The following is a 72,089-nucleotide window of genomic DNA, read 5'->3' on the forward strand; positions in this document are numbered from 1 at the left end:
GTGATGTAGCCCTGCACTAGGAGATGCTTAGTGTCAGGTCATTTCTATTTTTAGGATGTCAGCAGCTGTTGATGCTCAACTCTTAGAAATATTTTTTGCTAACAGTTCACTAAGTAGCTTTTGACCTATAACTTAGGAAGAGTTCAGACTCATGGAAGCGATGCCTTTTGTAATTCTATTTTTGGTTTTTCCAGGAAGTGTCATAACGTTTTCCATGGTGACTGCACCATTTTATTTTCTTCCCAACAACGGACAACATTTCCAGCTCTCCACATCCTCACAAACACCACTTATTTCCTCTTTTTTGATAGTGGCCATACTAGTGATTGTAAGACGGCATCTCATTATTGCATTTCTCTCATGATTAGTGATGTTGAGTGTCTTTCTATGTGCTTCCTGGGCATTTGTGTCTTGGAGAAGTGCCTATTCAAGTCATTTGTCCATTTTTAAAATTGGGTTGTTTATTTTTTGTTGATATGTGGTAGGCATAATTTACATATTTTGGATATTAAGCCCTTATCACACATGATCTGCAAATATTGCTTCCCATTTCCGTAGGTTGCTTTTTCATTCTATTGATTATTTCCTTTGAAGTTTCCAAGTTTGATGGACTCCCATTTGCCTATTTTTGTTTTTGTTCTCCGTGATTTTGGCGTCATATTCAAGATGTCAGGGAAGATAGCCACGTCCAATAGCATGAAAATTCCTTCTATGTCTTCTAGCAGTTTTGTAGCTTTAGATTTTATGTTTAGGTCTTTGGTCCATTTTGATTCAATTTTCTATATGGTGTAATGTAAGGTTTCAACTTTATTTTTTGCATGTGGACATCCAGTTATTTTTTAGTACATTTGAAGAAGGGCACACTCCTCAGTGTGTGTTCTTGGCACCCTTGTCAAAGATCATGTGACCATATATATAGGTGAGGGTTTACTTTTCAGCACTCTAGTCTTTGTACATCCTATATGTTTGTTTTCATGCCAGTGACACACCACTTTGATTACCATAATTTTGTAATAAGCTTTGAAATCAGGAAGTGCAAGGTCCCCAACTTCATTCTTTGTCAAGGTTGTTTTGGCTGTTTAGCCTGTTGAGATTTCATATGAATTTTAGAATTTTATTTCTATTTCTGCAAAAAATGCCATCAGGATTATGATAGAATTATATTTAATCTGTAGGTTACTTTGGGTAGTATGGACATTTTAGCAATATTCAGACTTCTAATTCATGAACATGGGATGACTTTCCATTTCTTTCTTTCTTCTTTAATTTCTTTTATCATTGTTTTGTAGTTTTCAGTATACAAATCTTTCACTTTCTTGGTTAAGTTTTTTCCTAGGTATTTTAAGGTTTTTGATGCTATTGCGAGATTGCTTTTAAATTTTCTTTTTCGGATTGTTCACTGTTATTGTATGGAAATGCAACCAACGTTTTTTTGTGTGTGTGCTTTCCTGAATTTGTTAGTCTGCCCTAAATTTAGTATTCTGGAAAGTACAAACATTTTCATGGAGAATTTTATTTCATTAGGCCTTGTTGGAATATCATTGAATAATATGATAAATGACATCCTCAGTTATGATTCTGCAGAAAATAGACACTTTAGTAGTCATTCTAAAAATTTATTCTTTCATTAACAGATATGAACTGAGTGCCCACGTATTCTAGGAACTATGCTTGTATCTGATTATATATTGGTGGATAAAGCAAACTTGCTCTCTGCCTCTTTGAGTTTAGATTCTAGTGTGGGAAAAAAAATAAATTAGTAACCAAACTAATAAAAAAAAAAAAAAAAAACCCAGTGATGAATTGTGAGGAGAATGGTTCAGGAGTCATATCAGGAATTTACAGGCAGGTCTTTTTGGAGAGGTGACATAAAAGCTGAGATCTGAGAGAAGGAGACTGTCAGAGGAGGATAGGTAGGGCCACTGCCAGGGAAAGAGGTCCCTGTCTTTGAAGGTCCTGAGGTGGGAAAGAGCTACAAGAACAAAGAAAGACTGGGGCGGGGGGGGGGTGTAGAACAGTGGTAGAGCACATTCTTAGCATGCAAGGGGCCCTGGGTTCAATTCCCAGGCCCCAAATAAATAAATAAATAAATAGATAGATAGATAAGTAAATAAAAGAAGACAGCCAATCTGGGTCAAGTGCAGTAGGTAGGAGGAAAAAAAAGAGGTAAAGGTGGGAGAGACAGAGGCCAAGCCATGCCTGTTGAATGGTCTGAGGAATGACACTGAGTCGTGGCTTGCCAGAGGACATCCACAGGGCATATTCAAGCTGATGTCCTGTGCTACTTTCTATGTTCAGAGAAGTGTCTGGTAAGCAGGTTTTCTCTGACACTTGCCATGTTCTGTCAACCATGTTTAGACAAGGCAAAGAGCAAAGATCTCCTCAGGCTGAGTGCTCGAGGGAGCGTGTGAACTTAGACGTTCCGTGTGAGTGGGAGGGGAGAGATGACAGATGGTAAAACGAAGGGTCTGAGTCTGACGTGTTCTCTCCCTCTATTAGAAAGTCATCCCACGTTCCTCCTACCATGCGTGTGGAATTCAGTAAACATGATGAAAAAGAACTTTTGGGGGGATATCAGACATTGAGCCCAGGTGTGCTTAACCACTGATCCACATCCCCAGCCCATTTTTATTTTTGGCTTAGGGCCTCACTAAGTTGCTTAGGGCCTCCCTAAATTGCTGAGACTGGATTTGAACTTACGATCCTCTTGCCTCGGTCCGTTGAACTGCTGGGATTCCAGGTGTGAGCCACCATGCCCGGCATTAAAAATCTTAACACAACTTGAACAGATTGTCAGTGAGATGAACTACAGCAATTTTCAGGAAAATAAAAATTGGGCCAAGACAGACCCTTCAAGTAAAATGAGTGGCAATATCTCATTTCATGGTTTGTTGAGGAGGAATTTAGAATTTTAGAATGTACCTATCAAACTTATTTGCCAATCATTGGGTGTAAAATTACTTTTGCTCTCTTTCACCTTTGGAAAGTGCATTACCATTGTTTTATATGGTCTCTGAGTCAACTAGTTGAATTCTGTTCCAGTTCTTGCAAAACCTTCCCACGTGAGTTGGTTGAACTAAACACTCTACGGGGCTCTGTAGAAAGAGGAGACTGCAAACAATAAGAATCTCTTGGGCACAGTGAACAAAGAAGGAAGCAGTGATTCCAAATGCCATCCTTACACACCGGCTGGCCTAGCCATAACCTCCAGCTAACCGCTTGTGTGGTCTGGCCTCTCCCTGGGGGCAGATGGTGCAGTAGATACTGAAGCATTAGTCATCTTTCCTGGGTCATGGCTCTGACTGTTCAGCTGCTTGTTCAGGGGACACTAAGGGGGTGAGTTAGAGCCTAGGGAGGCATCGCATCCAACAGGGCATGTGGTGTCGCAGTGGCTCCTGGAAGCCAGGGCTATCTCCTTGCAGGTCCATCCCACTCCTAAGGGATGGCTACTTCTTCCCACCCTCTGCGAGTCTATTACTGTGGACAGAGAACTTCATTCTCAGCAACCAGGCAGAATGTCAAGATGGAAGTGGAAGGCTTGAACAAGACCATGAACCAAATATACGTAACAGACATCTACGGAACTGGAACTCCGTATCCAATAACGGCAGAATGTGAATCCTTCTTCAGGCCACATGCAACATTCTCCAGGATAGAACACAGGTCAGACCGTGCAAAAATTCTCTAGTAATTTAAAATGATTAAAATCACAATAGATGTCCTCTGACTACAATGGAATAAAATTAGAAATCAGTAATAAGATGAAATATGGAGCATCATAAAAATATGGAAATTAAACAACACTCTTAAACAACCAATGAGTCAAAGAAGAATTCACAAAGGAAATTATAAAGCCTTAGGGATGAATGAAAAGAAAAACACAATACCCCAAATTGATGGAATGCAGTAAGAGCAGTAGAGGGAAATTTATATAGATTTTTTATAGATTAAGAAAAAAAATCTCAATTAACCTGAACTTCTACTTTAAGACATAAGAAAAAGAAGAGCAAACTAAATTCAAAGTCACAGAAGTAATTAATAAATATTAGAGTGAAAATAAGTGAAATAGAGAATAGAGAAATAATACCTTACTAAACTCCATTCCAGCAGGAGAATCTCAAATTCAAGGTCAGCCTAGGCAACTGAGAGAGACACTGGCCCTAAGTAAATAAATAAATAGGCCTGGGGATGCAGGAGGGAGAGAGAGAGAGAGAGAAAGAGAGAGAATGAATTAACAAGACCAAAGTTTGGTTCTCTGTTCTCTGAGAAGATCAATAAAATTGACAAATTTTTGCTTGACTGATGGGGTGGGGGCTGCAGGGGGAACAGAGAAGACTCAAATTACTGAAATTAGGAATGAAAGAGGGGACATTCCTACTAACTTTAGGAAAATAAAAAGGATAAGGAAAGTTGCTAAACTATTTCATCCCAAAAAAGTTAGAAAACCAAGATGAAATGGAAAAATTCCTAGAAAGACACAAGCTGCCAAAACTGATTCAAGAAGAAATCTGAGTAGACTCCAGGTGCTATGGTTTGGATGTGAATATCTTCCAGAAGCTCATGTGTTGAAAGCTTGGTGCCCAGGGCAGCAATGTTCAGAGATAGGGCCTCTCTCTCTCTCTCTATCTTTCTCTCTCTGCTTCCTGGCTGCCTTGAAGTGAGCAGCTTTGCTCTGCCACAACCTTCCTGCCATGATGTTCTGTCTCCTTGCAGGCTCAGAAACAATGGAGACAAGTGATCATGGACGGAAACCTCTGAAGTTGTGAGTCAAAAATAAATCTTTTCTCTACTAAGTTGATTTTCTCAGGTATTTTGTCACAGCAATGGAAAGCTGATTAACACACCAAGTAAAGAGACATAATCTGTAATTCAATCCCATTACAACTCACCTTTCCACATAGAAAAGCTGAGGTCAGATGACTTCACTGGTGAATTCTATCAAACATTTATTTATTTGTGGTGGTAGGGGTTAAACACAGAGCTCCATGTGTGGTAGGCAAGAGCTCCACTACTGAACTACATCCCCAGGCCTACTGCCAAACATTTGAATAAAAATTAACCCCAATATTCTACAAACTCTTTTGAAAAATAGAGAAGGGAATCTTTCCCAACTCATCCTATGAGTCTATATTTTAAGCATTTTTATTTTTTGCAGATTATGATGTTTTTACCTCTTAAAAAACTGCTCTGTCTGCGGAGAAACTGCCCCTCCCAAGAATAGGCAATTCTCAGAGACAGCAAAAGGCACATTTGGGAGTGTCAATGACATATAAAAACTAACCATAAGAGCTGGACCTCCTGTATCCAGCCTGTGCATCCCAGGAGGGACATTCCTTTGCCTCGCTCATCCCAGGGCCAGGTTCCGGGCAGTAGGGATTGCCCCCGTGCCCCAAAGCCACCAATTATTCACACCTGCCAATCCTAATCTGTTCACCCTGCCTTGCCTTGGCTGTCCTGCAGAAACCCCAATAAAGGCAGTGGCCTAAACCTTCTCCTATTCCTATCTTCTGCCTCTTGATACTTGGTGTTTTCCCCAGGTGACCTGTGTGGTGTGCCATGCCTTCTGTCTCTAGGTCCTGTGAGTAAAACAAGTTCATTTCTCTGAGTCTTTCCTCTGACTCCTGTTAAGGATGTATCTGATTGGCCACCACTAAAAGAACACAAAACGAGTCCAGGTGGGTATAACTCAGTGGCAGGGTGTTTTCCTAGTGTGTGCAAGACTTTGGGTTTGATCTCTGATACCACAAAGCGGCAACAAACCAACATCCAAAAACGAAACTAAAGCAAAAGACTGGCCAGCATTACCCTGAAACCCAAATCACACAGATACCACAAGCAAAGAAAACTGTAAACCAACATCATTTATGAAGATAAATGTAAAAATCCTCCAAAATACTGGAACACTGAGTCCAACAATGTAGAAAAAGCACTATATGCCACACCAAAGTGAGGTTTATCACAGGAATGCAGGTTGATTTGACATTAAAAAAACTGGATGTGATAGATCATTTTACCAGAACAAAGGACAAAGAAATAGAGGTAATCTCAGTAGATCTATGCAAGGCATTTAATGAAAATGCAACACCCTTTCATGATTAAAACAAAACAAAACAAAACAAAACAAAACAAAACAAAACACTAAGCAACCAGGAATAGAAGGGAACTTCCTCAATCTGATAAAGGGCATCTATTAAAAAAAATAAGTAAAAATAAAGAACCTTCACAGCTAATGTCATAGGTAATCTAAAGATGACAAGCTTTCTCTCTAAGATCAGGACAAGGCACTGTGTTCACTTGTATTCAGCACTGAATTCCAGATTCTAATCCAGATTTCTAAGGAAGAAAAACAAAAGGCGAGCAGGTTGGAAAGGAAGAAGTAAAACTGTGTCTATTTACAGATGATATAGTCTTGTATGTAGAAAATTCTAAGGAAAGGGAAAAAATAACAGAATGAATCAAACAACATTACTCTATGTAAATTTATGATTACACAAATGGAATGCCTTTACGCCATGTACAAACAGAGAAACATCATGTATCCCATTTGTTTACAATAAAAAAAAAAAAAAAAGAAAATTCTAAGGAACACACACACACACACACACACACACACACACACACACACAGAACTGATCAATGAGTTCAGTAAGGTTGTGGAACACAAGATAAATATACCCCCAAGTTTTGTTTCTACACCCTAGTAGTGAACATTCTGAAAAAGAAATTAAGAAAATAATTCCATTCACAAGAGTATCAAAATCAATAAAATTCTTAGGAATTTATTTAGGATTCGCAGAAAGCACCAAGGCACATCCCTGTGAATTCCTGGTTCCAGATCTGTGCCTCCTTGCTCCATTATATAGTTAAAACTCTATCACCTCCATATAGTTGGGGTGCCTCCTCTCTGCCTGCATAGCACCTCCTTTCTCTGCCTGCTGCACTACGTGTGTGAGGAACTCAAACCAGCAATGTGGGAGCCACAGCTTCAGGCTTAGTGGACTCTTTCCTGTGTCCTTTGGCTAATCAGCCCCTTGCTCCCCCATCAGGAAATGAGGACCTCTAAAGTTGTGGGGACCAGAAGTGCAGATTCCTCAGGGAGATGTGGGAGTGAGGGTAAGTCATGCCAATGGATGTCCAACCCTTGGTTCCCAGACTTCTGGAGACCCAGCTCCTCAGCCTCTTGGGAGTTCACTGTCAGCTGGGACTTTGGCTGTGTCATTTTTGGCTGTTCCAACATTCTGTCAGAGCAGAAGCTTTGAGGCAATGTGGCATAGTGTAGGACTGGATCCTGTGCTCATGAGCTCATTGCTGTATCTCCTTTGGCATAAAGTGGGTCCGCTGGTCAGGCAATGTATCAGGGTTCATTTAGAGAAGGAAACCACTTTGAGTGATACACAAGAAAGCACTGTGATAGAATTATCTCCCTCTGCTCCAAAAATGTCTATATCTGAATCCCTGGAACCCATGAATATGTTAGATGGCTAAGTGGGATTTATAGTAGCAGATGGAATTAGGGTTGCCCATCAGCTGACCTTAAAATAGGGAGATTATCCTGGATTATCCAGGTGGGCCCAATGTAGTCTCAGGGGTCCTTAAATGTGAAGAGGGAAACAGAAGCAGAGGTCAGAGGGACGTGATGTGAGAATCTGACTAGCTGTTTCTGGCTTTAAAGATGGAGGAAGGAGTCCCAGTCAAGGAATGCAGGTGGCCTCTAGAGGTGCAAAAACCAAGGAAACTGATTCTCTCCAAGAGTCTCCAGACTGAAATACACTCCTGCTGACAACTTGATTTTAGCCCGGAGACACCCATTTTGGACTTCTGGACTACAGAACTCACAGATCTGTAATGTAATAAATTTGTGTTGTTTTAAGTCACTGTAGTTAGTTAGAGTAGCAACAGAAAATGAATATAGATGCTGTTAGCTTTCCATTACTATAACAAATATTGGAATAATCAACTTATGAAGACGAAAGGTTTGTCTTGGCTGAAATCTTTAGAGGTCCTTCACTGTTTGGCCTGTTACCTTGGGTGAGGCAGGAGCAAAATCACTTGCCTCCTGGATAGGAAGCCAGAGAGGAAGGAGGGGCCAGGGTCCCAATGTCCCCTTCAAGAGCATGGCCCCAATCCCCTGAGACCTTCCACTAGGCCCCGTCTCTTAAAGAAGGAAATTGGCAGTCCATCATCTCTTAATAGCAGCACAATGGATACCAAGTTTCTCACACTCTGTGGCCCCTTGGATAGTGGGGGCCTGAGTCATTGTCTGGCATGCAGGAAATGGCATTAATCCCCAGAAGTGGACCAGTGATGGGGTGGGGCTCAGCACTGGTCAGGGCCGTGGTGGGGTGGGCAGCCAGCCCTGTTGCTGGGTCCAGGCATAGCCTCCGTCATGGTGGCTCTGTCGAGGTTGCAGAGTGTGAACGCTGAGAGGGCTGACGATGAGGGCGACTGACCTCTGGGAGACGAGCTGCCTCTCCACCTGGCACTCGGTGCTTGCCCCATACTGGGTGCTCTCTGAAGAGTGCACACTTTGGACATGTTCCCACAGGCCCACTCAGAGCCTGGTTCCCCAGACCCCTGTTTCTGAATTTCCAATTTCTATCATTCTAGGCTCCAAGACACTTGCCAGGGTGGGTTCGTGGGAACAAGTAAAGGCATACAACTCGTCCAATCACTTTAAAAAAGTGTGTTGCAGTGTCGCCGTTACTCTGAGGAAGGGACTGTGTGTAGAGGGGTGCAAAAATGCAGAGCAATAAAACCTTTAATTTGGAGAAACAGAACCATACTCCAAGGAAACATCATCAGCATCACCACCAGCAGCACCATCAGCAGCAACAGCAGCAGCCACCACCACCACCAATACCTGCAAATGGGCAACAGGCCAGCAGCCAAAATGAAGGCTTGACTATTGACCTGAAGAATTTTAGGAAATCAGGAGAGAAGACCTTCACCCATCGTAGCCGTCTCTTTGTGGGTAATCTCCCTCCTGACATCACTGAGGAAGAAATGAGGAAACTTTTTGAGAAATACGGGAAGGCAGGTGAAGTTTTCATTCATAAGGATAAAGGCTTTGGCTTCATCTGCTTGGAAACACGAACCCTGGCGGAAATTGCCAAAGTAGAGCTGGACAATATGCCACTCCGTGGAAAACAGCTGCGTGTGCGCTTTGCCTGTCATAGTGCATCCCTCACGGTTCGAAACCTTCCTCAGTACGTGTCTAACGAACGGCTGGAAGAAGCTTTTTCTGTGTTTGGTCAGGTGGAGAGGGCCGTAGTCATTGTGGATGATCGAGGAGGACCCTCAGGAAAAGGCATTGTGGAGTTCTCAGGGAAGCCAGCTGCTCGGAAAGCTCTGGACAGATGCAGTGAAGGTTCTTTCCTGCTAACCACATTTCCTCGGCCTGTGACTGTGGAGCCAATGGACCAGTTAGATGATGAAGAAGGGCTTCCAGAGAAGCTGGTTATAAAGAACCAGCAATTTCACAAGGAGCGAGAGCAGCCACCCAGATTTGCACAGTGGTTCCTTTGAGTCTGAGTATGCTATGCGTTGGAAGGCACTCACTGACATGGAGAAACAGCAGCAGGAGCAGGTGGACCGCAACATCAAGGAGGCTCGTGAGAAGCTGGAAATGGAGACGGAGGCTGCTCGTCATGAGCACCAAGTCATGCTAATGAGGCAGGATTTGATGAGGCGCCAAGAAGAACTTCGAAGAATGGAAGAGCTGCACAACCAAGAGGTGCAAAAAAGAAAGCAACTGGAGCTCAGGCAGGAAGAGGAGCGTAGGCGCTGTGAGGAAGAAATGCGGCGGCAACAAGAAGAGATGATGCGGCGACAGCAGGAAGGATTCAACCGGACCTTCCCTGATGCGAGAGAGCAAGAGATAAGGATGGGCCAGATGGCTATGGGAGGTGCTATGGGCATAAATAATAGAGGCGCCATGCCCCCTGCTCCTGTGCCAGCTGGTACCCCAGCTCCTCCAGGACCTGCCACTATGATGCTGGATGGAACTTTGGGACTGACCCCACCAACAACTGAACGCTTTGGCCAGGCTGCCACAATGGAAGGAGTTGGGGCAATTGGTGGAACCCCTCCTGCATTCAACCGTGCAGCTCCTGGAGCTGAATTTGCTCCAAACAAACGTCGTCGATACTAATAAAATTGCAGTGTCTAGTTTCCCAAAACCCTTAAAAGAAGGACCCTTTTTGGACTAGCCAGAATTCTACCCTGGAGAAGTGTTAGGGATTCTTCCCAATAGTTAGGTCTTCCCTGCCTGTACTACTCTAGGGAGTATGCTGGAGGCAGAGGGCAAGGGAGGGGTGGTATGTAACAAATCAGTTCTGTGTGGCATATTGGTTAATTGATTCTGTGTGGTGCATTCCTGAAGTCTCAGATGTGATTGTTGAGGGCTGGAGACCCAGAGCAAAATGGATCCAGTTAGAGCCCCATTAATCTTGATCATTCCGTTTTTTTTTTCCTATCATGTTTTATTTGCTTTCTTGTCCTTACATCCCTTGAACCCAGAGACACTGCCACATATACCACAAAAACAAAACATCCCCCAATGACCTTAGCCCCATTGCTCCATTCGCTCCCAGGTGAGAATTCAGGCAAATGTCCACAGAGGTCACAGACAACATACACACAGTTCTGTTATACCCCATATATTACCCCTTCATGTCCTAAGGAAGACATTTTCTCTTAGAACTTTTCATTTTAGTATATCTTTAAAAAAAATCTTGTGTTAACTTGCCTCCATCTTTTTCTTGGGTAAAGACAACCCAAGAATGACCCTTTTGTGTCTATGATGTTGCTATTCACAGCTTTTCTTGATAGGCTTAGTACAATCTTTGGAACAGGGTTGCTGTATGCTGATGGTCTGACAGTAGTTCTTAGCCTTGCCTATCTTAGGTAGTTATGCTGTGCATTTTTTATGGGTGTACCATGTTTGATTTGTTCCTGATACCTTAAATTTGGAGTTTTTCTGAGAAATGGAGAAGTAATGCAGCATCAACTTATTAAAATACATTTTAAGCCTTTAAAAAAAAAAAAAAGCATGTTAAGCAGGACCCTGTGCCAGGCACTGTGCCGAGCACTGGGATCACTGCTGAGCGAGACTGTCCAGATTCCTGTCTTTAGGGCCAATCGTCTCGAGGGGCTAGGTCATTAGACAAGTCATTCCAGGGTGACATGGAAGAATGGAGTGCCGTGGGTGCTGACAGCAGGAGGACCTGGTCTGATCTCAAAAGCAGTCTTGCTTTTTAGCCAAGTGATTCATGCCCAGAGGTATAACTGACGGAAAAAACTCAGAAGGAAACCATGAATCCATTTTGAAAGACCTTTTATTGAGCAGTTATGATAAAGCCTGCAAAGCTGAATCAACACGATCCCTTGTCTTCGAGAAGCTCACATCCCTTGAGAAAGGGTAGACGAGCATAGAAGTAACTGAAACAGGACACATGCATGATCAGAGCCAGGTGTGGGAAGAGGTGAGCAGTCGGATTTCTCAGAAAGACCTGCACAACCCAGACAGAAGCACCTCTCAGGATGGAATTATGATAGAATTAATTTTTATGGCTATGTAATGTTTATGATATTAACTCTTAGTCGTGTTTTAAATTATAAATAAATCTGCTTTGCATAATGTAGCTAATATCCACTTCTGTATAAAGCATTTTTTATACTAGTTTGGTGCACTGGAGGGAGGACCCAAGGGTACTTATGTAGCTTAACATGACTAGTGTTGCCAGATGAAATATAGAACACCCAGCTAAATGTGAATTTCAGATAAACAAATGAACATGGTTTTAGTATAGATATGTCCCAAACAGTGCATGGATTGTGCTTATACAAAAAAACCATATTTATTGTTTTTCTGCAATTTCAGATGCTGCACAAAGATGACATCTATGTTTATGTGGTAGAAATAATTTAGATTTCAAAGAGGGAATGACATACTTTCATTCTAAAATTTCACAATCACCTTTTTATAAGTAAAATGCTAGTGTATTCAATGCATTACACAACATGAAATTTTTTTAGTATATCTCATACAATCTTTGGGACATCCTTGTACTCAAAATATCGTTTACCTAAAATTCAAATGTAATTCCCATTTAAATGGGTGCTCTGTATTTTCATTTGTTACATCGGGCAACCTTAATAAATGACACACACGGCCTTCACGTCTTCTCATGACAGCCATGACAGTCATGCTTAAATAGCTATTTCTTAAATAGACTCTGCTGGTATGGGCCTAAACAGGGGCCTTGTTGCCCTCTAGTGGTGAATCCAGTTAATGTATGTATTTCAATGCCCACTTAATTCAACTGTCAGCCTTCAGGTTACTGCAGCAAACAATGACAGCCCTTGTTTTCTTGGTTTGCCATGTAAGGGAAGGAGGCATACATTATATAAACGGAACCAAAAGCTCCTCTGAAGCAAACATGCAGGTACAGGTCGCACAACGATGACTTCTACATGTGGATTCAGTGATCTCTTAGGAAGACTTTTAGAGTGGCTGATGCACATCTCGACTGCAAAACTCACAATGATCTCTTTCTACAAATAAAATCCCAGAATATTAAAAGTGATGATAAAGTTTGGGAAAACAGTGAAGTACACAAAAAGGCACTCTGTTCTTTCTTATACATTTATGGACTCATGTTGGAAAAATCAAAGTTCAACTGGGAAGAGAAAAACAGTTTTTCTTCTTATTCTGTTTCCCCTGATATGCTCCCTCTACAATGAATCCAGAAAACTCTGGGATGTCTGTGTGTGGGCGAGCACTGAGTCATCAGGTGAGGTCATGTTTGATTTCAACCAGGTCTTGAGTGGTGTTATTTTTCAATTTCCTTCTTCCTCCCAAGGCCTCTTGTTTTCCCCCAAGACAGACTGTCTACACTGCCAAATTCCTTTCTTCATACTCATTAATTACTTCTTTTTTTTGGGTACTGGGGATTGAATTCAGGGGCACTTGGTCACTGAGTCACATCCCCAGCCCTATTTTATATTTTATTTAGAGACAGGGTCTCATTGAGCTGCTTAGTGCCTCGCTAAGTTGCTGAGGCTGGCTTTGAACTCTTGATCCTCCTGCGTCAGCCTCCAGAGCCGCTGGGATTACAGGCGTGCGCCACTGCACCTGGCTCATTAACTGCTTCTTTATCCACAGAAGTCTTCTTCTAGAACACTGGTTCCAAGGGGAAGTGGGTCACACAAAGGGCACAGTGGATTACAGAAAGCGCACTGCTTATCCTTGTACTGCACATTGCTTATATGCAAGGGAAGGAAATGTGCACGTCCCTTGGAGGAAGGGTGTTCATCAGTCTCTCTTCTGACCTTTGCTCTTCTCAGGTGAAGGAAAAGATATGTTGAATTTTTCTCCTCAATATATACATCCTACCACAAATATCCATGTATTCATACAGTCCTCAAGACTTGTAATTCTGTGACCACCCTAAACCCAAGAAAAAGGAAGTGAGAACAAACTGGTTGTTACTGGTATCTCACTACTGTTAAGTAACAGGGTGTACCTTGGGTATCAGAGGTGAATTTATTTCCTTCCCTGTGCATTGCAAAGAATTTGAGGAAGCTTATTAAAAACACAAACACAGAAGGGTTTCCAGATTGAATACTGAGTCCAAGATGCTGCAGAGCAGGAGGGGTCTACCTGCCTTGGAATGGAGCTGGAATATTTGTGAAGGGAAAGCAGTTTAACTCAAGAAAGCAAGGAGGACGCAAGGCCGCTGCAGACTCTTGCTTCAGGACTGTGCCCCTGCTGTGTGTTAGGTTCAGGGGGCTCTGTGGGGCAGTTATAATGTGGTGGTGGTCCCTTTGGGATGCTCGACAGTGGGCATCAGGTCCCTTTATCATGAATACCTTCTAAAGGCATCAGCTGCAACATCTTGAGGCATACAATTTATTAAGTTCAAATGGAAAAAAAAATCACAAAAAACAGATTCTGGCTCCAGTGTTTATTAGATGAAGTTGTTTACAATAGTAAAAAGACAAATACACAAACTACAAGATAAAAACTTGTTGCATAAAAACATTGAAAACTCAGTCATGTCCTTCTAATTCAATAAAACAGACACTGCTAGAACACTCATCTGGTTTAACTCTTAAACCTCATTCAGGGCTGGGGAGATAGCTCAGTGCTTGCCTTACAAGTCCAAAGCCCTGGGTTCGATCCCCAGCACCGCAAAACAAACAAAACAACAACAACAAAAATAAACCAAACCTCATTCATTCCATAAGGATTCTGAGCACTCTCCCATGTGCTCTGCACCATAGTAGAGTTCAGGGGACACAGGGATGAACAGAATCCCCACTCACAGAGCTCTGCTCTACTGCGGGCAGACAGACATCACAGAAAACAAGTGAATACTGAACGGTCCCAGTCATTCAGGATGGGGTTGGGGAGGATTCTCTATACCCTCCCCCCCAACTCAAGAGCAATCTGAGGCTGTTTTAAATGACATAGCCTTGTTTCTGGGAAAGATACAAACTATAAATTTTTAGGTTTTTTTTTTTTTTTTGAGACAGGGTCTTCCTATGTTGCCCAGGCTGGTCCTGAATTCCTGGGTCAAGTGATCCTCATGCTTCAGCCTTTACAAGTAGCTGGGACTACAGGTGTGTGCTGTTAAGCCTGGCCTAAATTATATTTTTAGATTAACTTTATATAGGTTACAAATTTCTGGTCAGATTCAAGTCATAGTTTTGAACTAAAATGTTTCTAATTAGAATCTACCTTAATAAGTACTTTTTTTGGCCATACTGATAGAATAAGGGTCACCATTGTATGTCTGAGCATATGTCAGTATACATACGTATGTTTACAGGCCTGAATCACTTTTCACATATATCCATATATATTATATAGAATGTCTCTTGCATGAATTCTCAGATTATATTTAGTCTCTCCAAAAACCAGTATCACTCTAAATTTTAGGCAGTTTATTAGGGTTTCCAAGTGTATGTATGTGTGTGTGTGTGTGTGTGTGTGTGTGTGTGTGTGTAATCCCCTTGCCCCGGGGGGGGGGGGGGCAGGTATTGTGGATTAAATCCAGGGGTGCTTCACCACTAAGCTACACCTCCAGCCCCTTTTTTAAAAACGTTTTGAGAATGGTTCTTGCTGAGTTGCTGTGGCTAAACTCAAATTTGTAATCCTCCTGCCTCAGTCTTCTGCTGAGGGTCACAGGTGTGTGCCACTGAGGCCAGCCCAAGTGGATAGTATTTCTAAGTAAAAGGTATTATTAAAAAAAAAAAATGCCCACCACCAACTGACTGACGAAACACCAACAGAACACTGTGGAGCACAGAATGGCACTGACCGTGTGTCTGGAACATGGGGCAAAAGAGAAGCGCGTTTTTCCCTGTTTTTCTTTTTTGCTTAGTGCTTGTTCAGAGCCATGGAGTGTCACATGAAGACATGTGTCCCCAGATCTTAGGGACCTGCCAATTTCATTGCTACCTCAGTGTTCATTTGGGAGTTTTCCCGTCTTCAGACCCTAACAAGGCACTGTTTCTTTTTAGGCTGCCTGGTGTGAAGACAGCAGCTTTTCTGTTGTGGTGAACACAGGGTCAGACATGCTGGACAGGATCACTGAAGTGACACAGTACAAAAGGAAACAGTGGCAGGGGCTTTGACATGTTCCTGATTTCTCTAAGAGGCGAACTTTCAAAGTGACAGGGCCTTTACAGTTGCATGGTCAACCCAGAAGCTGCACTTTAAGCCGAGTGCCTCTGGTCAGGAAGATGGAGAGAGTCTTCTGGGGTCTCAGTGGTGACCCTCGGGCCTCTTCCATGGCCTTGGTGCTCTGCTGGGATGACTCGGGAACCAGTCTACAGGGACAGAAGCACATGGTGTGGGGTGCATGCTCACGCAGGTGCCTAGGACATGCTGAGCACCACGGCCCTGCCAGCCGGTCCCTCCTCCTGGATGATGGTGTTCCCCAACAGAGATGACGATGTGAACAGGACCGGCCTTAGTGATGCATGCCCAGCACGCCCTCGCATGCCATGTGTTTTTCTCTCTCAGTGGTTCCTGCCGCAGCAACTGGTGAGAGTTCTGCCCTAGAGGTCACCAGAATTTCTAGACTTTCTGCTGCAAAAGGCATCCATGGATAATCCTGAATTTTAAGTAATTTAAAAATAAGCTCTAGTGCCTTTGGAAAGCACTATATAATTTTCAAAATTTTAGGCTTTTCTTCCTCATTGTGTTTTCTCCTTCATGTTCATATTAAATGATTTGCATTTTCTTGAGTACATTCAGGCTGAACAGAAGGGCATCTGAATACTGCTAGACAATATAGAGAAGTTTTCCTGGTATGAGAAGTAACAGATAAGCCATAAAAATACAGTGGGTTAATAATTAGAAGTTGACTAGACAAATTCTTGTTTTTTTGTTTTTAACCAAATTTACTTGCTTTCCTACTGAATGATTCCACTTCTCTCTCCTTCTTTTCCATCACTGGAATTTTCTGATCATAGGATGACCTATGTCTGTTGTGCCTTATAAGTGTACACTGAGATTTTAAAATATAACGACGGCTTCTCTAATTCTACCTGACAACATCAGTGACTGCCAAGAGCTCTAATGAGTTATGAATCAGGAAGTCTTAATGCATAGTAAAGATTACCTGGTTTTAATCCTAAACCATGTAAGGGATGGACAGGTAGCTGCACAATACTGCAGGACGTTGCAAAGAATTCCCCTGAACATTTTGAAGGACTATTTTTCTGGCATTTGTGGTTGTCTTTCAGGACAAGGTGCTTTTCAGAAAACCAGGGGATAATGTTATTCAGACTATTCTAAAGACTATTCCTAAGGGCCTAACAAAAGACCAAATGTTCTAATATCTCCCGAGAAATAATGAGATGTTATTGGGAGTGGAGAACAAATACCACATGCAGCAACCAGCAGCATTCATGTCAGTACTGACAGGAACACAAACACTGTCTTTAGCCATAAAACAGCACCGTGGTACTTGAGCTACCATTGGAAAGACCCTGGCCACCTTCCTGAATTGCTCATTGTATCCAAGACAGGCTTGATGACAAACAGGTAGAACACATTTCTCCAAACTCCTGTGATTTCATTTTTAAATAGTTAAATGCCTGCTATATTTCTAGGAACTGTGATCTGAAGGTGTTTTTCCTTCCCCAAGAAGCAAACATCCTCTTTACAGGCATAAGGAGCTTAAGTTCCAGCACGAACTCCACATGGCAATGAGCATTTTAAGAGTTTGTTTCTGGGGACCCAGTTTCCAGTTGCAGAAGTTCTTCACTTGCTTTACTTCCCGTATTTTCATCTTCATTAGAATAGTTTCCTGAATCTTGACTGGTTTGGGAATTGTACCTTTTGTGATCCTCATCAATTTGATTAGTTTCCTTCATTATAGTATTTGTGTTTGTGTTTTCAATTATAGAACACCTTTCAATTTGTTCCTCAGTTGTCAGAAGTAGAAGATTCTTTAATGGCTGTTCGGACAAATACTAATTTAAAAAAAAGGAAGGAATAGAGATGGATTATTTAAAATAATAAAAATTAGTTTCATAGCTCTAATAGCTTTAGTTTTCCATTTAGAAAACTTCTCTTTCATCATGCAAATTAAAAAGTCAGGAAGAATATATCAATTACATTGTCAGGTTTGGAATAAAATCAGGAAGCTCATGTATCTTACTATTTTTCCAGTGAGTCTAAGAAGAGCATGTAAGGGGGCACACTGTGCCTTGGAGCAGGTCTGGTAGCAGCCTAGGAGGGGCTGCAAAGGGAGGGCAAGGGAGCAAGGACATTCATTTTCAAATAATACCAAATGTTATATCCAACCCAAAGGCACCCAGAAGCAGCACAACTGACAAATTAAGGTTTTCCTGTTTGACTAAGAATTTTATAATTAGCTATTTTAAAGTCTATTTAAAACAATAGCTGGGAATATTAGAGTACATAAAAGTGATATTTAAAAACTCAGGAATCTAAGAGTAAGCTAGTGAAGATGTACCGAGCATTCTTGGAGTGCTGAGCCGTTCCTGACGTAGCTCCTTCACTGCTCATGACTCTGAGGGTTAGTGAGCCTGGCTCCCCTGCAGAGCCCAAGGGTACTTGCCTGCCCTTCTACTCTTAAGTGACTCACTCGACTTCACATAGCTTGTAAGCGTGGCTATGTCACAGCTCATCACAATTCCAACTCCATGCCTAGGCTCTTAACCACACTGCTTCTCAAGGCCAGCCTGAGCCTTGCCCTGCGGGAACACTGTCCCCAGGCAGCCTGCCTTTGGGCCTTCCACATCCAGCGCTCTTGCCACTCTTACAGGAGTGCCAAACCAAACACAGACAAGTCTGCGAGGAAACTTGTGCTTTTGATGATTCTGCCTTTTGTGATTTCATTCTTGGAATGAATATACATAATATACGGATAGAACAATTCTTTTTGATATACTGTGAAGAATCCCAAAGACTTTTAGTAGTAAAATAAATGCCATAATAACCAAACTGCCAGAAATACAGATTAAGGACAAATCTTACTGTGCTGTTATTAAGGGACTGTTTCTAAAGTTCATTTACTGAAACTTTGAAGAAAATACCCACATTTGTCTGTATTGTTTTCTGGATATCAAGAAAATTTTTGTATTTTGTTGAAAGCAAATATATTTCCTAGGTTGATAAAGAAGAGTAACATACCTTATCAATATTGGAGGGAGGTTTAAGTGATGGGAAGAACACATAATTGAAACATCTCAGGAGGTTCTTCATAATGTAAATGATAACTACGATAAAAACTGCTGCAATGCAAATTCCAGCTATCACCCAGCTTTTGTAAGAATTTCCTAAAAATATATAAACGATGTTTTGCATCAATGTATGTTTTGACACACAAATGCATTAATATGAAACTAGCCATATGAAAGGAAATATAAAATCTATTAAATACCTCTAAAAGTATTTCTGGTAACACTGAATACCAGTGCAACTGTGGGCAATGACCTGACCTTTACAGATCACCTGGGGACTGATCTAAGAGGTCCTTGGGGAGGAAGATGATATCAACGTATGGGCCCCAGCAGGCGAAAGTTCTCCAGCACTTCTACAACATGTGACTATCAGAATTTAAAAAGATTCTGTGACTAAGCCTCTATCAGTCAGCTCAACAAAATGAGATGAAACCACTTGCACATAAAAAAAGACATGATCATTAAAGATTATGAGAAAAATAAAAAACTTATAGTCTTACTAAATACCAAAAGCAACAATTAAAAAGAGATTAATTATGTGGACACTGGATGAAATATAAAGCATTAAAAACACCAAATTGAGTTGAACACTATAAATATTTTCTAAAACTGAAAGACTTATCTTGAAGGTTTACTTTTGATTCAGTAGTTCATGAAAAGAACATGAAGAAAATGTTCTATCTTTTGTAGCGAAAAGCAAATAATTTACAATTTCCAATGTATGATTTTATTAAGTCTAGTTACATTTGAAAAAAGATACAAAAAAGAGATCTGACCTGGTTTTGTTTTCTCGCACACTATATCGCTAAAAATACTGCTTTTATTCCACGATTCACTCACAAAGTGTGCTCTCGCTTTGACACAATACACAGTCAGTGGCTGCAAGTTGGCAATAGTAAAATCGGTTTTTCCTCCTTGATATTTTCTCTACAAAAATAATTAAGTCATTGATAAAGTTTAGTTAGCTCATGAAATCAGAGGGGATATCTCTGAATTATTTTACATTCGATTTAAGATTGGCCTCTCGAAACACTCAGTTGGCCTCTCTTAAACATTCAGTTGGTGTGTGTTTAAGAAATATAAATTTGTGGGCTGGGAAAGTGGCTCAGTGGTAGATCACTTGACTAACATGCATGAGGCCCTGGATTCTATCCCCAGCACTGCAAAAAAAAAAAAAAACACAAAAAAGTGAAAAGAAATACGTTTGTTTTGAACAACCCAATATAACCAAATCAGAAAGTTAAAAATGCTATCAGAAAAGCACATAACACATTCCTAAGGTAGCTCTGATTTATTTAATGAGCCCATGCTGCTTTGGCTTACTTGCTATTAATGACAGAATGGCTAATGGTAGGGATTCTAACCCCAACTGCCTGTGCTGAAGTATCATTACGGCTGTGTGGCCTTGTGCAGGTTATTTCATTGCTTGCTGCCTTATTTCCTGAGCTGAAAAATAAGTACAAATTTTGCTCTTATCTATGTTAGTCAGCTATTGCCACAATATCGAAGCCAGTTCAGCATTCAGTGGCTCCAAATGTAATTACTTATTTTTCTCAGTCTACAGGTTGACAGGGGGAGCCCCCACTGAGGTCCAGGCTTCCCAACCCACTAGTCTCTTGTCCTCCTTGGACCACTGACTATTAGATAAATGCCTTTCTCCAAGCAAAGCACAAGGAGAAGCACAAGTGCCAAGCCAAGTTGTGCTGGCACACTTAAGGGCCAACTTCAAGGAGGCAGCGACTGTGCCATCCTAAGTACTTGCTGAACAATTTAACTGTATGGTGTGGCAGTGTAGTTCTGAAGAATGATTAAAGCAATTCACGTAAAATACTTAGTATGATACCTGATAAATAATTCCAAGTATTCGATAAATGAGTCGCTGTTATAATGACTGATGTCTCCAATATGGGATAGGAGGGCAACTACAAATGACTGAACCTCTACTGTTTGTCAGAGCTATGTGCTAGGTATTTTATTTCAAATCTTAGAAATAGCATTTTGTAAAATTTGGCTGCCATGATCACTGCCACTTTTGAGCAGATGAAATAAAGTCTCGAAGAGGTGAAACACCTTGCTTAAGATTAATTAAATGATGTGTAAGTGTGGTACACAAATTCAGATTTGTCTAATCTCAGGACAGCTGAAAACTGATGATACTTCTCAATGGTCTAAATTAAGCTATGGTCAGATAACTAAAATGAAAGCATTCAAGTCACTGGAATTTGCTTCAAGTTTCCAACAGAAAATGAAGTAAAGTTACAGAATTTACCAGCACTGAGTATATGAAGTTGATTCCTTGATTGTAACTCCATAAGGAATTGTGTGGATACCCTGATGTGATGTTATCAATTCTGTCTATGGATTCTGAATTGCAGTGTTTGCCAGTGTTTCTCAACATTTTTTTCATTATGACTTCTCTGCAGAGACTTTTTTAGATAATTTTTAAAAATTCCTCCCCAACATGAAATTAAACACTAAGGAATAAAGTTAAACTTTGGAGGCATGCTTTCCATGATATTTTTTGCCCATTAAGAACCAATTTTGTCCCCTTAGAGGTGTCACCAGGGGACATTTGACAATGTCCAGCGATGTTTTTGGTGGTCATGACTGGGAGGAAGTGCTACTGGCATCTAGTAGGTAGAGCCCAGAGACGCTGCTAAGCATCCTATAAAGCATATGGTGGCTCTGTCGCAGGGATTATCTGGCCCCAGTGCAATAGTGTAGAGAAGCCCTGCTTGAGAACATCTAGGAATGTGTTAAGAATGGTTCTAATTCAGTGGCAATGGGCTCAGGAATCTATTTTAAAAGCAAACTGAGACTCAGACACAAGTAATCCACAACTCTACCAGACAAAAACAAGGAAAAATGCTGATATTCATCATACTGCAAATAGGCACACAGTTAAATACAATCTTAAGAGTCTAATATTTCCCAAATTTTAAATGTAAGCTTTAACTTTCCAAATACAAAATTATACTATGTATAATTACCTCAGTATTTGAATTGTTTTCCCAAAAACTAATTTCATAAATTAGCGGGACTTCTGGAGCATTGACATAGACACGCAGTGAATCATTAACAGGTTTCATGCTAATGACTGGAGGAGGTATGATGGCTAGAAAAAAAATTTGTAAAGATATAATGTGTGATTACACATTTTAAAACAATTTTAAGAATTTGCACAAAAACGGAGAATTATAATCTCATGAAAGAAACACTGGCTTACTGTATATTGCAGTATTTAATTTTTTCTCTTGAGACCAAAAAGATGTGCTATTTCCATTAGATGCTTGTACCCGGAGATAGTAAATTCCTTTTGGGAGAAGTTTTCGAAGAAAGACACAATATGTAATTTTGATGTGTTCACAGTTAGGTATTTGTTCCCATTTATGTAAACTGGTCCCAGAAATAACTTTTAAAAAGCCACTGTAAGACAAAATTTTTTTAAAAATTCAAACACATTAATTTAGTAAATATGAACTGAATACTTACAGTATGCTAGATGCTCTGTTAGAGGCTAAAGACACATGAACAATCAGCTCCCACACCCTGGGAACTCACAAGATGTGTCTATCTAACACAAAAGAAAGCTAAAGAGTGCTCCCGAGTGTGACAAAGTGGTGGTGTGTGTCAGAGGTGGCTTGTACCATGTGCAAAGACAACTTGTAAAATTTCAGGAATGCTCCAAGATGGTTTTTAAATAGAACCTTTATTAAAAATCTAAGTATATAATCTTACAAATAAAAATTGTATTAGAGACAAAGATAATACATATTTAAACTGCATCTTGTCCTAGAGATTTTACTATACTTTATCATCTATGTACTTGAGGCCATTTATGTCTATTGTATCTACATGGTAAAAATCCTGCATACCAGTGTCCAACTCCGCGTATCTTTCCAGCTCCATGTTGAGGAACAGGATGCTAATGGTTTGAAAGTGGACATCATCACAAAATTCAATCAACACTCCAAATAGGGCTCTTCCCTTTCGGAGAGTCAGTTGCTGAACACATCTGCACACACCCCTGCGTAACACAAATGCACTGCCCAGAGCTATGCTGCGCCAAAACCAAGGTCAGGCACCCAACTGAGGCTGGGGATGCTAAGAAACTGCCTCTCAAACCAACTGCAAAGAGTGTCCAGTTTAGGCCTAGAACCGCAAGAGCCTCCTGACTCGTTTCCTCATGCTGTGTTGCCTGGGCCCAGGGCTCCACGTACAGTGCAGGCACCACCCTTCCTCAAACACAGAGCTCACAACACCTATCCCCCAGCTAAATTCCCAATGATTTCCAAACATGTTCAGCTCAGCCCACGGCTCCCCTCCGACCACCTTCATCTTGCTCCTGGCTTCTCCACGCCCTGATATTCTGTTCCTGTAGGACACCCTCCCCATGGGGGCAGGCAGCATACCAACGTGGCCCCAAAGTCCCCGCCTCTGCACATACATCCTATACGCCCCCGCAAAGTGTGAGCAGGATCTGTGAGTATGATGGGGGTCCCTCTCCCTGCCGATTAGGTGACATTATCTGGCAGAAGCATTTTATAGATGTAATTAAGGTCCCAATCACTAATTGGGAGTTAATCAAATGAAGCACTATGTTGGGTGGCCGGATCTCTCAGGGGAGTCCTTTAAAAGAAGGGCTAGTGGGCCTCTGATGCCTCCCAGAAGCAGGCCACAGGAGCACCTTGCGGGGGTGCCTGGGGACCTGGAGTCAGGTGAAACCTCGATCTCGGCGATGCCCTCATTACTTAGCAGAGGACTCAGTTAAGCCTCACCTGGACTGAGACACAGAAACATCAGATAAAATGCCTGTTTTTGATCTGTTAAATCTATAGTAATTTGTTACAGAGGAACAAAAAATGAGCTATCCCCCAACCTGATTTTAAGTCTCTTCCTATTGCTCCGTTTTCCCTCCTGCTGTTGCTCCCACTGGATACCCTCTCTCATCCACTGAAAACATCTGAGCAACATCAAGGCCTCATTATTATCTGACATCCTTCCAAGTGGCTTCTGTGCTCTCCAGCCCTATCTATTATTTCACCTTTTTGATTTATATAACTGTTATAATTTGTATGCCACCACCCAGCCCTGAGCCAGGTTGCTGAGCAGTGTCAGTTGGCTGCTTCAGGAGTCTGGACTTGCATGCTCCTCCTGCTCATATCACCTCTTCAGTCTTTGTATAGGGCGCCAAGTAGCCAAGAGACACTCAGGAGCCACCGGCATCAGCTCTCCTTCTCTATTCTGTGGCCCTATCATTGAACATGGTGCTGAAAGTGGAGTTGACACAAAAGGTTACTGCACAGTCCCCTGGGGAGTCTGTGTCCATCTGAACGGATGGGGCACAAACGCACAGACTCTGCTCCCCTCCTCCAGCCATCCCTGGTTCCATGATAACATTAAAGAGGACAGAAGATGAGCATTGACTCCTCTCCACCCTCACTGTTCATCTTTCCCTTTCTTCTTCTTCTCACTTTTCTTTCCCTGCCTTTGGCCATCTTTTAGTCCCTCTATTCTTGTGCCCTCAGTATTTATCTTTCTTTCCATCCCTGGTCTCCCCAAAACTCATTTTTCCTTTCTTATAATTTTCTATTCTCTCCTCCCTGTCTCTTCATCCTCTGCCATTTTTCAATCGATATAAAGTGTATGCAGTTATTTAATTTATGCAGTACCAAGACCTCACTCAGATTGATTAGTCTCTACTCGGCCATGGTGAAGTCTGTTCTCTCCAACTTTCTTTAATTTCCCACTGATGCGATCGTTAGAAAATTCACCAAAGCCACTGAAATTAAGAAAACAGGAGGATTAACTTTTTGGATTGAACGAACTGACGTGAGTAGCCTGATATAATTTCAAGGACTTATGGGAAACGTAAGCTCTGAAGAAAAGATCAGGGTCAAAATCAAATGTTCCTGATTGGGGAAATAATAGGTGAAACTAGGGTGGAAGGTGTAGCTCAGTAGTTGAGCACTTGCTTACCACGTGCAGGGCTCTGGGTTCCACACTCGCCAGCATCTCTCGCTCTCTCTCTCACACACACACACACACACACACACACAAGAAAGAATAAAATCGTACCTACCTACAAAAAGAGCCAATAAGAAATTTAGGGATTAGAATACACCCATTTTGTTACAAATGAAGAAACTGAAGCACACAGAGGTTAAGTCATGAGCTCAACATCAGCCAGCTAGTTATGTGCATAGTTGGAACTATAATTAAATCCCTCAAATTTCCAATGTCTGATACCCACCTCTCAGTCAGTCACTTGTAGATGCAAGGAGTTGCAGCTGGCTGAAGTGGCATGAAAATATAATCAAAACACATGCGGCAAAAGGAAATTTATGGAAAAGAACTTACTGGAGCCACTGAACTTGAAAGGTCACATTCACATATGCATAATCCCATTTCAGAATATAGCTCTCATTGTTAGCACTGATTTCTAAATTTTCTGGTGGAGGCAGCTTATTTTCAACTAGAAGCCAAAGAATACATTTAATAGCATACGATTTTCCTCTAGCTGGAGAATAAATGGAGGAATTCTTAACAGCATGGGTCAAATGATAAAAGGCTTACATCTGATCATTAAGGTAACAAGAAAGCTGTTGTGCACATTTACACAATGAAATACTAAGCAGTCATTTAAAAGACTGTGACAGATCTGTATGTACTAATACAGAGGATATCCCCAACATATTGGGTTAAACAAGCAAGTTGTAAAATAAGTATATGCATCAGGATTCTCTTTTAATTTTAAAAACAAAACCCCCCAAACTGTACCTCTTATAAGCCCTGAAAAAATATGCACCGCTAACGATGCTTATCTCTGGGAAACAGAAATGGGGGTAAGAGAGCAAGAGAAAAAAAGTTCACTTTAAACTCTTCTGTATTGTTTGATTTTAAGAAAGAAAGCATGTTAGGTTTATAATTAAAATAATAAACAAATCTCACCTCCCACTCTTGACCTTAATTACTGGCAAGATGTCAAATACTAGACAGAACAGGATGCAATATTTTCACATTTCATTTAGCAGTATACTTTGGAAGACTAACCGTTCTACTATCAACTACCTCCTGCTTTTATGGATTTTGAGCAAGTAAGAAACATTTTGTCTTTAGAAAATATTTGGACTTTCAAGTAGAATTAATTTTCATTACTATTTACTTGAGGCAAAAATCCCAAATAACGTTTTTAACTTATGTAAATGCTGCTATAATGCTTTTGTGTTAATATCTATTAAACCATCACATAACACATGGTTCACTGACTATGCAAAAAATTCCAAAATAAATATATTGTCAAGATATAGTTTTAAAGCAAAAGGTTCTCCTTACCTGTGGTATTTATACAACACACTGGACTATAGATACCAATTTTGCTGTACATAAGTAGTTCTGCTCTAACTTTTAAACAATAAGTAGTCTCTGGTGAAAGTTTATAAATTTTACCACCAGGATGAACTGTTTCAATCCTTTCCTATAATTAAGAAAAAAAAAAAAAAAAAAAAAAGAGGTCTATTCGTCAGAAAGTATAAAGTCAAATTTTACCATTAATTCACCAAATTTTTCTCTCATATGAAACAAAGGTTAAAAAAATGCTTACTTCTATATTTGAAGAATTTTTCCACATAACTAAACGGTATGTAAAGGCCTTCTCATCCAAAGACCACATAACATTATCCTCTGTCCCAGGAGGAGAGATGTATATTGTTATTGCCTTATCTTCAGCTGCTAAATGTACTTTTGGAGGACCAATTTGAGCTGTAGGAATCAAAACAATTACTATGACACTTCTCTAACACCAAGTCAAAACATTCACTCAACAAGTACTGTGTCCACATGCTATAAAGAAAAGTAAAGTAATACAAAGGGTTGAAGAATGTAGCAAGTGCTATTTTAGATACATTAGGTAGGAAAAGCATTTGAGCTGAGGCCTGAACAAAGTAAAGGGGTAGTCATGCAAATATCTAGGGAAAAAGTCACCCAGACCAAGGGTGCCAAGCCCCTAGTATGAGTTTAACTTTTTCAGGAGGCAATGAAGTTGCTAGAATGGCTGGGGGTGGTTGAAACAGATCAGGGAGGAGACTAGAGGCCAGATGTGAAAGAACTTCATAGGCTTAGTAGTCCATGAAGTCACTGGGGGCTAAGATTAGGAGTACCAAGATGTGACTCAGGTTTTGGAAAGAGCATCCTGGTTAAGATATCAGGAGGCAATATCTTTTCTTACTGGTAAGAAAATAAAGTAAGAAATCAAATGAAGAATGAAAAGTGGCTTGGTTTTTAGGCTGGAAGTGAAGAAAGCCAGGTGTACTTCGAAGATGAATCAGACAGAATGTGCCGACAGACAGGATGTGTGAAGGATGACTGTGGGCTCCTGGTCTGAGCAAACCAACAGCTGAAGCCGTTAACTGAGAGGGAAAAACTGCAGGAGAGCAGATTTTAAGGGGAAAAGGGAGAGCTTCATTTGAGCATTTTACTGTGAGATGACTTTTAACATCCAGAGGTGTTGAATAAAGGTGGTGATACAAGTCTAAAGATCAGAGGAGGAAGGGGGCTGGAGGAACGATTTTGTGAGGCAAGAGCATACAAATGACCTGGAAAGCACAAGATTACTGCTGGAGTGAGCAGAGAAGAGGTTCAAAGACTGGCCCCTGCGGCAGTTCGACATTTAAAAGTCTGGGAGAGGTGAAGAAATTGGCAGTGGACAACCAGTGGGCAGGAGACTAGGAAGGAGAAATGCCCAAGAGAGCCAGTAAAGGAGGTGTTTCCTGTGCATGAAACTAAACTCAAAATGGATCAAGGACCTCAGAATCAGACCAGAAACCCTGCAGATTATAGAAGAAAAAGTAGGTCCAGATCTTCACCTTGTTGGCCTAGGACCAGACTTCCTTAACAGGACTCCCATAGCACAAGAAATAAAAGCAAGAATCAATAACTGGGATAGATTCAAACTAAAAAGCTTTCTCTCAGCAAAGGAAACTATCAGCAATGTGAAGAAAGAGCCTACAGGGTGGGAGAAAATCTTTGCCAATCATACTTCAGATAGAGCACTAATCTCCAGAATCTATGAAGAACTCAAAAAACTCTATACCAAGAATGCAAATAATCCAATCAACAAATGGGCTAAGAAAGTGAACAGACACTTCACAGAAGATCTACAAGCAATCAACAAACATATGGAAAAATGTTCAACATCTCTAGTAATAAAAGAAATGCAAATCAAAACCACCCTAAGATTCCATCTCACCCCAATTAGAATGGCGATTATCAAGAATACGAGCAACAACAGGTGTTGGTGAGGATGTAGGGAGAAAGGTACACTCATACATTGCTGGTGGGGCTGCAAATTAGTGCAGCCACTCTGGAAAGCAGTGTGGAGACTCCTCAGAAAGCTTGTAATGGAACCACCATTTGACCCAGCTATCCCACTCCTCGGCCTATACCCAAAGGACTTAAAATCAGCACACTACAGAGATACAGCCACATCAATGTTCATAGCTGCTCAATTCACAATAGCCAGACTGCTGTGGAACCAACCTAGATGCCCTTCAATTGATGAATGGTTAAAGAAACTGTGGTGTGTGTATACACACACACACACAATGGAATATTACTCAGCCATAAAGAATGATAAAATTATGGCATTTGCAGGCAAATGGATGAAATTGGAGAATATCATGCTAAGTGAGATAAGCCAATCTCAAAAAACCAAAGGACGAACGATCTCGCTGATAAGTGGATGATGACATAAATGGGGGGTGGGAGGGGTTAGTGTTAGGGTTAGAGTTAGGGTTAGGGAGGGGGCCAAGAATGGAGGAAGGACTGTATAGAGGGAAAAGAGGGGTTGGGAGGGGTGGGGGGAAGGGAAAAAATAACAGAATGTATCAAACAACATTACCCTATGTAAATTTATGATTACACAAATGGTACGTCTTTACTCCATGTACAAACAGAAACAACATGTATCGCATTTGTTTACAGTAAAAAAAAAAAACAAAAAAAGGAGGTGTTTCTAGAGAGTTGGAGGGAAGTCCACATCCACGCACTGGGGGACCGACCAGAAGAGAACTGGGAATTCACCTGCATGTGGAGGTCGCTGGTAACCTCGAGAAGGATGGTTTTCATACAGGGAGGAGGAAGAAGGCTCGAAGGGAGAGGGATGATGAGGGAATGGGGGAAAATGAAGTACAGACAGGGAGTGCAGACCATTCTCTTCTGTTTGGTTCAGGGCTGTGCTTCTCGAACTTTTTTTGGTCTCAGGACCTCTTTACACTTTCTAAAGAAATTATTAAGGTTCCCAAAGAGCTTTAATTTATATGGAATATGTCTTTTGTTATTCTGCATATTAAATATTAAAACTAATAAAATTATAAAATATTGATGAATTCATTAAAACAAAAAGCAAACAAACGATAAGTGAGGCAAGATGGTGGACATCATAACCCCAGCTACTTGGGAGGCAAGAGGGTCACAAGCTTGAGGCCAGCCTGGACGATTTACTGAGATCCTGTCTCAAAATAACATTTTAAAAAAGGGCTGGGGATGTAGCCCAGAGGCAGAATGCTCCCAGGTTCAATCCCCAGTACCATAAAACAAAAACAAAAACAACAAACAAAGATAAACCCATTATACGGCAACAAACATTTGTTATATATTTTCTAAAACAAAACAAAAAACTTGGAACTACAGTTGTGTTTTATATTTTTTCCAAATCTCTTTTTTAAAAAACTATTATTCTAATTCAGAAATAAAGTATTCATAATGCTTTCTAGCCTTGAGGCATTCGGCCTTGTGGCTCAACAGCAGCACGTCTGAATCTAGACCAGAAGGTCTCGTGTTCAAATCTCCTTAGTGTCTTCATTAATAAAGGAAATGAATCTCACATTTGCATTCAAACAGTTACATCATGTATCTAACAGCATCCTTCAGAAAATTCCACTGTGCACACAAGAAAGAATGAAAAGGAGAAAGAGGATGAAGTATCAGATTATTATGAAAACAGCTCTGTCTTTATGGACCCTCTGAAAGGGTCTTGGGGACCACACTTTAAGAACTACTATTAAAGGAAAGCATAAAAATGGGGCCAGAGGGGAGGAAGAAAGAGATTTAAAGGCATTTTTGTTCTTTTAAAGACAGGAGATTTTACATCATGTGAATCAATGGATTTGGAAAGAGAACCATTCTGGCAACATTTACTAAAGCATACACTACAATTCAGATAGCAAGTTTGGTTTTTATTACCTTTCTTAAATGGTATAAATGAGTAAACTTCACTCCATGAAGAAGTGTCATTTCCTTTTTCTGTTCTTATTCGCAATTGAAGTTCTTCATAAACATCCAAATCGGGGAGAGAAAAATAGCATTTGGTGCCCGCAGTATGTTGACAGCCAGGCAATTTTATCCAATCATCCATCTCAGGTCTTCAAGTGAAAAAAAAGCAAAGGAATGAATGAGCACATGTCAGACAAAAGTGTGTCAAATACATTTTTCCCTTACTAATGTTATAAAGCTAGCTTAAGAAGTTATTTCCTTTTCTTGAGTTCATGTCCTGTTAACATTTGAATATGTGCCCTTTCACTCTTTTCCAATACCTATAAACCAAGCTACTACATATAAAATAGAATAATTCAGACATATAATTGATTTTTTTTTGAGGGGGGGACTACTGAGGATTGAACTCAGGGGCACTTGACCACTGCGTTGCATCCCTAGCCCTACTTTGTATTTTATTTAGAGACAGGGTCTCACTGAGCTACTTAGAGCCTCACTTTTGCTGAGGCTGGCTCTGAACTTGCAATCTTCTTGCCTCAGCCTCTCGAGTGGCTGGGATTACAGGTGTGCACCACCACATTTGGCTCTCATATAACAGATTTTCGATATGGTTCTATAATATAATTTTATTGGTGGCTGCATTAAGATTTCATGGAAGCAGAGAAATGCATGTCCCATAAGGCAAAAGCAGATTCTGGGTTGGCTTTGTAAAGGACAGTTGTGTGACTTTGGCAATTTACTTTTTGTTCTTGGATCTTCTAAGTGAAAATTGGATTTGAAGATCCCTTTCTGTTCTATGAATAGATGACCTGTCCTAAGCAGACCTCAGCATCAGTGCAGTTTGGGGGCTTCCTCTGCCCTCTCCAAAAACAAACTACTCCTCTGCTTCTTGGTCTCCATCATTCTTTTTATTACACCACCAGAAACAAAAGACTTAAAATGTCAACATAAACAAATTCCTCCAGTGGAACTAGTTAACCAAAAAAGTTTATGTGATTGAGAATGGATTCTTCTTTTTAAAAAGCAGGCAGGGGCTAGAGGTGTGGCTGAGTGGTAGAGCACTTGCCTAGGATGCACAAGGCCCCAGTTCTATTCTCAGCACTGCCAACAATAATAAATAAATAAATATATTAATATGGCTTTGATCCATTCTCACTCTTTATAGTTATCTTCTTTTCTACTTTAGAAAATGCAGTAAAACTTTTATTAAAATGCTTTTGCATGTAAGGGAACTATTTCAGTAAGGGCTACTTTTATACTTTCTTAAAAAACCTTTATCATCTCCAATAATTAGATCAGATCAGAATATAATGTGAACTATGAATATGTAACCAATAAAAGATACATTTCATAAAAGCAGTTTGGCGATGTAGCTCTGGGCCATCTTTATTTCTCCTGTTCGCTGAGGTCTTCTGAGCACTCAGAATGGGTGCTTGGCATAGAAGGCATTTGGTATTGTCGACTGAACAACGAGCCACATACATCACAATCCATTTTAGATAGAAGTGACACACCCTGATGTTTTAGACAGAAAAACCTGCAGAATATAGGTTTCAAAGCAAGCAGCCTGGCTTGAGTCCACACTACACTACACTATCCTAATCCAAATGTATATTCTGGCATATTTCTGCAAAGAGAATGGTTTGTACATTAGCAGAACAAAAGAGGGTAAGAACACACTGAAAAAAATCATTTGATGCAAAAGTCGAAGTGCAAGGGTGAAAGATTATGATGAACTAGAGCAGCTGGCATAAGCAATGTGGGGAGGAATGTAGGTGAGAGAGCAATGGCCCTCTGCTCTTTATTATAAGGTACCTGAAATGACCCTGCTATACCTAAGGCAGTTGTTTCACAAGAAGATTCTGAACTAAGGCAAAAAATAAACTGGTAGCAAAACTCGATTCAATTTAAAGAAAATCTCTGGAGATAAAAATGTATTTCTGCACACACAGACATACACATAATAATCAAGCTGTGAGATTTCCCTTCCAGTTTTAATCACCATGCTGAAGTGGTGGGATCCTGGCTCTGAAGGCCCTAACGCCTTGCTTCTTTCACTGTCTTCTCCTCCCTGGACAGTGGACCATGATTAGCAGACAGGGTCCTAACACCCACTGGGAGGTCCAGGGCTGTACATCCTGAGCTGTGTCCCCTTTGTAAACCTTTTCTCCATAAGTCCTGCCTTCCTATCCTCTTGGCAACCATGAAACAGAAAGTCAGCACCAAGGAAAAGACACTGAAACTCCAATACAGAGTCCAATATAGTTTACAAACTGTATCTGAATTTAAAATATTGTGTACGATGGAAATAATAGGAAAACCTGACCCTAGGAGGTCTGGTTAAGTATTCCAAGATCCTGGATTAGCCTTTTTGGGTACTCTCTCATATCCTCAAGGCATGCTCCAGTTCAGACACCAATATACATTTAATGAATCTGGAATATCCACTGCAGAGAAGGTGTGGGGTTGGCTGTGGGTTAGAAAAGCCTTTACCACACTCACCTCAAATCTCTCTTGCTTCAAAGATGAATTTGACTAAGCCTCTATTTGCAGAAATGGATTACAAATACTACATAGACAGAAAATTTCTAATAAATGTAAAAAACACAAATGTTTCCCAAATCTGAAATTATGGTGATAAAGTTATAACCATTGAAAGGAAAAAAGAAATAGAAAGGTGGGGGGATTTCACAAAAAATCAAAGGTAGATAAGTAGAGTAGAGAAGAAAGGGATCAGGGTGAGGGAAAGGGGAAATACTGGGGAATGATACTGGCTAAATTATATTGTTAAATTGTGTGTACAAACAACAATGAATTCCACCATTACGTATAATTATAATGCACCAATAAAAATATGGGAAAATCATAAATATTATCCACATCATTCTGGCAAATCAATAAGTAGAGTCACCTACGTTTGATAAACTGCTGAAAAGGTCACATTCCCAACAGTCCCATCACTGCTGTTCCACTCCAGGGTGGAGTTGTCATCTGTGATGTAGACCTCTATATTCTCAGGAGGCTTTAGATTTTTTTCACCTGTAAAGACAACCAGAAACAAAATATGTATATGTTATAGATACTTTAAAAAGTGTTATTCTTCCCTTCACACCCACAATTAACGAGTGAATACATTCAAATAAAGCAAAGCATATAGTAGTTCCTCCTTATCTGTGAGGGGCTGCGCACCAAGATCCCTAGTGGATGCCTGAAACAACTGTCTAATTTCTCTCCTCTTTTTCTCTTTGTCTCTCACACACACAACCCTGTGGTAAAGTCTAATTTATAAATTAGGAACAGTAAGAGATTAACAATACTAACAAAAATAGAACAATTGTAATAACACTGTAATAAAATTTTGTGCTTGGGGGCCATTATTAAGTAAAATAAGAGTAATTGGTAGTCTGCACTAGGGCGACAGTCTACCATGGAATACACGGGAGAGATGACTCCTGTCCCAGGCAGCACACAGTGACATTTCATCATGATACTCTAGATGGCACACAATTTTAAGCTTTTGAACTGCTTATTTCTAGAAATTTCCATTTAATATTTTTAGTCCATGGTTGACCATGGAAAGGAAAACTGTGGATCAGGTCAGGGTGAGCTGCTATATTTAAAAAATCTAAAAAACTTGATGGCTTTCAGCACAGGGAGTGTGTTAATTATATTTCTTCACCTGAGAGACCTGGAAAAAAGGTTGAGATTTTTCATCCATAAAAAAAGTTCTCCTTTAATTGAAAAAAAAAAAACTCTTTTGGTCTCAGAAGTAATACTGACACCAGGAACACAAGGTTCAACTGTTTAACAGCCTCAATTTGGTTTCATATCCTTTTCAGAGACAGCTGCTTCATATACTCTGATGGAGAATTAAACAGATGTGATTTCAAAGTTGACAGTTATCTTCAGAACTCATATAACAAAACTGAGAGACAGAGATGAATGTTTTTGTCAGCTGAGCCCTCAGGACCTAAACATGTTCCGACTTCTGAACGTGTTGACTGAGCTTTTCAGTTTATTTTTAAGGATTTCCATCTAAGAATCCACTTTATATTTTACTACTCCTAATAAATATCTTCTACCAAGAGAATTACCTCCGTCCTCAGTTTTCCTTTCTGGCCCCTCCAATCTGCAGTGTACCTCTCTTCTTCTCTGATGACCCAAATCCTCCAAGATCCAGTTCCTGACCCCTTTAGAGAATCTTTGCTGCATACTGCAGTTCATGTTGGTCTTGCTGTCCTCTTAATCTCATGTCATTTAATCTGCACTACTCAATTTCACACTTATGTAGATGTACTCAGCTCTCAAATACTTGTTGAGTGCAGGATATACTTTTTCCAATTTTAAAAATTGTGCTAAAATACGCAGAATGTGAAACTTACCGACTTTGACAATAAGGGTACAGTCCAGCAGTATTAAATACAATAACACTGCAGTCATCACCACAACTCATGTTCCTGACTCCTTTCATCTTGGAGACTGAAGATCTATACCCATTAAATAATAACTCCTCGTTCCCCATGTCCCAGCCCTGTCAACAATTCTATTGTCATTCTCTTAGATTTTGACTAAATACCTCAGACAGGAGGAATGATACAGTATTTTCTTTTTTGCAGCTACCTTATTTCACTTATAATGTTTTCAAGATTTGTCAGTGTTGGAGCAAATGTGAGAATTTCCCTCCTTTAAAGGCTTAACAGTGTTCCATTGCTTATATTCCACATTTGGTTTATCCACTCATTCCTTGATGGATACTTGGGTGCTTCTACAGTTTAGCTACTGCAAATAATGTGGCTATGAATATGGATGTACAAGTATCTTTTTGAGACCCTGTTTTCAATTCTTCGGGGTAGCATCTGGAAGTGGAATTACTAGATCATACAATAGTTGTATTTTTCATTCTTTGGAGAACCTCCATACTGTTTTCCAAGCAGTGCACAAGGCTTCTGATTTTTCCACATCCTCACCAACCCTTACTCTCTTCTTTTGATAGTAGCCATTCTAACGAGTGGCAGGTAGTATCTTGTAGTTTCAGTTTGTATTTAACAATTATCAATGTTGAGGATATTTTCATGTGCTTACTGATCATTTGTGCATCTTCTCTGAAGAAATGTCAATTCAACTCCTTTGGTTATTTTTGAACTGAGTTTTGGAAACTTTCTATATGTATTAGGGGTATCAATTCCTTATCAGATATATGCTTTGCAAATATTTGCTCTCATTTGTAGGTTGACTTTTTACTTTGTTGACAGTGACCTCTATTTCCTTATCTTCTGTCTTCTCATTCTATTTATTTTCAAGAGGGGTGAAAATTGCAGTTTCCAATTATTGTATAACTGTCTACATCTCCCTTCAATTCCTTCAATTTTTGCTTCAGATATTTTGATGGTTTGCCATGAGGCACACACATCTTTATAACTATTATATCTCCTTGCTATATTGAACCTTTAATTAAAATACAATGTCTGTCTCTTGTCACCTTTATTGTGTGAAGTTAAGCATTTCTGGAAGAAAAAAACTGTATTACAATGGAACTCTTCAAGCAAGTACAAGACACAGACAAGCTCTTTCTCCTGAAAGGAGATGAGGTGCAGGTGGGAGGCTTGAGAAGAAGGCTGCCCCTGTGCCTTTAGAAAACAAGCCCTTACTTCTCTTCTTTTGTAGCTCACCTAATAAAATTAGGGAAAATAGACCCCTGACCTTCTGACTGACCTTCTGGTTAAGAATGCTGTACGATAGCATCCCAATCCAATTCCAGATTTTTCCTCTTTACCTTAACTTGCCTGTGTATTGTCCCCATCAAAGTATTTAATAAATGAATTATTGATTTATGACTTTGTTCTGTGAATATAAAAGTTCATGTAACATATGAACTTCAGAGAAACAAGTCATGCAGGGTAACTTGAATCTCTGCTTTCAGGTCATGGTCACTCATATTTGGCTTAGAATAAACTATTTTCTTATTTAATTTAAAGGAGAATCATTATGTCAACAATGGTGTAAAGTCCATTTTTCCTAATATTAATATAGACACCTCTATTCATCGAAGTCTTTCCCTTGATGTTGCAAGTCTTCAAAATAAGACTCCAGAGTTCTGGAACAGCCACACCAGACAGACTACACCAGTGCAACTGTGTAGAGGGCATAGAGCCCCTTTTGCTTTCTTCTCCAGTTGTATTTCCAGAATCCCCCAAAGACATATTTTTACAAACTGCTTCTCTGTGTGAAATACACATCTGAAACCATTAAAGGTAGAGTCTGTATAGCATCCTACTTCATTTGTATGTTTCAGGGTAATCAGCTGGGCCTCCAGAAATTTCTTAAATATAAAGATCATTCACTGGTATGCTCTAATTTTTAAAAACTATCTCATAAGTTTATTTCTGATAAATTTAATATTTTTAGCTTTGACTTCAACAATTATATCATTTTCTTACAAGTGGATTTATTTATTTTATTTTACCACAAAGATCCTTGTAGAACTTTTCTGGGATTGCTTCTGCTATTTTCCAGTTACATATACAATATGGGGTCAAAAGAGACTTTTTTTTTTTTTTTGAAGAGGAGTACCAGGGATGGAACCCTGGGGGTACTCAACCACTGAGTCACATCCCCAGTCCTTTTTTATATTAGAGACAGGGTCTCCCTGAGTTGCTAGGGCCTCCATAAACTGTTGAGGCTGGCTTCGAATTTTTGATTTGCCTACCTCAGCCTCCTGAGCTGCTGGGATTACAGGTATGTGCCACCGTACCCAATGAGGAGACTTCTGAGAAAACATTTTTTGAAAAAAATTTTTCTTCTTAAATTTAAGGAGGCAGCCATCAGGTCTTTAAACCTCAATTTTAAGTTTCATATTCAAATTCTTTGCAACTGCATCCCTGAAGAGAATATATTTCTTTATTCCTTATTTTCTTAACCTGATTCCTATCCAATTTGTTGGAATTTATAGATTTTGTGCAGCGGGTAGCAGTTGGATTTGCAGGGGTTAACAAAAGATCTGATGCTATTTGTAATATTTATAGTACACTGTTCAGAATATGCTAATTCAAGAAATTCTGGGCCTTGAGAGTTTCAGAGGAAATCTGATGGGGAGATTCAGGGATATCCTCAAGGATGCAATCCTTCTATTGCTAAATGAGGGAGATCCTAGAGTTAAAAGTCATGTTGGCACTTGGGAGATAAACAAAAAACTTATTAGTAAGCGGACAGGGAGACTTGGAAATAACAGTTATTAAGCAAGATTTTATTTTTCCCAGATTCTGTTGTGTATCAGCAATCTCTTCTTCTTTTTAGTGGTGCTGGGGATTGAACTCAGGGCCTCACACATGCTAGGCAAGCACTTTACCACTGAGTCACATCTCCAGCTTCTAGCAATCTCTTCTTAATAAAATTTGTTTCACCTTTCTAGCATGCAAAAGATATAAATGGGCATTTATTTATGTTTTTGGCTGCTTCCAACCTTTCACATAAATCTCTTTTGTTGTTGTTTGTGTATGTTGCCCAGGCTGGTCTTGAACTCCTGGGCTCAAGTGATCCTCCTGCCTCAGTCTCCCTAGTGCTGGGACTACTGGCATGAACTACTATGCCCTGCTCACATTCATCTTGGTGGCCAGTGGGGTTTACTATTAGTATGGTTAGAATCTGGAATGTCGCCCATAGTCATGTGCTGAAGGCTTGGTCCCCAATGTAGCAGTGTTCAGGAAATAGGATTTTGGCAAGTCATTGGAATATGAGAGCTCTGACCTCATCAATGGGTGAATTCCATTGAGGAATTCGTATATAATGGCATTATTGGCAAGTGGTGGTAACTGTGGGTGGTGGGGCCTAGTTAGAGGAAGTGGTTCACTGAAGGCATGCTCTAGAAGGGTAGATCTTGTCTTTTGCTCCTTCCTTTCTCTCTGCTTCCTGGCTACCATAAAATGAGCAGTTATCTTTTTCCATATCCTTCTGCCATATTTTCTGCCTCCCCTCACGTCCAAAGCAATGGAGCCAGCCAATCATGGACTGAAACCTCTGAAATCATGAGTCAAAAAGTCTCAGTGACTAAAAGTTGACTAACACAGAAAGTTGGTACCAAGAGTGGGATTTTTGCTGTGATTATACATGACCATGTGATTATACATGACCACGTGATTCATAAGCCTTTGGAACTGGTTTGTGGGAGGATTTTGGAAAAGATTGGAGATGCATGCTAGAGAAGTCTCAGAATGTTGTAAGTGTTTAATAGGCAATTCTGGTGGGAGCTCAGAAGACCAAAATGCTGATAGAATGTGGATAGTAAAGTCTGTACTCATGAGGTTACAGATGGGAGCAAAGACCCTGTTGAGAATTGGACTAGAGGCCATTCTTGTTCCATTCTGGCAAAAACTTTGTCTACATTTTGTCCATGCTTTGAGTCCTTATGTGAGTCTGAGTTTTAAAAAAGGATGGACTAATTAATTTGGTGGGGGAAATTTCCAGACAGCAGTATATTTAGGTGGCATGGATATTGCTGGCTGCTTTTTGTCAGCTTCACAGTGAAAATCAGGAATAAGAATTGGGGCAAAAAGATTTGGAAAATTTAGTTTGGCCATAAACGAAGCCAGTGAATTGGGGCCAAGGAAGATGTACTTGCTGAAGAGATTAGTGCCACTAAAGAAATAATGGATACTTTTCACCTGGACAATAGGAAAGATGCCTTGAGGGCATCTCAGGCATTGGCCAGTCTCCACCCACTGCAGGCTCAGGTGTGCAAAAGTATAAACTCCTTTGAAAGAATTTGCTTTTAGAAGAGAGTACAGGGCACCCTGTCTCACAGGGCCACCTAGGAAGCCACGGCCCCAGGATTTGTTTCACCATGGTATTTTCCTAGCATTCAGAGGCTGCAGCAGGCATGGTCCAAGTAGGCCTCGCATCATCCGCACAGTGCTGGCTTTGCAGGCAGGAATGCAAAATGAAGGAGTTATGGGGTTTCCACTGAGATTTCAAAGGTATGCCTGGGAGGCCAGGTGACAGGTGACAGGATTGGTCTGACAGCAGCCCATGAGGGAGCAGTATGTGAAGCTGTGAGTGAAACTGAAGCTGCAATGGAGACCTCAGGAAAGTAGAGATGAGAATAATGCAGACAGTCTGCCAAGAAAAGCTGCAGACAGTGAGCAGAGCCAGTCCAAGAAAGAGACCATGTGGGCTGCAACTAGCAAAGCCACAGGGGTGGGGCTATCCCATCTTTTTTTTTTTTTTTTTAAAGTTTGGGTCACTAAAATTTATTGAAGTGTAAAATGTAAGTGTGTCACAATTGCTTACACGTTAGTTATCTATAACACGGGCTTTGAGGAGCTGACCCTACCCTGATTAATAGCTAACATCAAGGTCGATGTGTATGTACATTTATCAACAAAATCAATAGCTGATTTATATCGCCAGCACCTATGAGGCCATGAAAGTTGGTCTTTATAGTAGACGTACAAGTTTAACTTTTTGGCTTTTTTCTCTCCAATATCTAAAACACTTCATTGTCTTCTTCTGATTCCATATATGATTTAATCCTTTATTAACTAGAAATCCTAAAAGATGGGGATTCGGCATGTTTGTTTATCTGGGAGCACTCAAAGAAGTCTTTTTCTTTTTTGGTACCAGGGATAGAACCCAGGGGTGCTTAACCACTGAGTCACATCTCCAGCCCTTTTTATTTTGTATTTTGAGACAGGGTCTTGCTAAGCTGCTTAGTGTAAGGGATCCCACGGAAACCATGCCGGACAGGGGGAATCACATAAGGGAGTTTATTAAGCAAACAGAGTGTCTCCCTGCAGGGTAAGAGAGAAAATGAGAGGAAAAGAAAGAGAATGAGAAAGGGCGTGCGCTAGAGAGAGTGGAAAGCCAGGAGGATAGAGAGAGTGAGTAGGAAAGAGAGATGAGGAAAGATGGGTAGCTACAGTAAAGCAGGTGAATTCCGCGGGGCTAACAGGGGACCAATATCGGAGAAGGGTACTTGCAAGCTGACTGATGAACCAATAGCTAGCCAGGATGTTCACAGATTGACAAGTGGTTGGGAGGCGGGGAAATGGCTGCACCGGAAAGGTCAGGGGGAGCAGCTTTGTACATTACATTCCCCCGTTTCTGTTTTTATAAGAAAGTCTTTTGCTCTCCAGTTCTTTCTGAAGCCTTCTCTCCCCTTCCTGCCCAAGTGACTGGGGCTGGTTTTGCAGGTGAGATGTAAAACGTCCATTCTCCTTCCAGACTTCCAAAGGCAGATAGATGGTTTTCATGGACTTCATTTCCTCGATTTGACTGATCCCCTATTTCTACACTAACTGCCAATTCTGACTTCATTCACCCCTCTAATTTTAGGAACTCATTCACTGCTGTAGGGAAAGGGGGTGATGACCCATCTGGCTTCTTCGAGCTGGAAGGGGACAGCATGGGGCAAGCAGTTTGGAGTTTCCTTTTCAGAAATTTGGTCAATTGAGGGGTTCATGGTAGAAGTCCGGTTGGGAACAGCAGGTTGTAAAGGAATCTGGGGATGGGTGCTTCAATCTGAAGTCCGGTAATGGATGCAGAGCAGAGTGTCCGGACAGAATGGAAGGTGGGGCTGTGTCCTGGGGCATTGGGGCTCAGATGGGGTTCCACTCGCTTAAGAGACAGTGGAAGAACCCATCCCGAGTCGCGGCACCAATGTAAGGAAATCCCACAAAAACCACGCCGGACACGGGAAATCACATAAGGGAGTTTATTAAGCAAAGTGTCTCCCTGCAGAGAAAGAGAGGGTAAGAGAGAAAATGAGAGGAAGAGAAAGGGAACGAGAAAGGGCACGCACAAGAAAGTGTGAAGGCCAGGAGGATAGAGAAAGTGAGTAGGAAAGAGAGGGGCTATCCCATCTTGAAGTTCATATCTCATCACCTGGTGCCCTGGATAAGAGATGGAGCTACAGGATTCAGTGTTTGCCCTGCTAGAATGTTTACCCTGTGGCTGTTTCATCACTGTATGTTGAAAGTATGTAACTTGCTTTTTGATTTTTACAGGCTCACAGCCTTGAGTTGAGAGACTTTAGATCTGGACTTTGAGAAAAGCCGTAACTGTTAAGACTAAGGGATGCTTGGAGAGGGACATAAGCCTTGGGGCCAGTGGCAGAATGTTATGGTTTGGATGTCCACCAAAGGCTCACGTTTTGAAGAATTAATCCCTAGTGCAGCAGTGCTGGATTTTGGGATTGACTGGCTCATGAGGGCTCTGACCTCACAAGTGGATTAATTCTTTGAAGGATACATATTTGCTGGTGTTATTGGCAGGTAGTGGAAGCTGTAGGTGGTGAGGTCTACTGTAGAGGAAGTGGGTCAATGGGGACATGTCTAGAAGGTTTTATTTTGCATTGGGCTTCTCCTCTCTTTCTCTCTGCTTCACTGTTGAAATGAGGTGAGCAACTGTCTTCTGCCACATCCTTCTGCCATGAGGTTCTGCTGAAGCAATGGAGCTGGCCAATCATGAGCTGAAACCTCTGAAACCATGAGCCAAAATGTGTCTTTCCTACTTTAAGTTGTTTTTCTCAGATTTTTCATCTGAGCAATGGAGAGCTAACACAATTATGTTTTTAAGTCTGATGTGAATGCACACACATACATCCACACAAGTTTGAATGCAAACTTCTTCCTATATTTTGGACAATTTTCTTAAGACTAGGGTCCTACAATTGCACTTATAGATTAAATAGTATTCATATTTTTATGACTTTTGAAAGACCAACAATCTCAAATTTGGGTTAATAGCGCACTTAGTTTTGAATATTATTATTGCTTTGGGAGAAAAAGAACGTTAGCTAATCAAAAGATAACTGATAAGCAGGCCCTAAACATATAGGTGAATAGTCAAGAATTTAAATTGTTTTGCCTCTAAGAAACAGTCCAGTTTGGTTAAGCCATAAGGCTCTCAGACTCTCAGGGTATGATTTCCTATTCAGCCAGTGGCTGACTGGTTTCATGCTGTTACTTAAAAGTCTCTGAGCCTCAGTTTCCTCATCTGTAAAATAAGGATAATACTGTCTAGGTTCTGAAAGTTAAGTGAGTCTGCATCTCTAAAACACTCAAATTAGTGACTGGTATATAGTTAGGAAATAAAAGCTAAGTACCTATAAGTTATATTTTAGTATCTCTAACCTAGTTTAAAATTAACTTCTCAATGCACATCTTCAAATGTTCATTTTATGGGAAAGTTCTTTTTACATTAAAGTAAGTATGAGTTTAATGCAAATTTTTCATAAAAAACTTAAAAGAAATCATCATGGGTTGTACCAGGACACTAATACCCATATACTATTAGATACTGTTTGTGGAGAGTTTGAAGGAATACCATATCATGTACCATACAAGTATATGGTTTTCTAGGAAAACAGGTATTTCGACCCCACTAGTAGCCTCCTGGATTCCTGCGTTGGGAGGCTACGCCTGTTTCTCTTTGGGTACCTGTCACTACAAAATTACCTCTCTTCTCTCAATGTTTTTTTTTTTTTTTTGGGGGGGGCGGATTGGGGATTGAACTCAGGGGCACTTGACCATATTTTGTATTTTATTTAGATACAGGGTCTCACTGACTTGCTTAGCACCTCACTTTTGCTGCGGCTGGCTTTGAATTCGCGATCCTCCTGCCTCAGCCTCCTGAGTCGCTGGGATTACAGGCATGCACCCCGGCTCTTCTCTCAATCTTAACAATAGTTGACATCTCCCTACAGCATCCTAGCAAAGCATCATGAATTGCAAGAAGCTAGCCTAGTGGCGTCCTGCCTCTCTCTCTTCTTTCTTTTTTATGGTACTGCGGGTGGAACTCAGGAACTTTACCACTGAGCCCATCCCCAGCCCTTTTGTTTTTTGAGATAGGGTCTCACCAAGTTGCCCGGCTGCCTTGAGTCTCCCTAGTAGCTGGGATCCCAGGCGTGCGCCACCCCGCCCAGCAGTTCTTTCATAATTTTTTATTAGCGTAGGCGAACCCCGAGGGCTGAGAAATCCCTGCAATACTTATTTCACTCCGCCCGGGACTGGGGGCAACTGATCATTAAGTTGAGGAAATGCGATTCAGGGACGCCTTGTTTATTATCAAACCCGACAGCAGAGCTGAGGATTTTTCCAAAATCAAACGCCAACTGTGGCCGTGGCACAGCGGGTTCCCCGGGGGGGAGGCCGGGCGCGGCCCCAGGGCTCTGGGTCCAGGGGGCGCCCCCAACCCGGGGGCGGGTGCTCGCGCTCCAGGTTCAAGCGGAGCGCCGAGGCCACGCTGCCACACCGTAAGGCGCAGGCGACCGGCGGCTTCCCGGAGAAGCCTGTCCCTTCCCCACCGCGTCCCCGCCAAGGCTCTGCGCCCAGTCCCGGCCTCTCACCTGCGACTGCGGGTAGCAGCCCCGGCGCCCCGGCGACCAGCACCAGCGTCGTCGCGCGGAGGAGGGTGAGCATCGTCCGCGGGCCGCGGCGGTCCGGGCCGCTCACATCCTCGGTCACGCTTCACGCAAGCTGCGTCCAGGCCACCGGCAAACTTCTGCGCGCAGCCACCGCTCCGCGAAAGCACCGCCCCGGCCTCTCCCGACCCTCCCGCGAACCCACCGCCCCGTCCCGGGTTCCGGATCCCTGCCCTCGCCCCTCAACCCCTCCCGCGAACGCACCACCCTCCCTCTCCGCCGCGAACGCTCCGCCCCTCCCCTGCCCTCCGCGAACGCTCCGCCCCTCCCCTCCGCGAGCGCTCCGCCCCTCCCCTCCGCGAGCGCTCCGCCCCTCTCCTCCGCGAACGCCTCGCCCCCCCTCCGCGAACGCTCCTCCCCGCCCCTGCTATCGCCCCGCCCCTCCCCTCGGCGATCGCTCCGCCCCTCCCCGCCCTTGGCGTGGAAAGGAGCTGGTCGCCTCGCCTTCGCCTCGCGCCCCCTCCTTCCGGCCCGCGGCCTCTCAGTTCCCGGAGTCGAGGGAGGCCTTGACCCTGACTGCTACGCGGCTTGCTTCCGGCGCGCCTGCGCGGAGCTCTGGGCCTGGCGTGCGCCCGCTGCTTCCGGCTCCCTGCCCTCTCCCTCGGCCTCGCCCGGGAGTCGCCGACCCAGCGGCCCTGGAACGCGACGTTGGGAATCCCCAGGCGCGGGCCGGGCTGCGGGGGAGCGGGGTGTGGAAGGACGCTGGGCCGAGGTTCCCTGCGGCGGGGGCGTCCAGAGTGAGCGCTGTGTCCGGGGCGCGCAGCCCGGGGGAGAGCCGCCTCGGGGCCGGGGGTCTTGGAACTGCTGTCGGTCGTGTCGATCGCTGGCCTTTGCCAGTAAACAGCTTGACCCTGCCGTTCGGAGGGTTATTGATCCAGATTCCTTAGTAACATCGTGCACCTCAGGAAAATATGCAGAAGGGTTTTAAAGGATGAGAGGTGAACAACCAGATAGTTGTTACTTCTAACAAATCATCAATTACATGGCAAAATGAGTATCTGTGATGCGGGACAAGCGATCCAAGGTGCCTATTTTTAAAATCTCCTGCGAGGAGATTACATACCAGGAGGTCCACACCTTTTGAGGGAACAGTGATTTCTTGTGAATCTGCCCAGTTGTTAGGCCTCCTTTTAGAAAACCTTGGATTTTCACTTAATGACTCAAAGATATTGGAGTTTGACTCTGGTTGTATCAGTGTTTTCTTTTAACTGTGACATCGTAACTAAAAAAATATCTCAAGAAGACCTGTGGGTCCAAAGGGAAGCAGAGAATTCCCGATTGCAGTTATTAAATCGTACTCATTTTAAGAGACTTTCCAATGACTCTTTAACTTGAGGTTTTCATCAGAATTTCCATTTCCTGTCTGAAAGTTCTAGCAAACTAGTTGGAATAGTTTGCATTTTTATTTTTAGAACAATAAGCTTCGAACAACTGAAATATTTAAAAGATTTTTAAACATGCTGTCAATTTATCTCTACTTTTTTCAGTGGGCAATTAGAGTTTTCGTAGATGTACACAGCATGTTTTGGTAACAAAAATTAAATCTAAGTAGAAATATTTCGAAATATATTTAAAAATGCAAGAGATTCTTTTGATTTTTACTTTCTGAATACAATAGTAGTTTAAAAGGTTCTAGTAGTTTTTCAGTAGTTACTCTGGCCCACTCCTCAGTTTTCTGAATGCTTCTTTACTTTGTAGCACAAAACTTTTCAGGTTCATCTTACACTTTTTCTGCCTGGCCTACAAGTTAGCCATTTCTTCCAGGGGACCTATTTTCTTTTTGAGGGAAATGATATTTAGAAACCAAGGACTGGGGTTGGGGGTATAGCTCCGTTGGAAGAGTGTTTGCCTTGCAAGCACAAGACCCTGGGTTCAAATTCCCAGTACTGCAAAAAACCAAAACAAAACAAAACAAAAAGACTGGTCATAAAACACTTTATTTTAAAGAAATAAATTATTATTGAATGTATCACTTTTGTGGCTAACAAAGAAAGTGCTTCCTTATGACTTTTGAAAAGGCCATGTTAGAAATATCTGTACTTTGTGGTATACAGCATATAATCATGGAATTAATTACTGTGAAATTTAACTTTTATTTTTTCAGCTCTTCTGATATGTGTCCTAATATCTTTCAAAAGTATTGCTGACTAAGGAATATGTTTATCATCATATCATTGCAAGAAAAACAAGTAGCATGTGATTTTTGTCTTTTGCTATTAACTAAGAACCTTAAAAGTGACTTCTAAATATTGTCACCAGTTGTGAAATTTTGTAAAGAACCAAGTGAATGAATATTATGTAACCTTAAACACCCTTGAAAGAAAATTGTAGTGGTTTGCTTTTTTGCAACATTGCAGGCAGGAGTGAGTGAGATGATATATTCATAGTGCTCAAAGTAAAAATAACCAAAAAACGAAAACAATCCTGCTGGTTAAAAAATGCCATACCCAGCAGGGCACGGTGGTCCCAACCACTTGGGAGCTGACACAGGAGGATTGCTTAAGCCCAGGAGTTTGATGCCAGACTGGGGAATATTGCAAGATCTCTCTCTCAAAAAAAAAGACCCCCCCCCCCCCAAAAAAATGCTATACCCAGCAAAGCCATTCTTCAGATATGGAGAAGAAGTAAAGTCCTTCTCAGACAAGCAGAAATTGAGGGAATTCATCAGCACCAGACTGGTTTTACAAGAAATGCTTAAGAAAATTCTACATTTAGAAGCAAAAGGATAATAATGACCATAACAAAAACACACAAAAGTGTGAAACTCACTGGTAGCATAAATGCACAAATAAGGAAGAGAATAGAGGAAGGAAGGAATAAAGAATATGCCCAACAACCATAAAGCAATTAACAAAATGACAACGGGTTGTTTAACTGTCACTAATAACTTTGAAATGGACTAAAGTCCCTACATGAAAGATATAGATTGGCAGAATTGGTTAAAGAAAAAAAAAAAAAAAAAAAGAGAGAGACATAACCATATGTTGCCTACCAGAAACTTACCCTGCTAGTAAAGACACTCATAGAAAGTGAAGGGATGGGAAAAAATACTCAATACAAACAGGAAATAAAAGTGAACCAGAATGTTTTTACTCTATAGGTAAAACAGACCTTAAGTCAAAAACGGTAAGAAGACACAAAACAGTCATTATGTAATGATAAAAGGATCAATTATAAACATATGCACCCAAACTGAACCACCCAAATACACCAAGCAAACATTACTAGATCTAAAGGGAGAGATAGACTCCAATATAATAATAGGAACTTCTACACCTCACTTTCACCAATGGACTGATCAGACACAAAACCAGCAAAGAAACATCAAAGTTAAACTCTACTACAGACCAAATGGACCTGACAGATAAATCCAGGTCATTTTGTTGTGGACCAGGCTGCATGGGCAGTGACCAAACAGACTCCATTTTACCCTGAGACTCCATGTTATGTAAAAAGTGCTTCTCCCATGGGAAAACCCTTCCTCTGTACACACCAACAATGCTTAGCGTAGCATATTTGGCAATGCAAAATGGCAAAATTGTTCCTTCTATTCTTATATACTGTACTTGTGCAATGTACCCTAACCACATAGAATGCCAGAGAGTATTTGTCTAGACATTAGTAACCATTCTTTAAATTGTACTTGTGCAGAACTCTGCTCTGGGCCTCAGTTTCCTCACCTCTGCAGGGGGCAGAGCCCTCCTGAGTTGCATGCTGTCAAGCCCTGAGCCTCAGACTTAATTAGGGTTATTTTGACCCACTTCCCCTTCTGCTTATGATTTTAGAACTCATAATTTTTGTTTGTGGTTTTGAATCATAGCAACAGCCACCTATGATTAATATACCAACATGCTTTACTTATGGTTTTGAACTGTAAAAGATGTGCTCTAACCCCTGGAGGGGGTCAAACAGTACAGACTTGCAGCCTGCCCTTTAGCCTACCAACTGGTGAATAAATGTTCCATCTCCTGCTTTGAGGTAACTTGGTGATTACTGCAATCTCACCATAACATTTTGTTGGCCCTATCAAGATTGCTGGAGTTGGAGCTATGGCTCTAAGGTGCAGAGGGATCCTCTGAATCAGAGTCGCCCTCCCTCTCTAGTTATGGGAGTTCTCTGCCTTGTGAGGGTCTGGACCTCCTGCGATAAACCAATTTGAGCCTGCACATAGAAGCAGCTCTGGTGTGACTCACATCTGTAACCCATAGCCTTTCTTTTCTTTTTTTTTTTTAACTTTTAAAAATTTTTAAAATTTTAATTAGTTGTACATGACAGTAGAATGTATTTATACATTTTGATAGCTCAGACATAAATGAGTGCATTCTCTCATTTTTCTGATTATACAAATTGTAGGGTCACATCGGAGAGCCTTTGAAGGACCACATGGAATGGCATGTGTTTGGAGGTCCCTCATTTGTTCTCTCCATTTGACTTGATTGTAAAGCCTTAGAGGTGTTTCCAGTGCCTGACTGTAAACCTTTCCAAGTGTATCAAGTGCTTGATTGTAAAGTGCAAAGATGTGTCAGGTGACAAGGAGTCTAGGGAGACCAGGGGTCAAGGCCCAAAAGCTCTGGTAAATAGACCTTGACAAAGTCTGGGATTAAGTGGAGGAGAGAGTGTCTGTCTCATGTTTTTTGTTTGATTGTATTGTCTTGTTCTATTTGTTGCTTGTTATTGTTTATTCCCTTTTGTTTGTTTGTGTTAATCTCCATCTCCATTTGTTTCTGACATTTTTTTTCAACTGGTTAATGTAAGCAGCTGCCAACAGGACTTAAAAAAAAAAGTATCAATTTAACTACTCCCTGGTTGTGGCACAGGGAGAAAAACGATTTCAGGGCTCTCTCTTTCTCTTCCTCTCTCTCAAACCTCTTTTCACCTCTGATGAGCAGGACCATATTAGGACTGAAGCCAGGAAGTCTTTTAAAATTCTGTATTTTTTTGAGCTCATAATTTTGATCCAGCATGCCTGGGTTAATGTGTTTTTCTGATCAGACCTATTCTATCCAACTATAAAGGTTTTTTTTTTTTTTTACACTCTGCTTCATTCAGAGGCCAATCTGCAAGGGTTAGCTCTCAATCTAATAGGTTTTAAAAACTAAGCTACAAGACCTTTGTCTGTTTGTTTTGTGTATGTATGTATACTGGTGTATTGTCATGTCTATATATGTTTGGTATCAAAATTGGAATATAAGCTCATAAATTAAAATTAAAAAAATGGATCCAAATTCTTGTGATTCATGTGTTTTAAATAATTCAATTTAAGTTAGGTAAACAAAAGTAAAGATGTCTGTAAAAGTTACTAACTCACAAATTTCTCTAGGTGATCAAACAACTAATAAAATGTTAATGTCTATAAAATAACTAATATCCATTGTTTTTGGATTTTCCTTCAACAAGGAAGAGATGGCTGATGCTGTTCAATACACTTGTCTGGTATCTTGGTTTTTAAAAATAAGTAAATTAAATTTGACATCTGAGATTAATCATAAATGTGTTAGAAACATCTGGTTAATTTATAAAGTTAAAATGCTGTTACTCTTAACTCCTTAAATTCCATAGGGTAACATACTTAAACATTATTGGTGCTTTCATAAATTGATAATAAAAAAATTAAAAGGTTCTAGTTATAAAATATATTTAATAAAAGAAAAAACATTTCTATGTAAGAAAGTCTTTATGTGGTAAAATGAAGTTGCAATACATCTAAGTAAACAATGAGAGGGTCTAATTAACTGATAAAAAGGTCCGTATAAGTCAAGGGTAAATTTTTCAAAAAGGTTTGTGTGTAACAATGTAAGTAACACAAACAGTTAAAACTCTTCAAGGTTTTTCCCTAAGGTCAAATATTAATGTACTGATATAAACCAAAGTTTAATCTCTATGTCAAAATGACAAGAATTTCTTAAAACATTAATTTACTCTTAACATTGCATCTATTAAGTTTTATTCTCTAGAGCAACTAGTCTTAAAGAAATTAGGTTTTGTACAACTTTGCAACTGTTATTTTAGAGTATTGTACTTACATTACAAAGTCTGAATTTTCTTTAAAAGCTAAACTTGGTCAGTCTAAAAACATCAATGTAATTGTGATGCTATTATTTTTCTTTGTATATTGAATGTGTTCATATCTTCCAGGTATACAAGCCTTTAAAGTAAAAGGTTTAGAAGAACATTTTATCAAACTGGTGTTCTCCAAACTAAAGTTGTCTATAATGATAATTTTAGACTTAAAAGGATAACAAATTTTGTAGAAGAACATTTTATCAAACTGGTGTTCTCCAAACTAAAGTTGTCTATAATGGTAATTTTAGACTTATAAGGATAACAAATTTTGTGTGGGGGGGATTTACTTATATCATTTAATGTTCTTTAACCAAACCTAAACCTTATGTTATCTTTTTACTGGGATATAAAAATTTAAAGGTATTTCAAAAGATAATGAGAGCCTGATTTGTTTAAAGGTTAATATCGTGAAACACGAAAGCATTTTGCCACTTTGCCACACAAAAGGAAAGTTAAAAGCTCTCTCAGCCTTTCTTTGATTCATATTTTAGACGTGATGTCATATTGTGTTAGCTCTCATTCATATAAACTTAGGAGCCTGAGGAACACAGGTGGAAAAATACTAGCAAACAAAATCCAACAGCACATAAAGAAGACTGTACACCATGATCAAGTGGGATTTACCCAGGGATAGAAGGAGAGCAACGAAAGGGCAGCAATGAGAATGGAACCTGGCTTTCAGGGAGTTGGGGAGTGAATGGGTGGAGCGGGGGCAGTGGGAGCAGGTGTTGCCAACTTCTTTGAGCAGTACCACTTCAGAGAAGTGTGGGCTCAGAGAAATGTAGCACTACCTGGAGGAGGGTCAGAAAGTCCACGGTGTGCTCCTTCAGGTGGGAGACACTACACCATGATTGTATGCTCCTGGCGGGTTTCTGTAGACTGGAAACTGAGGCTCCTCTGTTTTTTTTTTTTTCCCAGACTTAACTGTAGAAAATGATTATTTTTATTCCTATTTTTAAGATTTTTTTTTTACCTCTCAGGTCTCCAGGGGAAGCTGGCAGAGCCCTGCAGTCTCCAGAGAGGACCCCTGGAGTATGCACATATCTGCATTTGTAGCCCTCTAGACCATCATTCCTAGCCTCTCTTTCCAAGGTCTTTTCTCAGGCACCTCTGCCAAGACATACTTGTGCACAGGGAGGCACAGGAAGGAGGAACCTTGAGGACATTGATAACTTGTATGACTCAGAAAACTCACTGTTTTCCCACTCTTGGCCCTCCCCTCTTCCTCTTCCCCTGCTCCCCAGGTCCATAAAAACTGCAGGAGACTTTTGTTCTGGGCTTCCTCAATAAAATATCCACACCTCTGCACTGATTCAGCTGGCTCCATTCCATTGAGGGGCGGGCGGGGAGTGGGGAAGTCCTCTTGCTCAATAGCATATGGTCAGCGTTTCACTCTAAACTTTCATTTTTGGCTTGTCGCTTGAGTTGGTGGCTCTCTCCAGCTCAGGTGTGTTCTTTTCCCCCTCGTACAGGAAGGGCACCTTTCTTAAAGAAAATTTTATGAGTTGCTTCAGGTAGAAAAGGACATGTCAGACAACCCTTTATGCAAGTGCCTTCAGCTCAAAGTAATCAGTATGTCAAGTCAGCATATTTGGGGATGAAATACCCTTAACTCCTGCAGCGTGAAACTTTAGAGGTTTATCTACATTTTTGTAGGTTTCATCATTTTACTTCTTCTTATAGCTGAATAATATTCTATATAAGGTCATCCCTCAGTACCCACAAGGAATTGATTCCAGGACCCCCATCCCTTGGATTCCAAAATCTGCAGATACTCAAGTCCCTTTTGTAAAATGGCATAGTATTTGCACATAACCTACACACCTTCTCTGGTGTGTTTTGTTTGTTTGTTGCCATGTTTGAGATCAAACCAAAGTTCTCCGTGTGCTAAACAAGATCTCTACCACTGAGCCACACCCCTAGCCCCATCCCATATTCTTTAAATCACCTCTGGAGCACATATAATTCTCATACAGTGTAAAAGCTATGAAAATGATTGTTACACTGTATCATTGAGGAAATGGGAGGGGGATTCTGTACATGTCAGTACAAGAAAATAGTCAATACAGATGCAATTTTTCCCCAATATTTTTGATCCACAGTTGATTGAATTCATGAATGGGGAGCCTATGAATCTAGAGGGGAGATAGTATGTCCAGTCTACATTTTATTTATCCATTCATCCCTTGATGGGTATTAAGTGTGTTCACTTACAATGTATCAACCACATTCAATTTCCAAGAACAATAATACCTTAGGAGTATTTGTTTGTTCCTTAGGAGTATTTATGGTTGGATAGATTTCAGTTCTCCAGAAAGCCTTATTTATTTTAACTGCCAGTAAAACTAAGGAAATTTTGAATAAAGGCAACATGGACAATGGCATTTATGGAGTCAGCTGAAAGGCCCCTTGCTCCACCTGGCTCATCAGGTTTCACATAACATTTTATATAAGAAACGCTGTGGTGCTGGGTGTGTAGCTTGGTGGTAGAGCGCTTGCCAGGCACATGGGAAGTCCTGAGTTCCATCCCCAGCCCCTGGAGAAAGAGGCATCCTGGCATTCAATAGCTGTGATAGAGAACAAGCTTTGAAGAGAAGGTCAGAGGTTATTTTATATGAAGTACTGTGAGCCAGGTGGGGAAGGGGCTTTTCATCTCACACTGTAGATGCCATTTTCCACGTCTCTTTTCTCTCCAGCTTCTCTCTCCTGAGCTGACTTGCTTCTGCCTGCCTGCCTTCCCCCTGCCTGCTGGGCCCTCTGGGGAGGCAGAGGCTCAGGGGGCAGTCCTTGGGGATCCGCTGCTGACCACATCTGTCATGGCTTCCAGCTGAGCGGTTTCCTCTCCTCTGACCACTGTGCTCTGGCATCACTCATCCTTAGGAGAACTGGCTTAGGGTGCCAGGACAACCACCCTAATCCCTTTGAAGGACAGTGCCCTCAGTGGCCTAATGCCCTCCCCAAACCAGCCCTACCTCTTAGAGGTCCCACCTCCACACTGAGGACTGAGCCCCCAACATGGGAACCTTTGGGGGACAAATGACACCCAGTCCTTAAGCAGCATGTACAACATGTCCTGAAAGATTCTAAACTTCATGATTTTTGATAGAAACTGCACTATATTCATGGTATATTTGGATATACTCTTATATTTGAAAAGAACAGGATTGTCCATTCTGTTCAAAATTAAGTGAAGGATTAATATTTTACAACTAGATTAAAAAACTGCTAAAGTGATAACTACCAGTGAGGACTCTATATAGGCAGAAAATTCTAAATTTCTCACCACCACTAACAAGAAATTGTGATGGTCTTATGAGATACAATGTAACCATATGTAAAGCTGTATATATTATATTAGAAGATTGCTCCAAAAGAGCAGAGACAGAAATATCATTATCTAAACTAATGGTGAGAAGAACGTCAAAATTCTTCAAGTCAATTGTTCTCCAAGTGTGTTCCCTAGACCAGAAAACTCAGTCACTGGCACATTTATTAGACACACAAACTCAGGCCCCACCCAGACCTACTGGCTTAGACACTCTGAGGGTGAGTTCTATAGCTTAATCTGCATGATGACAGGCCCGTGGATGATTCTGATACACACCCAAGCTGGAGAACCCTACATCCTTGAAGGATACATAAGTCATTGAACACAAGTCATGCATGCTGACTCTTTTACTAGAATTAATATGACTCTCTTTTTGCAGAAGTAGGCAAGTAACTTATTGTGTTGAACATAAGGATCTGAAACCCCAACATCAGCAGAAGCAGTTCTTCATGACAGCTGCAACGTGCATTCTGTCTCTTTTGCAGATTGTGGTACAACAGTCTTAGAGACAAATCTGCCACATTCTAGGTGTCTGGGTTCTATCACACCCTGGATGGGATTTTAAAAAAACAAAACAAAACAAAACAAAAAAACACTTCATAAAAAGCATAAGAGTGGAAAATTTCCCCTCCTTACCAGACCTCTGTTGATCTTTTGAGAGAGTAGTGTGGGGCTTTTCAGGTGAGGAGGAGGTAAAGCAGGGGATGTCACTTTGTTTACATGTTACCATCTACCTTGATTTGATTCCTTCCAGAAGGAGATCCTGGGATGAAGCTGGGAGGTGCAGAGACACTACCAGAGTAGAGAGGAGATGAGGGGAAGACTTCCAGTAAGCCAGTTTTCAAAGTGAGTAAGTCATTATCCTACGGAAAAGCTCAAGAAAATGGTGCAGAGCATGTGACTCAGAACTACCCTGGCCAAGGGTAGTTATGCCTCTGCAGCTTCCAATCTTGGCTTTGTTCCCTTGCACACAACAACAGTGCGGGTGCTCACTGTTAAAAGCTGTGCATATGCACATAGAGGAGACCCAAAGAGTCATGGGAGAGATTGCCAACAGCATCAGTACTGCGAGGCCAGATGACAGGGTCTGGTCCCAGTCTTCAGACTGGCAAGTAAGAATCCAGACCCTGCTTGGGATGATGTTTGATTTTTGATTCATTCCTGAAGCAGCAAGGAAGTTTTACAAATGATTAAAATGGGATAAGAAACAGGTGGATGTATGTGGGCCTCCATAACCTCTCTGTGACTAGTGCTCGCCATTCCATGGTCTCAGTAGTTGCACAGAGTCAGAAGAGCCTACTATTGGGGGTTCATAACTATTTATTTCCTCTATTCCAGAAACAACTTGATCTACTAAAGAAAACATCAGTTTTGATATTCAAGTCTGGTTTTTTTTTTTTTTGGTACTGGAATTGAACTTGGGTGCTTGACCACTGAGCCACATCCACAACCCTATTTTGTATTTTATTTAGAGACAGGATCCTACTGAGTTGCTTAGTGCCTCACTTTTGCTGAAGCTGGCTTTGAACTCACAATCCTCCTGCGCCAGCCTTGCGAGCCTCTGGGATTACAGGCATGTGCCACTGTGCCCAGGTTCAAGTCATTTTAAGTGTCTTTTGAACTAAAGAAAACCAACCAACCAATCAAACAAACAAAACCCCTATTGACCTGCATTTAATGTAAATGGGTTATCTTCTTTAGATCAAAAACCAAAGGATTACCCCTTCACCATTGCTGTTTCCTTAATATTGCCTTTTTAATTACTTAGGAATGATTTCTGTCCCTAATAAGATAGACATAATATAACGACTTAGTGTAATTACTCCAGCGAGTTGCCACTCCCACGACGTGTTCCATTCTCAGTGTAATTTGTTGCTTGTAAATAGTAGTGTTTCTTAGTGGACTTCATGGGGACAGGTAGTGCTATCAACAGAACTGTGGCCCCTACAAATTCATATGTTGAAGCCCTAATCCCAAGTGTGACTGAATTTGGAGACAGAGTTGACAAGAGGTAATTGAGGTTAAATGAGGTTGTCAGGGTGGGACCCTGATCTGAAGGGGTTGGTGTTCTTATAAGTAGAGACACCAGAGAGCTTGCTGTCTCTACCATGTGAGGATTCAGGCAAAAGGTAATCATTTACAAGCCAGGAAGGAGGACCTCACCAGGAACTGAATGAAGCAGATCTTGGACATGTCAGCCTCCCAAACTGAGAGAAAAAAAGAATTCTAGTGTTAGAACAGATAATCTGTGAGTCTTTTTCACAGCAACCTGAGCAGACTACTAGATAACTTATCTGACTTGTTCATTATTCTATCTTCTGGGTCTAGAGTATTTTAGTCTCTGAAATATATGTTTGTGAGTAAGATGTACTCTAGTTAGTAAGCATTGATCTGGAGGTTAAATGACTGCTGCATTATTTTACGTTTCCGGAATTTGCTCCATCTTTGCATATGAAGAATTTCACTTAGAAAAAAATTAAGTTCACTTCTGGCATCCCAATAAATGGACTACATGGCACGTGAAGTCCACAGTAGCCCTGGGGGCAGAGGGAGCCATGCCATCCATCTCTGTGCAGGTTTAAGTTTAAATTTCTTCCTGTGCTGGGCATGGTGGTGCAGGCAAGTAATCCTAGTAACTTGGGAGGCTGAGGCAGGAGGATGCAAATTTCAGGCCAGCCTCAACAACTTAACAAGACCCACAGCAACTTAGTGAAACCCTCTCTAAGATAGATAGATAGATAGATGGGATGGGGTATGTAGCTCAATGGTAAAGCACCCCTGGGTTCAATCCCCAAAGTACCAAAATAACTAAATGAAAAACTAAATATAAAATTCTCCATGGGCTAGCAAATCCCTTGATCTGCCCTGTGGTACAGAGTCCAGGAATTTTCCACTGATTTCTCCACAGGGGCTTTCCATGAACGTGGTAAACAAAAGAGAGAGGTGATAGCAAGTGAGATCATTCCAAGTGGTTAGGCTGAGGGAGCAGAGAGGGATCCTGCACACCAGACCCCAGGGACTGTAGACCAGTGACCAATGTGGAGTGGGAACAAATAATAACACTTATCTATTTTTTTAAAAAATAAAATGCCTTTTAATGCCATTTCAAATGCCTACAAAGGTGTTCTTTTGGATGTCTCTTTTGTGTAAGATTTATGACCTTCACAGAATAGTGCATTAGTACGTATGCTTAGTTTATGAACAATGGTACATGAATCAGGAATGCATTAACAACGTTTACTTTCTTTCCCCTGTTGAAGTGATGTGATATATACCATCAAAGGGCACTGTCTTCCTCTGGGATGACAAGGAGGTGGAAGAAACATAAGAAAGTCCCAAGCTAATGGGTTAATAAAAGTTGTCAATCCAATGGCAATGCCAGGAAACTGCCCACTCTCCTCCCTCCGCCTGCTTCCCACCTTCCAGAGGCAGACAGGCATTTACCCTGACTGAAAAATAAGTAAAAAATTATTCTTCTTGAATGCTGAACTACCCTGAGAACATTATTGGATTGTTCAATAGGGCACTTGTCCCCAGCCTTGTAATGACTCCCTGGTTGCCCACCATACAGGGATGCTTCTAGTGACAAGTTTCCCCCACAAAATAGTTGCTTTCATTTTTCTAGGAAAGACTCTATTGGCACTAGCTACCTGGGGGGAGAAATCAACCTTTCTTCTCCTTTGAAATATAAATGGTTATCCAAAGCTTACCAGCAATAAGAAAAACTAGCAGAATAAAAGAGAGGAATAGAAACAGAAAAATATGACTTTTGGAGAAATAGAATATTAAACAGAAGACGATGTCACCAAAACTCAAATACTAAAGAGGTTCACATATTAGTGCATCATAAGACAAAAAAATAAAAAAGGGTGAGGGATATGTATGCAGTCAGAATTTTGAAAATTAAACCCATAATTCCAGAAATAAAAATTTCACAATAAATGAAGTAAATCTCCCAGAACCAAGGACTAAAATACAAAAAGATGAAAACTAGAGAGAACAGATTAAGAGACATCAATGGTCAATCCAGGAAGTACAATTTTCTACTAATAAGAGTAGCAGAAAAAAGAAAGTTGATAGGGGAAGGTATTTAAAAGACAGTACATGTATAGGACTTCCGCTTCCATTGTGATGGAGTAACGTGAACCAGATTCACTCTCTTGCCTTAAACTACTAATAAACACTTGAATGACAGATAGATAGATGAGAGAGAGATTTTAGATATCAGACAATGGCAGCTCAGGACAGTGATTCCTGAGACAAAGGAAAGAAATGAGATGAGCTCTACCACTGCCCAAGTTGGGTTTGTGGAGAAGACTTAGAGGAGTCCAGGTCAGACTGAAGTTGAGGGACAGTTGGGCAGAGTTGAGAATATGGAACCAAGAGTCCAGGAGGGCCGAGGTAGCTAGATTTCATAGGGCACAGTACCAAAAGAGACAGAGCAGTACAGAGAGAAAGTTCTAGAGAGATACAAAGGGTTCTCACCCAGTATGAAGCTAAATACCAAAGAGTATGTATCTGAGGAAATGGGAAAGAAAGCAAAACCCCTAGAGCTCAAAGAGGGCTGAGCCAGAGTGGAAAATTCTTGTGTTTCACGCAGCATCAGGTGGAGCATCTAAGTGGATATTACTCTGAGAGTGAGGCAAAGTCAGTCCTGCATGAGACACTTGTCTAGTTCCACTGGAAAAAGCAAGTCTTGAAAGGACCAACCATTTCCAAGTAACTGCATTCTACAACAAAACTCAAGTATGGGTATAGGAAGACAGAAGCCTCCAGCTCCTAACAATGTAAAGTTTAGAAAGTAACATTTGGTCAAAAGTTACCAGGCAAGTAGAGAGGCAGGAAAATACAACCCATAATGAGAAGGAAAGCAAATCAACAGAAACAGTAAACAGAAGTAGTAGAATGGGATATTAAAATAGTTATTGAAACACCTTTCATATGTTCAAGAAGATAGAAGAAAGCATTAGTATGTATATATACTTAGTGAATATATTTATAAGACCCAATCTATCATTCAGAGATGAAAAATACAATGCCTAAGGAGAAAAATACATTGAATCCAGATTAATCACTTCTAGATGCTGCTGGAGAAAACAGCAGCTTGAAGATACAGCTATAAAAACTGCTCAAAGTGAAAGAGAGGGGAAAAATGAATGAAGAAAACCCCAAAAGGAATACCGAAGAGCATGACTGCAACCGTCTAATGTGTGTGTGTGCGTGTGTGTGTGTGTGTGTGTGTGTGTGTGTGTGTGTGTTTGGGAGTCAGAAAAGAATAAGAAAAAAATGGAAAAGAAAAAAGAATAGTCAATACCTTTTCCAAGTTTATTGAAAACTATAAAGTCACATATTCAAGAAGCTCAACGAGCCCCAAGCACACAAAAGCAATACAAGCAAAGCTCATCTGAAGAGAGACACCCACCTTCGAATGGAAACAGCCCACTGAATGGGATCAAGCAGGCATCCAGGTAATGATCAGGACAATCAGCCAAACTAAAGCAACCAGTGGAGCCTACGTTCCCTCACTGCAACTGTGTGAGCAAGATGCCAAAGAGGTGCCCGCTCCTGTTGTTCCTGTTCTCCATAGAGCAGCTGTGCAAGAGTCACTGCGTGTGAGGGAGAATTGTGTCAGTGCCATGGCACCCTAAACAAGCCCCTGCCTCTTTATGAACAGGGAGAAAGGAGAGGGAGAGGGGCCAGCAGTAGAAAGGTACCAAGCAGAAGTAGGGTGCCTCTACAAGGTCCCCAGTAACCAGGCCTCTGAATGCCACCTGAGCAATGCAGATATACTGATGGGCAAAGCTGACCTGGGCAGGTCTGAATCCTGGGCTGCAAATCCTTCTAGAAAATGGCCATGTACTGCTGTGCACAAAGTCTGGTGTGAGGAGGGCAGTTTCCCTCATGAGGCCTGTCGAGCTGTGAGATTTTAACACCACAGTATTTTGGTCTAGAACCAGACTCCTCCAATGGGGAGCAGAATAGTTGGGGATAAAAGTTGCACTCCCCTTTCTAATGTGTTGGTGGAAATAAATCTGGATATTGGGAGAAAGACCTAAAGTGAAGACAACTCTAGGGGCCATCATCAAAAAGCACAGCCCAAGAACTCACAGAAATGGAAGAGACGACTAGAGAGAATCACTTAAGGGGAGGTGGGACAACACAGCAAGGGACACCAATATTTAAGTCACAGGTAGTGGAGTGGGTTGATAAGAAGGGCTAGAGAGACAAACAGAACAGCAAATGAATATAGAATCAGGAGACCTGAGAAGGGAACACAGAATGATGAACACCAAATCCTGTGGAGAAATTAAATGAAATAAAAGCTATAAAGATTCTAATAGATGGCAGGGTGGGGGAGCATCCTGGGGTGAAGATCCTGTTGGTGGACCTCATCTGGACTCACTACCATCCTGCCATATTCCCTCTGCCCATTCCTTGGGCGCAAGATCTTCTTAACAGAACCACGTCAAGAGGAGTATACTAGATTGACATATCTGCTGATAAGGAGTTCAATCAGGATCCTGAGTTCAACCATACAGATCCAGATCAGGTTGAGCTGCATGGCGATGTGGTGTCAGCCCTTGAATGACAGAAGCAGCAGCAGTAAGCCACCTCTCCTGTCCCCAGGAGCCATTTCCCACGCCCAACAACAAGACCCCTGCAATGCTGTGTACCTACTGTGGCCTCCATAATAAACGAGCAGCTGTCTATGTGGGCAGTTCCTCCTGGCAGGGCATCTGTGGGAGGAGACTTCATAATGAACATCTTGAACTCTTGGTGGCCATTAGATTGATGGTCCTGTGACAATGGGGACCTCATACTGGCAGATGATCCAGATTTTTTGTTCTCTAGGAGTCTATGATGTGGTAGAGCTGGAATTTGCAGAGAATGGAGCAAATGCACAGTTCAAAGGGCAGACTGAGGTGGTGGTGGCCTTTGAATAATCCGTCCACAAATTATTAGAATTCCTGCTCAGAGAAGTTCATAGTGGAAAAAAAAAAGTGGATGTGAGGCTGATCAACCAGCAGAACCTATCACAGTTTGAGGTGCAGATTCAGAAATGTGAGTGTGTCAGAATCCTAAGAGGGGGAATACCTCTACAGACCTACTGTGGACATTCTGGAGATTCTAGAAGTGGATGGATGGGCCACACCCCCTGAGAACCTTGTTCCCTCATCTGCTGGGGTGGCTAAGCCCCCCAGTGTGCTGCTCTACTTCATCCACCCTCCTTCAGCTCATCGCCTGGTGGGTCTACCTCACCTCCAATTCCACCCTCACTACCTCTGTCCCTCCTCCTCCTCTTGGTATCTACTACCAGTATCTAATTTCTTCCTCTCCTTGATTATCTCCTCATCTGGTTGTACCCGGGGCCATTCCATGTGCCCTTCACCTAATCTAGCCTTCCTGTCCCCACCAAATGCTACAGTGGGGCCTCTACCATATACTTACATGAAGGCCTCGGCACCCTAAAACCACCATGGTAACCAAAATTCGAGCGAGCCCTTTGCCCTCTACCATGAGTGAAATCAAATTTGAAGAGCTCATGAAGCAAAACAGAGCAATTTCCAGCAGTGCCAGTTCCAAAGCAGTGTCTGGAGCCCATGCAGGGGATTCCAGTGAGTGATTGAGACTCAGTCACTGCAGTCATCAAACAATTCTGGGTCACTAATGATGAGCATTGCCACGTCCTACCTCCTCTCTGAAGAACGGTTTTCGTGGCATTGAGGACTTGATCAGGACTGAAGGATGGAGGCTGCTCCACCTCTTCCCCTTCCTCCAAACCCCCACTTCTTCCTGACACCCAGGCTTGACAATGGCTTGGAAGCCCTCCCGACCCCACACCCCTGCTTGCTGCGGGGAAAGAACCTAAAGACTTGGTGTGGTTGGAGGACCCGCAGAGACAAGAAAGCAACATGTTCAGGCCCTGCTCTCCATAGAGTATGGTGCTTTGTCCAAAGAGACTTGAGTTTCTGATTCTCCAGGAGCAGTGCAGCGGTGAGGCTGATGGGAAGACTTCCTTCCCAAGGAAAATGGGTCCTCCATGCGGGATCTAGGAGAGTGACTGGGTGTGCCAGAATATACCCAGGGTCCTGGCCTCAGCACCAGATCCGATGGGGTCAAGAGGGTCCAAACTCCTTGCTAACATACCACTTCTTGTTTAACTCCTTTATTTCCTCAGCCCTTTGAGGAGGGACCAGGAGGACAGAAATTACCTTCTGGTAGGCTACTTCTGTCCTTGGCTTCCCCGTCTCACATGACGCTGTATTTCCCTGATCTACCAGAGGGCTGAACTCTTTCAACTCCCTGCCATCCAGCCGTCTCAGTGGGCTTGTCCCTCCTAAGCAGAGAAGGCCGTGAAATGGTTGCTTTCTGCCGGGTCACCAGGCAGAGCCAGGTGCCACCCTCCGCTCTTCGTGCTTGGTTGCCCTTTCAATGACCAGATCTCTGCAGTGTTCCCTTTCTCTGGGGCTTTTCCATTGAACACAAGGAGCCTTTCTCCCAAGAAGGCTGCTTCCTTGTTTTAGAGGAAGCTATTGCCATTGGGAATCGGGGACATCAGGACCTCAGCAATGACAAACTTAGAGAAGTACCAGGAGGGAGCAGGAAGGAGGCAAGATGGGCAGGAGATGGCTGACTTCCATAGGTTTTCTTTGTTCAGTTTTTTTTTTTTTTTTTTTTTTTAATATTTTTTAGTTGTAGATGGACACAATACCTTTATTTTATTTATTTATTTTTATGCGTAGCTGAGAATCGAACCCAGGGCCTCACACATGCTAGGTAAGTGCTCTACCACTGAGCTACAGCCCCAGCCCTCTTTGTTCAGTTTTGGTGTGTCACCTTGCATCCCCCAGGTACATACTTTCACCAAATGTGAGAAAACCCTGCACTAGCAAGCAGGTAAAGTCAAGTCACAAATTTGGTGTCTTTATTTTTTTTGGCACTGGGGATTCAACCCAGGGATGTCTTACCACTTAGCCACATCCCCCCAGCCCTTTTTATTTTTTATTTTCAGGCAGGGTCTCATTAAGTTGCTTACAGCCTCATTAAGTTGTTGAGGCTGGCCTCAAACTTGTGATCCTCCTATCTCAGCCTCCTCTGTCACTGGGATTACAAGTATGTGCCATTGCACCCGGGTACCATCTTCTGACTATTTTTTTGAAATATATTTTTTAGTTGTGTGTGAACACAATATCTTTATTTATTTAATTTTATGTGGTGCTGAGGATCGAACCCAGTGCCTCACACGTGTGAGGCAAGCACTCTACCACTGAACTCCAGCCCCAACCCCTATCTTTTGACTATTGGTGTAACAGCTTCACTCACTCAGCCTGGAGGTACTTCCTGCCTCTGATAAGGGCAGCTACAATCACTATTTTCTACACAGGCAAATGGAATTGCTTTCCCCATATCATCCAGATTGTGATGTGGTTGCTGTTGAAGAAGGTGGCAGCAACAGGGTCCTGCAATACCCCTAGGGTGAGGCTATTTCTTCCTGCATCTTCGGGGCATATGACGTCTAATGGGACAGGAGATGGTGTGTGAGGCACAGTGTCAGTGGAGACCCTGTCCCTACCACTTCAGAACATGGTACCCCGCCCAGCTGGCCAATTGTTGAGTGATGTGCTTATCCTTGAGAGCAGCTCCGGGTGTCTTTTTAAAATGTACAAAGTAACAAGTAAGGTGACAGTTTAAAGGAATACAATATATAGAATATTAGAAAGGCTGTTGACCTGGAGAATTACTTTCTCCCTATTTTTATTTTGTTTTTACTCAATGATACAGGTTTTAGTGTTATTTCCTGGTAGCAAAAAGGAAAAACAAAAAAACAGAAAAAAAGAAAAAAAAAAAAAAAAAGCCCAAAAAAGGTCAAGGTCCCCCGTTCCCCTATGATTGGTGATTTGCTTGTCTTTCTAGTAGGTTGAAAACTGTACTAAATTTGACAAAGCTGTCAAAAAAAAAAAAAAAAAAGAGTCTAATGGGTTGACACATTAGAAATTAGTAGCCAGATGCAGTGGCCTGAAGAATAAACAGGAAGTGAGAAGACAAAGGAAGACTGGACAAATCTAATTATTTATGAATGACAGCGGAAAGGACAGTTTCTGGAGGAGATGCAGAAGCTATGCTTTTTTATTTATTTATTTATTTTTTACTTTTTATAGGGTCTCACTAAGGTGCCCAGCTGGCCTCAAATTTGTGATCTTCTTACGTCAGCCTCCCAAGTAGCTGAGATTGCAAACGTACATCATGATGCCCAGCTCTTTACAGGACTTTTAAATTTGGATGACATACAGCTCATTAATTCGCTTTTGACTTAATTTTCCTTTCCTAAGACATTTATTAACAAATATTTAACTTCAAATATTTTTTTCTAAAAGTTTTGTAGTTTTAAGTTTTACACTTGAATTTATGATCTATTTTGGGTTCATTTTTTATATATGATGTGAAACTTACTTCCTGAATGTTTCTTTACTCTCTCTTGTTTACAATATATATCTTAAGTAATTCCTACATAGAACCATATCAGAAAGTGTTATAATTTTTGCTTTAACCATCAATCTGTATTTCAAAAAACTCCAGAGGGAAAAAAAAATCTACTGTATTAACATATATTTTTACTTATTATGTTGTTCTGATATTCTAATAGTCGTTGCTTTATCATGTCTTTTTTGAAAATTATTTTTATATATATTTTTCATTGTAGACGGACCTTTTTTATTTTTTTCATTTATTTATTGTATTCATTTATTTATTTAAAAAAGCTATGCTTTTTTAAATGGAGAGGGACTCAAGAACGTCGAAGTGTTGAGAAGGTGCCAGAGGGAGACCCGGGAGTCGGGAGAAGGGAAGCCATCCCCAGGGAGAAGGTGTCTTCCACTAAGAGACGGAAGGAAGAATGGCTGCAGGTGCTGGTGACTTGTAGGTCTTGGTGGGGGGAAGGCGACACCTGGTCTGTCAATGGCTAATATTCTTCTGAGAAGTAGAGGTTGGTGGGAAAACATCTGCTGAAAATGAGAAGTAGCGATGCAGACATTTGTGGGATGCGTGAGGTTTTAAACTTCAGCCCAGCTGGGGTTGGAGACCGAAGCTCTGCTTGTCGGGACTGTGTGATCCTTCAGGTTTTCTCTAGCAGGACCAGATCTCTCCTCCCGCAACCCCCGAGCCCTTCTGGACAGAAAAACAGAAACCACTCTGGTGGGGGGATAGTATTTATTGAGGGCTGGATTTGGCACTAAGCTCTTTTTGCACATCAGGTCATTAAAGCCTCATCCTACCTCTATGACAGACACACAGTTATGGTCCCATTGTTGGGAGAAATCCTAGTTCTTGGCTGGCAGCAGTGAATGTCTCAAGTGTGTAAAGGAAACCTTCGCACATTCACGCCAGTCAGGAAAACCTGCAGAGAGGAGCATTCTGCTCTGGTCACTTAGGAAAGTAAACAACTGCTCCAAATTGACCTACTGTTACCAAGGGAACCCGTATAGGAGCCTGGTGGTCTGATCCCCCATGGCGCATTGTGATTGGGCAAGAAACCTATAAAATGTATGGCTGTTCCTGCAATAAATGTTTGCAGGCTGCTCACCACAAGCCTGCTTCCACCCAACTCCGGGAGTCTGGGGTCTTGACCCTGTGTCTGGGCTAGCCTGGCAAATTACACTCCATGAAAAAGCAAGATTAAATAACTAGCCCAAGTCCCCAGAGTGATAGCGCCAATATACCAACCTGAGTCATGTCAATGTCAGAAAGCATACTCAGCCAGGCCCAGTGTGTGCTTTCGAGGTAAAGGTCGGGAAGAGATGTGGCCCTCCTGATGGCGTTACTTGGAAACGATCTCTCCCTTACCAGTGTGCAGCGAGCGTGCATCCGGTCTCAGTCTTCCTTCAAGCTACGTTGAACACAGATCTTCACATACGCGGCTCCCTTGGCCTGGAGCTCGCTGCCCTCTTCTTGTCTCCTATGGATACTCCGTCTCCACTCTAAATACCTGCCACCGTCCATTCCCCTGGCACCACATTAGTTGAGTGTTCTACCTGCTCATAGTTTTCACTGAATTGCCCAACTGCTGGCATGAGGAAAGGAGTAGATGATAAAGCACCGAGGAGAAAAGCAAATGTGCAGATTCTGGAGTAGAACTGCTTAGATTCCTCCCGAGACCCTGGAGCTAGTATTTGTATCTCCTAAAAGTATGATGCGAGGGGGCAGGTGCTGCACAGCAAATGGCTCTGCACATTACTCTGCCCAGAAAAAAGTGAACTCATACTTCTGGAAGGTTCTAGAGCAATGGTTTCTAAACTAGGTGCACCCATCCTGAGATTTGTGTTGGAATAAACGGTTCACTGGGGTACAGGGAAATTCGGTTTGCATTACCAACTAAGAAATAAGTTCACAGAGACTCAGGAGGCTGGCAGAAGAATTGCAAGTTCAAAGCCAGCCTCAGCAACTTAGCAAGACCCTGTCTTAAAGAGTTAAAATGGCTGGAGATGTGGCTCAGTGGTAAAGTGTCCCAGTGGTAAATCCTCAGTACCAAAAAAAAAAAAAAAAAAAAGAAATTCAACTTTACTAAGATTTAACGTAAGGACTAGTACTAGTATCTTCACTGAGTCCAAATGATAGAGAATCACATGTCACATTAGTGATGTGTGACACTTCTGAGGAATAGAAGCCCAGAAGGTAGAAATGTGCGTCGTGGCTTCTACTTGTTCCCTTTTGGAGTTTGTGACCATGTCTAACCATTTACTTGATCTGACTTTTAATTCATCTAATGATTAAAAAATGGGTGTGACATGATTTCTGCAAATAAATTGTAAATTAAAAATAATCCTGTAAATGCATAACTGGATAAGACAATGGCAGAACTGATGCTCCTCTTATTGTAGATATGAACATGTTGCAGTGTAAAAATAATGACAGCCTAGTCAGACCCTTCAAGAAGTCATAAAACGCTGGGGATACAGCTCGGTTGGTAGAGTGCTTGCCTAGCATGCACAAGGCCCTGGGTTCAATCCCCAGCACCTCTGGGGCAGGGCGGGGGATAAGGAAGTCATAATAAATAAATACAAATAAAAAACCCTAAAAAGACTATTTGTGAAATGTGTCACATGGTTGTCATTTCCCTCTAGGGAATGGAGAACCACACTGGTGGAACATGAGGTCTCTGTCTCAGGGCCTAAACTGAACAACTGGGTTTGTGGTGCTGTGACCACTCATGTGAGCATGGTGGGAAAAGAGCCCAGTGTCAACATTGGAGGTATACTGTGGCTACTAGCCTCCAGAGCTGGACACACTCTAGCAGAGGATCTGGTTCCAAGATGGCGCTGGGCCATAGCAGCTTAGCTCTTGGGGGTGAAGGATACAACATGGGCTTCCATTCTGTGGCAATAGGGATGCATGATCTCTGGGCAACTCTCCATGTCTGGGGCCTGTAAGGGCCGTGGGACTCTCCTTTGATCTCCATTGTTTCAAGTGGCAGTCAGACTTCTGGGGTCTCCAACCTCTTTCTCCTTGTAGGAAGTCCTTCTGGGTTCTGACCTGAGCAGGGTGGGGAGACAGTGTGGGAGAAGCAGGGTGCCTTGCTGTCCTCTCTGTGTGTTGTCTTGGGCTTTTGTGCTCCACAGGGATCTTGCTATTTCCTGTGCTCTCCAGGAATTTCCCAGTTGTTCCAGTTGGAATAGGGTTGCTTACTCTTTGTTGTGTTCCCTTTCGGTGTGGGGGTGGGGTGGAGACAAGCAGCAGGCAACTTCATTTAGGTACCTTGCTGATGTCACTTCCTCATTTTTTTTTTTTTTCCTAGAGAGGCATCTGAAGAATGGTAGTTTGTGTGGAAGCTGGTATGAACTCAAAAGGACTAAAAGCTTAATAACCAGACTGTCACTTAATTCCCATGGTTTCAGTTTCATCCCTTGGTCCTGCCTCCTGAGGTACTCAGCTCATCTCCATCTTGAGCCTTTCTGGGGAGTTCTGGGTTATTAATTGACTGAACCTTTCTTTCCATACTTAATTTCTGGGTTTCTTTACTCCAAGTGCTATTCCTTTATTGACTTTTCAGATTCCGAATATGTGTTGACATTTATGTTAGTCAGTTTTTTATTGTTGTGACTAAAATACTTGAGAAGAACAACATAGAGGAGGAAAGTTTATTTTGGCTCATGGTTTCAGAGGTTCAGTCCATGGCAGACTCCATTTCTCCCAACTCAAGGTCAGAACATCATGGTGGAAGGCTGTGGATGGAGGAAAGCTGCTGGCCTCATGGCAGCCAGAAGCAGAGAGAAGGAGAGGGGAAGGGGAAATGCACTCTTCCAGGGCACACTCGCAGTGACCCACCTTCTCTTGCCACAACCCTCCTGCCTACAGTTACCATCCAGTCATTCAAACTAAGATGAACCTATTGGATTCCAGCTGTCATAATCTAATCTTCTCACCTCTGAATATTCTTGCACTAACACAGGAGCTTTTGTGGACACTTCATATCCAAACCACATCTATTATTATTGTTATCCCTCTTTCATGATAATTGTACACATGAGTTTTTTTTTTAAACTCTGCTTCTGTGACTTGGGCTGGGTGTTTTGTACTTGGAACCAAAGTCTTTTGCTATTTTAAAGCATTTCTTCATGGTAGACAGTTAAAAAATGAAGCAGCTTGGATTAGAATTGAGGCCTGTTCATCCTCAGAGGAAAAGCATGGGGATAAATAAATATGTCCATCTGTCCAGTTTTAGCAACAAGGAGCTGAGGCCTTTATGGCGAGTTTGGGACCGTGTGTTGTCATTCTTATACAAAACACACCATAACAGATCACAACATGGTGTCAGATCTGACTGCCAGATCTGTGTTTTTAAAATCTTTTAAAACCATAAAAGATACATGTGAGGCAATCTGGCAATAAAATGACTGACTCTTGTTTAATACACAACTTGAAGGAAGAGGACTGAGAATCCCGGGCTGGCTCTGAGCTCCACAGCGGCGTGGGCAGGAACCTCCCTGGCCTGGGCAAGTCAGGTAACCCTGGCTTAAACTGAGGTCGGGGAGAAGTCTGCATAGGCACGGAGGAAGACCGGAACGCCTCAGCCCTGCCTTTCCTGTCGCCCTTCCCGTGAATGATCTCTGCACACCTCTTGTTTGCAAGGCACTGCCTTGGGTCACCCTCAGAACTTCACCTGAGGATGGGGGATAAGCCTCGGATTCTGGATGCAGAATTTCTTGAGTTCCATCCACAGCCTGTGGGCTGTGCTCAGGCTCAGTGAGGACTTTCTGAGCGTATCCTTCCTCATCCTCCCCTGAGTCCCTCAGCTGTAACCACACTGGACCCCTTGCTAAGCCTTGATCCTGGCAAAGCATGTTCTCCACACATTGCCTTTGAGCTGGGTGTTCCCCTTAGCGAGGATGCAATTTTCCCTGAATTTCTGCAGATCTTGCCCCTTTGCCTCATTCAGGTCTCTCTTCCAAATATTTCATTTCTACTGAGACACCCTTCACCCCTCTTTTGGCCCTGGCATTTTTTATCTACCATCTTCTGCTTTATGCTTCCTCATGACTCTTACTGCAATCTGTCATGACATAGTTACAATGTTGGACTATTGCCTACCTCCCTTCATCAAAATAAAACTCCATGAGGGCAGGGACTCTATGTCTCATTCTCTCTTTTATTTAGATAATACCTAGAACTATGTACCTAGCACTGTAGTTGCTCAATAAAGAGTTGCTGAGTGAATATATGGAATGAATTGGTTTCATTTAATCGTCAAGGATTGAGATCCAGAGATGGTACATGGTCAGCAAGTTGGTGGCCAAGCTGTGACTCAATTCCAGTAGCACCATATTAGTTATTGATCTGTGAATAACAATTAGCTCTGATCTTAACCTAAAACAACATACACTTACCTACCCCATAGTATCTGTGGGTCAGAAATCCAGAGATACTTAGCTGCCTCCTTGGTTGGGGTTTCTCATGAGGTTAAAATCAAGATGTGGGCCAGAGCTAGGGTCTCATTCAAAGGCTAAACAAGAAAAGAATCTACTTCTAAGCTCATGTGATTTCTCCTTCTTCTAGACAGTATTCCTAAAGGTCTAGCTTTCTGATCATATTTTTGCTTGAGTATAATAATAATCATCATAATTGTTTTTGTTATTATTTGCAGTGCTAGGGATAGATCCCAGGGCCTAAAGGGCTGGCCTGTTAGTCAGTGACTCTTTAACAAAGAGTTCTGAAAAGGTTGGAGCATAGTGGCACACTACTTTAATCCCAGCAGTAGAATCCTGAGTTCAAGGCCAGCCTGGGCAACTTAGGGAAACTCCATCTTAAAAAAAAGAAAAGTTCTGAGGGACACGGAAACAAAGATATTGTGTGTGGTTGATCAGCTTTGTCCTACCAAGAGTGATAAGGCAGCCAGGAGAGAGAGCCATGAACTTGACTCAGGACAAAAAACATGGGGATTCTCTAGAGCATGTTACAGCTCCCCGCCTCCCTTGTTTGCTCAGGAATTGGATTGGCTGAACATTTTCTGAACAAGAGTTCGGCACTAAAACTATGTCCTTTTTCTGCTTTGTTAAGTTTCCCCTGGCTGCCCTGGCAAATTACCAGTGAGGGAGTTGTTCAAACCAGAAGTCTAAAGTCAAGGTGTTGGCAGAGCCATTGTTACGGAGTGCGAGAATCACAAACCTTGGGCACCATTTCATCCCCCGAATAAAGAGCTGAGATGACGTGTGAGGTTTGCATCCTGCTGGGTCTTCTTGTGCTAGTACTCCTGGTTCCTGACCTGAGGGCCTGGGCAGTGTGCCACAGTCCCGGACTCGGGAAGTAATGCTGTGTCCAGGCTTCCTAGAAATGGAGAAGCCAGAAACAGACTTACCTGTGTCCCTAGGGTTGTAGGTACAGGAAACTCTCAGAGAATGTAGTTCAGTCCTGGGTGGGGCTCGGCAGACTGTGGCAGCTTGTAGCTGAGGAACGAGGAACATCTCTCAAAGACCTTCCCCAGGATCAATGGCTCTTGTGGCTTTCCCCCCTCGCAGGAATTTTCAGGTCAGTGGTGAGCAGTGGTTGACCACCGGGCAGCAAGAGTCTTTGCTGGGGCCTCCAAACGTCATGGAGCATGAGAATTACAAACCACCATGCATGTGGAGCCAAATTGAGAGGGAAAAAAGAGTTTTTTAATGAGCAAGCCAGGCAAGCAGTGGCTGGGAGCAGGCTAGTGCTTCAAAGAACTCCCAGCACCTAAATTTTGGAAGTACAAAGTTTATAAAGCAAAATCTACAAAAACCACAAGGACAATTGAGGCACATGTAGGTCCAAAAGACCTTGTTGAGACAGATATTTTGATTACATGAGAGAATAGTTTGGATTACACATCTCAGAGTCATTTCTGTTATACATCAGGGCCATGGTCAGGGATGTGGGAAGATCCCACTGAACTGTCAACATGGACAGCTTCAGGAGGCTGAAAGGAAAACAGTACAAGCAAGCATGCAATGGAGTCGGATCAGAACGGAAGAGTGTGACTTTGGTTCTTTTTCATTTACCATAACCTACCCAAAGCCTCCAGGTGAGGATTTTTCCTCGCCTCTTCCCTTGGTGGTCAGCGGTCCTCAGAGCTCCTTGCCTTGCAGAGGGTCAAACAGTCTCTACTTCAGCCTGCACTCGGCTCCCATGGTGTGACTGAGTCTTTGTTTCTGTTTCCCTTTTTATAAAGACACCAGGCCATGGATGAGGGTTCATCCTGATCTAGCGTGACTTTTAAATTAACGAACCCATATCTGCCCAAACCCTGTTTTCAAATAAGTTCCTGTTCTGAGGTTTTGGATGGATACAAATTTCGGAGGATACCATGCAGCCCACCCATACCACCACCCAACATTTTCACTAGTTTCATATTGTTTCTCATTGTGCTCTGAGGTCCTCCGATTGTGGAACCACAGATGGCCTATTGTGATCCATTCTAGAATTTGTTGCTAAAATGAGTTGGTTTGTCAGCCTCACATCAGTCTCGCTGCATCCCTTGGAGTGGTGTTGAGATGAGCTCAAAGAAGCACCTGCCACCTGATCTTTCCCGTTTTAGGTCCGAAGCAGAGATTTTTAACTGCTAAGTGTGACTGCGTTCTTCTTTCCCTAATTCCTCCTTCTCCTCCTTCTTCACTGAGGATTGAACACAGGCCCTTCCACATCTAGGCAAGTGTCTACCCCTAAGCTATCAGCCTCCAGGGTTTCTTCTGACAAAACTGAGGGATGGAGTGAGCCTTTCCATGAGCCAACAACCAGTGATAGCGAGTCCTGAGACACACAGCCTGTACTTCCCGTAAGTGCAAAGCACACTTCGACGGATTCAGAGAAGCCTTTATTCCTTTGCGGACTTGGATGCTGTTGGCACCCATTTTCTGGGTGGGAAAAATGGCTGTCAGTTACAGAGGGGACTTTGGTTTTATAGGGCACAGTGAAGCAATCATTGGGAGCTGTGCACATGCAGTTTTGACCGTCAGGGGCTAGTTGAATGGGTTAAAACTTTAATTTAGGAGGGTAGTTGTAAAAAGGTTGAGACTCAGTGTCATTTGGGGAGATAAGAGTCCAGATCCTGAGGGATGAGTGCTCAAATCTTGCCCATTGGTATTTGCTGTGCTTCCGGTTAGGACTACTTAGCCATGGGGGAAGGTCATGGTTTAGGGCCCAGCATTCAGTGGCCACCCCTTTCCCCCAGGGCCCATTGTTCCTTGGCTAGTTCCCCTCGCCTCTGGAGTCAGTAGCCTCCTCTACACGTTCTTCCAGCTCTGAGGTCGGCTTCACGCTGAGGAGATGCCCGCTGTGGAGGCGGCTCCTTCACGGAGTCCAAGGCCCTGCTGGCAGGGCGGTCCAGCTGGTGACCTGAGGTCTGTCTCCACGAGCCCAGCTTCACTGCTGTCCTCTCCTCGGTCTTCCACAAGACAGACCAGGAGGATTTCAGTCCCATTACCACACACAACAGCGCCCACCCCGCCGCCTTCCCACATGGGCCGCAGGTTTTCCTGGCGCTGCCGGGACCGCCAGGTGGATCTCTGTGTATGATCGGATGCAGGCCCTAGAGAGTGCTGAGATAGAGTTCCTCTTCTTTTCTTCTTTAAACTTTTTAATTTTGAAATCATTTAAAGCAGAGAAGTTGTAAGAACTAGACAAGGAACCCCTTGGTACCTCAACCCAGATGTGCTGGGTGGCCCTTAGTGTTTTTTAGAAAATGAAGATGGGCTGCTGACGTGGTTGTGGAGGGTTCTGCACATGGTCCCTGCAGCCTCCCAGCTGGGGTCCTGAGACTGCAGGTGAAGATTACAG

The 72,089-nt window shown here is 42.0% G+C and overlaps 2 protein-coding genes and 2 long non-coding RNA genes across 4 annotated transcripts; 2 read left to right on the forward strand and 2 right to left on the reverse strand.

Moving 5' to 3' along the window:
- Positions 1–8,335: 8,335 nt before the first annotated feature.
- Positions 8,336–14,911, forward strand: LOC306638183. Its single transcript, XR_013757404.1, has 2 exons — positions 8,336–8,681; positions 11,050–14,911. It is a non-coding gene; the product is annotated as an uncharacterized lncRNA (long non-coding RNA).
- LOC306638173 (non-POU domain-containing octamer-binding protein-like) lies at positions 8,694–10,631 on the forward strand. The gene is given in 2 exon segments (XM_079101354.1): positions 8,694–9,512; positions 9,514–10,631. Coding segments are annotated over 2 exon segments (1,410 nt in total). The 5' UTR covers positions 8,694–8,739; the 3' UTR covers positions 10,151–10,631.
- LOC306638182 lies at positions 13,945–15,267 on the reverse strand. Its single transcript, XR_013757403.1, has 2 exons — positions 14,234–15,267; positions 13,945–14,120 (listed from the first exon to the last, which is right to left on the reverse strand). It is a non-coding gene; the product is annotated as an uncharacterized lncRNA (long non-coding RNA).
- A 1,119-nt stretch (positions 15,268–16,386) lies between these two features.
- IFNAR1 (interferon alpha and beta receptor subunit 1) lies at positions 16,387–43,554 on the reverse strand. The gene is made up of 11 exons (XM_079101349.1): positions 43,337–43,554; positions 32,913–33,036; positions 29,968–30,146; positions 26,330–26,487; positions 26,062–26,203; positions 25,087–25,201; positions 21,953–22,152; positions 21,717–21,841; positions 19,503–19,653; positions 18,677–18,822; positions 16,387–17,490 (listed from the first exon to the last, which is right to left on the reverse strand). The coding sequence occupies exons 1-11, from the start codon at positions 43,407–43,409 to the stop codon at positions 17,233–17,235; spliced, it is 1,671 nt and encodes a 556-aa protein (XP_078957475.1). The 5' UTR covers positions 43,410–43,554; the 3' UTR covers positions 16,387–17,232.
- Positions 43,555–72,089: the final 28,535 nt, after the last annotated feature.

This window comes from Sciurus vulgaris (genome assembly GCF_902686455.1).
Source record: "Sciurus vulgaris genome assembly, chromosome: 10".
In the NCBI taxonomy this organism is placed as follows: Eukaryota; Metazoa; Chordata; class Mammalia; order Rodentia; family Sciuridae; genus Sciurus; species Sciurus vulgaris.

What these genes read in the sequence shown, in the direction of transcription:
- IFNAR1 (XM_079101349.1), bottom strand. Translation starts at nt 43,409, where the DNA reads ATGCTCACCCTCCTCCGCGCGACGACGCTGGTGCTGGTCGCCGGGGCG. An exon ending in ATTTATACCATTTAAGAAAG is followed by an intron (nt 26,488 to 29,967) that starts GTAATAAAAACC and finishes TGATTCCTACAG; the next exon opens with CTCAAATTGGTCCTCCAAAA. An exon ending in AAAACAATTCAAATACTGAG is followed by an intron (nt 19,654 to 21,716) that starts GTAATTATACAT and finishes TTATTTTTGTAG; the next exon opens with AGAAAATATCAAGGAGGAAA.